A 72,089-nucleotide genomic window follows, 5' to 3' on the forward strand; every position below is an offset into this window, starting at 1 on the left:
ACATGCAGAACATATTAACAAGGCAGAATATGGGAACCCGAGCTCTAAGATCAGAAAGCCGGGAAGTCCTACCATCAGACAAGCCTGCACAGAGAAGGCCCCTGAGTTAGTACATAGTTAAAGATGTTTTACAGAGCAGATTAATGGGAGCTAGTATCCCCCAAGCCGTGCAACTTACAACAATGTGTTACTCAAACTCTGAGCTTTAAGCATTTCAGACTGGAGCTGAGGCGTGTCATGGAAAGAGAATGGGATTTGGACATTCCTGGGTTTTAATCTCAGTTTGCACTTATCCCTATAAGATGATGTGGACGTGATTTGATTTCTCAACTGCAAGGTGATACATTACCCACCTTAAAGAGCTGTTGTGCGGAGTCCATGAACTTGCTTCGTGAAGTGCCAAGCACCATGCTTGACAGAAAGTCGTACCTGAATCAGCTGGGTGGTATGGAGTAGCAGCCGCAGGGGTAGCAAAGGCCGACAGATGGAGAAGGAGTCCTTCACAAGGTCTCCAAGAACTAAAACCTCTGGACGAGTAAGTCTAAGTCCAAACCACTGAGAGAATGCCAAGATTCCTAGGGGGGAAATCTTACCCAGGCAATACAGCCAGAGGGCAGGATGGAAGCTAAAACAGCAGCCAGGTCAAGATTAGGGGCCAGCCGGAATGGACTGCAGCAGAGGCAAATCAAGAGTGAAGTAAGAAAGGATCCTGGGAAATAACTAAATGGAGAGTCGTTCTGCCTGGATCACAGTGCTGACACCAGCGGATCAGATGACGCTGACAGGTCTCCCTGTGCCTCAGTTTCCCATTTGAAAAATGACAGGATTGTCATTTTTATAGTTGATTTGGACAATCCCTTCCAGTCCAAAGCACTCTGTGTATCTCTTGTGTTAACCACTGTAACAACAATGAGGATCTCGACTAGTCTTGTACACACCTGGATAGACTTGGCTGTGCCCAGGACCTGAAGCATTTCCCCCAGACCTCAGCACACAGGCAACTTGGAAAACTGAAAACAGTAGGCAGAAAGTGAAAAAAGTCTATCCTCAGACTTGCCCTAGGAATTTTTGCCCAGAATTGTAAAAAAAGATAAATACTAATACCCTGAAATATTTCATATGCTTATTCCAAACATTATAATGCTCTGTGGAAGTCTGAGGCTTTCAAAGTCAAAACAAAACCTATTTTGAAAGAAAAAAACTTACTTGTCAGGTTTACGTACTTCTTAAAAGTAAAATGGAGCTGGAAATTTTTCCTCTGAGATTTCACCAACAGCCAAAAACAAATATAACTTCTTTGACAAATAACAGTTCTGTATTATGACTAAAAAAAAAAAAATCTTGTCATAAAAATCTAATCTTGGGGAAATATACCCTGCATGAAATAGCAGTAATAGAACCAATATCTATCATTTCTGTCATTTATGCATTTAATTGCCTTACCAACAGCTCTATGAAAGGGTCGAACTGGCATCTGGTTCTCTCTTTTTGGTTTAAGAAAATTAAACTTCTAAATCTCATGGAAAAAAGACAGTTATCTTTTAAGAGTTTTGCTTGACTCCACCCAAAAAACTGAGAAATATGCTCTACTGGTCAGCCCTTGCAGACCACGACTGATACCAAGGGAAGTATTTCAAAGCAATCAGCAACAATATTTGATGTCAGAAGTGAAAAGAAACAAATTCCTCATTTTTGAGTCTCCCAAATTTACAGCCTGCAACCCAGATATACCATCATCTGCCTTGCCCTTTTCTAAGGCCAGCATTCACCTATTGTAAGATAATAAATTTGTGTCATTTTAAGTTTAAAACAAGTCCATTGCTGGTTCTCCATTACATCTTATCCCATAATACAGGTTGTCTTAGATGTGATAGATACATAGCTCTACCAGATTCTCTGGGTAATGAGAAAAGAGAACTAGCGCTGTTCACTAAAAAAAAAAAAAAAAAAAAAAAAAAAGGAAATATCATCAGCAGTAGAGAACAGATTGTCCAAACTATTTAATGCTTAATCACCTTTGTAAAGATCATACTGGCACATAAATCAGAATCTCAAGAATGTTGCACTCATCTCTCCACCAAAACTATTTCTTGGACATATTGATTGGACAAAATTTTAGGAAAAGAGTGGTCAACTATCACCAAATCCACTTTCAACAAATATAAATTATGCCTCAATTAACTGTGTTATATCATCACATGGTGGAAAAGTGTAGAAATGTGGAAAAGTGTTGACATGTCTTTTGTCAAAGGGCCGTAGAAATCTTCAAGGCTTGTCAATATGAGTAATTCTGATTCCCTGTCAAGACACATATAATATGTCTGACGTATTATAAAATTAATTGTACACAAACACATGAACACAGACAGAAGTAATGATGCTGGGTCACAGGAATAATGAATTATAATATGATAACCTTAGGTATATACAAAACTATTATAAGCAAAAGTACTATAGAAAAAAATAATTTCCAGACTTGCAAATCTGAAATATAATACCATATTTTTATACAAAACTGCATAATAAAAATAAAATAGCTATGAGATAATGGAAGATTTTGAAGTAGTTCATAAATTAAAAACATATTCAATTATGTTAAATATTTTAGTACTTTATTATAAGAGTAATAGCTGACATTTGCTGAACATAAAATAAGAACTAGGCCCCATTATCCCAATTTATCTTCATATAACCCTTAGAGCTAAGTACTATTTATACCCTTTTACAGAGGTTAACTTCCCACCATTATGCACATTCTGGGCATCTTCACACCAAAGGTGTCTTATTCCTACCTCCCGTGTTTGTTTCTGGCCTTTCTTTCCCTTCAAAACTGACCTGTGCTAACTCTTCTATCAAGACTCAAAGAGGTTGCTGAGTTGATAACAGAAAAATAAGAAGTGGTAAAGAGATCACAGAGGTTAGAGGCGTGACGTACAGTCCTTCTCAATAATATTTGTATTTTAACAGGGTCCTTTGTAATTTTATGTAATGAATGCAGGAATAATAATCTTACTGGAAGCTATTGAAAGATTTTTGAGAACATAAGCCTTCTGAATACTCTCTAAACAAATGAATGTACTGATCAGAACTCTTGATTGCAAGTGACAAAATCAACTTTCAAAATTCACAATTTCCATGACCAGAGAAAACTGACTGTAGAAGTTCTAGTCAGGTGGCTAAAAGCTCCGTTTGGGGGCTTGGGTCAGATGCCCACTGCTAGATAATTAAACTGTGACGAGGGAAGAAGATGAAGAAGTTGGCAGCCCCTACCGATCTTCTAAAGAGACACGCTATGTTATTTCTCATTCATGCTAATCTGGCTTAAAGTGGCTGAAAGTGATGGATGGCTGAGCAAAACTTCTTCAAAATTTACATGGATTTCATTTCAACTGTCTTCAAATCAGAAGTTATGATCCCAGTATAAGAGGAAACTTTTTAATTTTCAATATTTAAAATGACCACTTTGACAATGGGGTAAGGATGGGGTACACTGGCACAGACTTGGACACGATTTTCAATTCTAACACTCCCTTACCCATGGAAACTTGGGCAAGCAGCAATCTCTCCAACTGGCCTGGCTACTCTGAGACTCAAAAGAACAGAAACACTTAAGTATCACTTTTCCCCCTTCAGAGAGCAAAACAAACAAAACCAATTAGTTGTAAATTTGCATGCACACACACAGAAACACACACACAACGTCTCCAACTGGCTTAGAGCAGTTAACGCAGCCCTTCAAGGGTGGGCTTATTCCTCGCTTTTCCTTAGATTCCGCTGAAGTGGGACTTAAAAGCTGCGATGCATCTGACAGCCAACACTACTCAGGGTTATACAGAAGAAAGATTGCTTCTTTCATATTCTGCTTCCGATTCGGCCCCAAGTTTCTTCTCTCTCTTGATATGTTTCTTTATTACCTTCCAAATTCAGACTCTCACTCACAGGCTCCTTGTTTTATTCATGAACATTAAAGCTAAACCATTGTGATCCTAAAACACACTTGAGTAATCTCTAAGGGGACTGAGAAGCACTGGTGCTGGGAGGGGACAGTGAGCAATTGCCTACATCTTATTTTGCCTATTGTCTGCTGCAGTGTCATAAGCAGAAAATTCTCAAAACCCTTTTTTGTGATGATTTCAGTAAAGGAAGGATGACAAAGCAGCTTGCTTTTCAAGAGAGGAAGCAGCAGCTGTGGTTAATTCCCGTTAGAAATCTCATTTCAGGAGCAGAGTGGGTTATCCGAATCATAGATCAGGATTTGTTCCCAGGAGAGCCCCCAGCTCACCTCACAGAAGCTCCCTGAAGCTAAAGCCCTTTCCTGCTGTCACCGAAATGCTGACCTGCAGGTATACTCTGAAACACTGCCCACAATTCCCTCAGAAAACCAAACATGCAGTCCCAATTTTATTAGGCTGTTTCTTCAGTTCTTCAGAAAACAGTTGCAAAGGTGCTGCTGCAACACAAATTAACTTCTCTGAAATTTAAGTAATCGGCCAAGAAAGTTCACTCTGAATGAATATTGATTTGCCATCTAGTTTCTTCAATCTTCATAATACAGTTTTTCAGCCAGCTTTCTAATTCTCAGATCTGAGTAAAATTGCTGTTCATTCAGAGCTCTCATTATGACATTTGCAAACTCTTTTTGTTCTTGGCTTTGCTCCTGGTTATTTCCTTGGGTGGCTGTAACAAAACTGAAAAAGACAAGCAAAAAAATAAAATAAAATAAAAAAGTGTAGCAGGGAAAACACTGGAAAATCTCTCAGAGGAGGCTGAATTTTAGTTCCAACCTCACCTCTTTCTAGCAATTCAATATTGAAGGGTTACCTTCCCATCCGTAAAATGGGCACAGTACGTGTCCTGTTGACTTCACAGAGTTTTGTAGAGTAACTGCATGGTTTAAGCAAAAATGCCAGTCATCCTTGATAAAATGTGTTGTTTAAAGCAAATGTAGAAGAAAAACTACACACACACGTAGCATAAGAAATTTTAAAATTTTGTCATACTTTATACATCAGATTTTATGACCTGAATATATCTTTTTTATTTAAAAAAAATTCAGGATTTACTTCAAAAAAGTCACAGGTATACTTTAAAGAGCTACAAGAACAAAGTTCCTGATTGACGTAGAAAGTCTATAACCATTAACATAAATGCTATTTCCACACATTCCTTTAATAAAAATTAATCCAATTAAAAATGGGCAGAGGACATGAACAGACATTTCTCCAAAGAAGAAATACAAATGGCTAACAGACACATGAAAAAATGCTCAGCATCACTCATCATCAGAGAAATACAAGTCAAATAACAGTGAGATATCATCTCACCCATGTCAGAAAAGCTAGGATCAAAAACACAAGAAACAACAAGTGTTGGCAAGGATGTGGAGAAAAAGGAGCCCCTGTGCACTGTTGGTAGGAATGCAAACTGGTGCAGCCACTGTGGAAAATGATATGAAGTTTCCTCAAAATGTTGAAAATAGAGCTACCCTATATAATCCAGTAACTCCATTACTGGGAATTTACAAAAAGAAAGTGAAAACTCAAATTCAAAAAGATATATGCACTCCTATATTTATTGCAGCATTATTTACAATAGCCAAGACATGGAAGCAACTGAAGTGTCCATCTATAGATGAATGGATAAAGAAGATGTGGTATAGATATATACAAAAGAATACCACTCAGCCGTAAAAAAGAATGAAATCTTGCCATTTGCAACAATGTGGATGGATCTGATGCTAAGTGCAATAACCCAGAGAAAGACAAATACCATAGCATTTCACTCATATGTGGAATTTAAAAAACAAAACAAACAAAAAAAAAGAGGCAAGCAAAAAGACACGTTCTTAAATATGAGAACAAGCATGGTTACTAGAGGGGAGGTGGTTAGGGGATGGGTGAAATAGAAGAAGGGGATTAAGAGCACACTCCCCCAGATGAGCACTGAGTAATGTACAGAATTGTTGAATCACTATACTGTACACCTGAAACTAACACTGTGTGTTAATTATACTAGAATTAAAAATAAATAAAATTTTTAAAAATTTAGAAAATGAAACCTATTTAAAATCATGGAGGAATATTTTCTTTGCTATTTTCCTTTCTTTCTTTCTTTCTTTTTTTTTTTAACTTGTCAATATACTTTTATGAGGCAATCAAAATGTACAAGGCATGTTTTCTTTATAGAGTTTGGAGGTGATGCTTTTCAATGAGAACCATCTCCAGATTTGATTTAATTGTTCAAAAGCAAAAATTATTTTAAAATGAAAGTCAAAGGGGCGCCTGGGTGGCACAGCGGTTAAGCGTCTGCCTTCGGCTCAGGGCGTGATCCCGGCGTTATGGGATCGAGCCCCACATCAGGCTCTTCTGCTATGAGCCTGCTTCTTCCTCTCCCACTCCCCCTGCTTGTGTTCCTTCTCTCGCTGGCTGTCTCTATCTCTGTCAAATAAATAAATAAAATCTAAAAAAAATAAAAAATTAAAAAATAAAATAAAATAAAATAAAATGAAAGTCAAAGAGCTCATAACATAATATAAATTTTCAAAAGATTATCACTGGTCCAGATAGCAAATGGTTTGCATAAGCAATTAATTGTTCCAGAGGTTCATTTATTGGGTGATTCCATGAGCAAAATAGTAGTAGTTTTTCAGCAATACAACAGAGGATTTACACAAATGTTTTTTACTTAAGTGATGTCAGAACTACCCTGGATTAAAGGGACTGATGGCAGAAGAGACACTGGAAAGAGCTGGGTAAAAGGAGAACGGGTTCTAGCTCTGCCACAAAGTACCTGTGGACCACTGAAATATTTGCATGGTTCATCTAATAAAGTTGGATAATTATCTTAAAATGACTTTTCTAAGCTGGACTTTTGGCACATTACTATGTTATTCCAGAGGGACCTTATCTTGACAACTTCCTAAGTTACCCAGGGAAACCACCTCCAGAATCTCTAGGATCCAGTAAGTGATCCACCAGGTTAACTCAACCAAGATTTAAATTGTGGCGTAGAAGAGTTGAACAGAAGGAGTTGAGTTTTTGAAAATTGTATTTATTTACTTTTGCATGAGAGAGAGTGAGAGAGCACACGTGCATGAGCAGAGAAGGGGTGGAAGGGGCAGAGGGAGAGGGTGAAGCAGGGAGCTTGATGTGGGACTCGATCCCAGGACCCTGGGATCATGACCTGAGCTGAAGACACTTAATCAACTGAGCCACCCAGGAGCCCCCCACAGTCATGGAGTTAAGAAACATCCACCATGGAATTCATTGGACCTTAGAGCAAGATAAAATCCAAGCATGAAATAAATTGCCTCAATGATTACTGAAGAATATGCCATAGTTGGACGTACAGAAACACCATTATTTACTCTTCTGCTTTAAGCACCAAGAATCCCACTTATCTAGCTGCCTATCCTATCTGATGTCAAAAAGCAGAACAGTTGGCAGTGGTTGTCTCTGGGGACAGGAATCATAGGAAGCTCACTCTATCCCATTCACCTCTGTTGTTTTGTTTTTACAATTAGCATGTTGTTTCTATAATCACAAAAATGTCTACAGATACAATAAAAATACTTCTAGGATGGAGGGGAACGGGAAGTTACAACTTGGTTGCCCATATTTTGTGAAAAACATAAACCTGGAGAGACCTGTCCAAAGCAAGCATTATAAAAACTGTTTGGAGCAAAAACCCCCCGCCCCGACAGCAGTTCCTGCGCTTGTTATTTGGTTTCCAAAACCAGGTGCTATGCAAGCACTGTGACACTTGAGGCTTTTTATAGAAGAAACCAATCCATGTCTATAGCATTTTCTTAACATCATCACATTCTAGTTTTATGGTGTGGTAGATAACATGGGAAAGCTGTCCTGTGAGTCCTGTCCAGTCTTCCTACAAAGATCAACATGCCACTGAGTCAGTTCTTCGAGCCTTCATTCTTTATCACAACACTGAAATAGGAAGGTTTGGTTTTGTGAAGGACTCAAGTGAGAAGGTGCCTGCCTGAGATTCAAAAGAAGTTTCAGGACTTGAGGTTATAGGTTTTAACTTTCCACTGAATTAGGGAAAGACTCCATCGTATTAATGAGTGAGTTTAGCACCACATTATGTCAAAATGTCTCTGCATATTAGACTTCAAAATGTAACATGAGCCAAAACAATCATGAATAATTCAGATCATATCATGTATGTCAGACTCGAAAAAGAAAGATATTTTATCTTGAACAGGAAAGATTATTTAGCATAAAAGGTCATTACGTGGGACCAGAACAAAACAAAGCATTTTAGAATGCACACTCTGTGCTCAGGTATTTGAGAGAACTTCTTCAATAATTTAAATTGATACAGCATATCAATTAATGTCCCTCCCTCACTACTGCAGCCGCCTCCAGAGCAGTAATACTGAACTTCCAAACAACTGTCCATGCACTGCCTGTCCTGGGTCAGTGCATGGTGTGACACGCACAAAAGATACAAGACACAACCCCAGACCTCCAGTGCTTGAGTCAAGAATGCTACAACAGGAAACATTAGGGAACACAGGACGGGGCCAATCTGTGACACAGACCACAGAACTGCTGGAGAGTAGAACTCCTATGCCACAGGCTGCAAGGGAACTCAGGGAATGTTGATTTCTTAAACCCCACTTCTTTATGCTCAATCAGTCTCACACACCACTGCCAGATCCACCATCTCAAAGTCCGTTTCAATCACATTACTCTTTCTCTCCAAAACTTGAGTCTCCCCCAGTGACTTGTTTGTTTGAAAAACTCTACCCTGACATAACATTGGCCCTCCAGCCATCTCACCAGCATCCTCCTGCCACCTTCTCACTCAAAAGCCTTCGGGGCTAGGCAGGTCTGTTGGAAAACACAGAGAGTAAGAGTAGGCATAACCCACCTAAAGACGTTCAGATTATAATTGGAAAAAGAAATACTGTACTGGCCAAAGTAAGTCTGTAGTCAATAGTCAACCTCTCCTGGGTCTCCACAGTGCAATGGAGGTCATAGTGAGCCCTTTCCCTGAGCACCATTTCTTTCCCTTTGCTTTTCCTTTGCCTTCAATGCTCATAAACCTATCTTCATCTTCAAGGTTGATCTTTAATCTGCTTCCTCTAAGAAACCTCCTAAATCCTCTCAAACTAGATATTATTCTGTCCTTTCAAATTTCATAGCTTTGGCATTTATATTACTTGTTCTTTTAAAAATAACAATGTATGCACTTAAGTTATGTTCTTTACAAAGCAGAAAGTTCCTTAAGATTAGAGAATTTCTTATTCATCTCCAGGTACATGGTGTCAACCTTGTTAGGCGCCTAACACATTTTCAACAAACTGAATTGAAACTGCAACCTGAGAGAATATTTTTTAAAGTACTGCTCACAGTACTTACAATCTATATGAGGGAGAAAGTCATGTGCACATGAAATAATTTTTTAAATTAGTCACATGGGAATTAAAGAAACACCAAGACAGTCTATGCAGAAGTGCCAAGTAAGTGATACCAGCAGAACATGGTGTTAAGTTTCAGAGGAATGTGAGACCACTGAGGGCTGGGGTAGACAGGAAAGGCTTTGGGAGGTGGGGTGAAGTGGGATTTGAGCTAGGTATTGAAGGCCATACAGGGTGTGGATATAGAGGATAGTAAAGGAAGTATTTCAGGAGAGAAAGTCCTGATGTGTGACCTTGACAAATTCACCTATCCTCTCTAGGTGAAGGGTCTTATCTGCATGATGGAAATATCTAACTGGATAATCTCTAAAGTCTAATTTCAACAATATGGATGAAGGCATAGCGCATGGCATATTTGGAGACTACATCACAGAGGTTAAGAGTGTGGCCACAGAAATCACACAGACCTAGGCTTGTTCTGGTACTGCCATTTCCTGCATGTATGACCTTAGAAAAGTTATATAACTTATTTAGACCTGAAGTGCTTCATCTATAAAATGAGAACGATACTAATAATGCACTCTCCATTAGGCTGTAAGAGGATTAAGTGGGGTAATACAGCAAAGTATTTTGTATAATACCTAGCCTTTTAAATGCACAGTAAAATCTAGCTATTATTTTTATTATACTAAATACGCCTATTTAGGAATCTATAAGAACACTCAGTCGGACTTTTCTTAGTTTCCCAGAACTTAAAGCTAAGGACCAATAGTTGACAACAAGCACATTCTGAAAACACATGAAAGGTCAGACACCTCTTTAAGGACTTTTAGTGGTAACTAAGCTACCTTATCTACCCTAAAACTATCACCCCATGACAACTCTCCCATCCAATCTACACAAGCAGAGGAATGTACAACGATGGGGGTGAGGGGAGTGGAGGAAATGTAAAAAATGTATGTCATCTGCCAGGGCAAGAGTTTCATACTATCATCCCCTCTCCACTTCATGAAAGGGGGAGGGGGTGTTCAGTCCTCCCCCAGAGCCAAGTGAGGTGCCCTCCAAGAGATTTACTTAGCACATAAGGGTAACTGCTCTTTTCTCTTGTGTTTAGAAGTATATTGGTACATACTACTAGATGCTTTGTCTTCTGAAGCTCTTTGAGTTGGGGAAAAGGGCAAAGTGGGTGTGGAGATGAAGAAGGGATGTGGCTGTAGAGCAGCTCAGAAGCTCACAATTTGGTCAGGAAAACACAAAAAGCTCTGACGACAAGTTGACAATAGAGAAACAGGGACAAGCCCAGAAAGAAGATTACTAAGGCCACAAAAGAGAAAGGGTCTTCCCCCGTCTTTCTTCCTCCTCCTTAACACACCAAAGGATCTAGAACCAGGGAAGGAAGGGGAAAAGGAGGGCAATAGCAAGCAATATCCTACCACCCTGAAGCTCTCTGGGACACAGATGTAGCCTATTAAATGGAAGGGAGGAGATAAAACTAGAATTTAAAAATTGCACTAGAGGAGGCTTTTAAAGAACTAGACTGACCAAAAAGCCATGAAACCTGATGAACTTGTCATTTAAAGAGCTTTAGCTTGCTGAAGAAAGTGACTAGAGAAAAAAATATGACTTCGCCTCCAACAAGGTGTGTGTGCCCCCAACAAGGTCAGTTACAGGTATGATAAGCCTAGAGGAACGATAAGATGTTATGTTGCAAAGGTAAACTAAGGCCAGATTGTGAGAATCACAAATTATTAGCACTTGAAATTTATTCTGAAGATAAATTGGTCATGGAGAACATTCAAGGTTTGGGACCAGGTCAGTACAGACCTTCATGAGGATTAATTGAGCTGTAGGGTGTATGGCAGATTAAAGATGCAGAGCCTAGAGACATGGAGCCTGGAGAAAAAGCTGTTACAATAATTCTGATGACTCATCGTCACTGGGACTTACACGTGTGTGATGACTATTGAAATGGAAATATAAGGGATAGACAGCAATGGAATTTGACATACAGGATTTAAAGATGTTGGCAACCATCTAATCTAGGGAGTAACAATAAAGGATAACTAACCTGATTTGAAGTTCTTGAACTTAGATCATGATTAAGTTCATTGTCCACCGTTGTCCACTACTACACACACACACTCTCATCTTGTATTGGAAAGAAAGAAAAAAACCAACTATAAATGGTAGTCATTTTTAGAGAAAATATGAAGAGATCAATGTGGTCTAGAGTTATTTCTCCTTTCCAACTCATGAAATCTTCACTCCCTACCCTACAACTTCCTCCTAAAGATCCAAAGATGCTGTTATCATCACCACTAGTTCTCTCTGCTCTGAGAATGAAGCTCGTGTCGTATGGTAGAACGTACTGAATATTGATGCAGAAATACAGAAGACACACAGCTCTCTAGTACATTTGACTGTGAGTCCAGAAACATGAACAGTGAGCCAGATTTCCTGAAGCTTAGATCAGAGGGCATGTTAACACCTCATAATAGTTGCTCTCTGTGGCTTCCCTTGAAGATTTTTGGCTTCATCCACTTCACACACTCACTGTGTGGACATTTCCAACACCACCAGCTCCAGAAACCAGCGGCAAAGGAATATTTCCCTTCACGTATTTTTTGGGGGGTTAAGGGATGTGTAATTACAAGTTAAAGAGTTAAAGCATAAGCACTCACCTTCATAATAATCACTCTCCTAATAGGTTGATGTTGGGATAGGTCATTTTAAGTGCTGGCTTTAATCAAGGTGCTAGGTGAAGAGGAAACCACACAAAATCAATATTTTCAATTTCCAGAATTCACAATTTCAAACCTGAACCAAGGCCACAGGCTCAGACCTAGGGAGACTCATGGACATCTGCTGCCACCTCCCAGTTTCATCCATTTATTCAGTCATTCAGAATATATTTATTAAATGTCCACTTTGTGTGAGGCCCTGTGATCTCAACTGGATGTAACAATAAGCAAAATTGATCTGCCCTCAAGGATCTCATAGGGCTGTCAGGAATATATCAAAGACAGAAAGCAGAATGTCACATCTGATACAAATAACCAGAGGTTGTTATGGAAGTGATTAGCAATTAGTTATGGAAGAGTCAGAGAATGCTTTACAAAGTTCAGACATAAGCTGAACCTGAGGGAGAAGAAGGAGTCAGTCAGGGGGAATCAAGAATTAATATTCCAGGCACATGCAAAAACTCCAAGGCAAGAATAAATACGGCTGAAAATGGCATGAACATGGAAAGTCAATTAGTATCAGTAAGGACTGGAGAAAGGAGGGGGTGGAGTTTGGCAGAGGAAGTGGGAAAAATAAGGAGGACAAAAAGACATCCCAGGAATATTACTCAACCATCAAAAAGAATGAAATCTTGCCATTTGTAATGACGTGGATGGAGCTAGAATATATTATGCTAAGTGAAGTAAGTCAAACAGGGAAAGACAAACACCATATGACTTCACTCATGCATACATTTTAAGAAACGAAACAGATGAACATATTGGAAGGGGGGACAAAGGAGACAGACAAACAAACCACAAGAGGATCTCAACAATAGAGAACAAATTGAGGGGTGATGGAGGGAGATGGTGGGGGATGGGTTAAATGGGTGATGGGTATTAAGGAGGGCACTTGTTATGATGTGCACTGGGCTGTTATATGTAAGTGATGAACCACTGAATTCGACTCCTGAAACCAATATTGTGCTATATGTTAACTAAATAAAATTTAAATAAAAATTTTAAAAAGACATAGTAATAAAAAAAAAAACAGGAAAAAGATAAAAGAAAGAAAAAGGAAAAAAAAGGCATTCCAGGAGCTATATCATAAATGAAGGCCTTTGTAAAAGGATTTGACAAGGAATTCAAGCAATTTTGGGGGCAGATAACTTTGGGTTAAATGAGAACGAATTAAGGAGAAAATGATTGGCAACTGGGAAACTACCTAGGGAGAACAGGAATGGCTTGTGGTAGTAGAGCTGGAAAGAAAGGGATAGATCTCAACACCAGTGTCAAGAGTGATTTGCGGGCCTTGGGCTTAATTATATGGGAGAAATGAGGGAAGGGATGGAGTCAGCCTTGAGTAGATGTATGGCATGGTGGTTCAGGGCAGAGGCTTTAATTTTCCCACCTATTAGCTGTATGACTTTGGCCAAACCTCTCAAGTCCCTATCCCTTGAGGTACTCATTTGTAAAGTGGCAATAACGATAAGAACTGCCTTGCAGAATGGTTATGAAGGTTAAATACGATAATGTACACAATGCACTCCACTATCGCCTGGCACACATTGGATGCTTGCATTCGTTAGGATATAGGCTCATTTGCTATAAGAGAAGCCCCCAAACCACAGTGCCTTACGTAAGATAAAGTGCATTTCTTAGATCTAGGTGTAAGCAGTCCTAGGAAAGCAAGCTGGATGGCCAGAGGCTCTTCAATCTCATTGCTCTGCCACCAGTGAGATGATGCGCTTATGCACATGGCCCACGACATTTCCATTCCAGCTAGTGGGGAAAAAAGAAGAAAGAAAGGTGAAAAGGAACAGCATGTACAGTACAGCTAAAATGCACGAGTTGTGTCACTATAGAAAAGGGGAGGATGCACATCAGGGGACATTTAGCAGCCAACAATATTCAATGTATGGCAATGTTGTAAAGATAGAAATAACTGCTTGAATGAGAAGGAAAGTAGGAAAAAATGATTGCTAGTGGGGGAGACTTGGTGAACTTAAGACGTAAAATATCTCCAGTGTTTTCCTGAGGGAGAAGGATTTGGACAGAACTGTATTATATAGGGATAATGAGGAACCCAAATGATTTGATCTCATGTAACAAGGACATGGAGGGAATTAGTTAACATATTTGGAACAAAGCTACATGAACCCCCAAATATGCTTAATGAACTGTTTTCAGGGGGAGGGGAAGTAAATACGAATATTGAGATAAAAATGAATAAGCTCACAACAGTCTTTATGGATTCGTCTTTTTATAAAGCAATGCATGACATCATGGAGGAAAATATTAATAATTTTCTTCTACTGATGAAATATCCTCACAAGAAAACAAAATCATGCATGTTTATAACCAGTGTATGAACAATTCCTTATTGGTAGCTCATGACATATGTGGTAACTCACCTGAGGCTCACAACCTAGAAAGTGGAGCTGGCCACTTCATGATTGCAAAGGCTTGCCGCCCCCATGTGGTGGTCCTCTGTGACTGCAGGAACCATTGGTCATCCACTGCTCTAAAGATTTATACTTTTCAAACCCCAAACTCTGAACAAAGATCTCTATCTCTGATTCAATTTGTTGGGCTATCAGTTAGCTTTCTGTCCTTATGATTATTCCTGTTACTAAATCTGGGTCTCAGTAAAGTCTTCATAGGAAACCTCACTTTTTCTACATCTCTGAGTAATGGAATTGAGTCTATAACTTAGAATTTATCTTATTTCCATCCCTCCAGACTGTATGGGTCATTTTTAGCTCTTTATGGTTTGGCCAAAAGCAAAAATCAACAATCCTAACTGCCTGTGGTTTCAACAACAAAAGATATATGACTTTTTGTGGGCAGGGCACTTTCCCAAGCAAAAATACCTTGTACATTAGGCAGAGGGAAGGACCCTGCTGGGACAGGCTGCACAAGCTAGAAGGTCTCCCTGAGCATCCTTCTTCTGACCCCCGTAGCACAGTTAAGAAGACAAGCCCAGCATTCAGCCTCCAGATCCAGGAAAGATAACTCAGAGGCTTAGGTGAATCTGCACCTCCTCTCTTCATATATATTTTTTTAAGATTTTATTTACTAATTTGACAGAGAGAGAGAGAGCGCATGTGCACAAGTAGGGGGAGTGGCAGGCAGAGGGAGAAGCAGGCTCCCTGCTGAGCAGGGAGCCCAAAGCTGACTTGATCCCAGGACCCTGGGGTCATGACCTGAGTAGAAGGCTGCCGCTTAACTGACTAAGCCACTCAGGCATCCCATCCTCTCTTCATTTAAATTAGTTCTTTTGTTACTAAGAACTATAGACCAGCAGTCCAAATGGCCTCTGGCCACATTTTTTGTTTATCAGTGCAATCATGAAATACAATTTTTTTCTCAATTGCTAGTGAGGTGAGAGTGCACTGAAATGTCCTCCACCCTTCCCTGCCCTCTGCAAATCCACTAAGGTGGTCAATGGAGATTTCTGGCTATTAGAGAGCAGCAAGTTGGCCATTTTCTATTCATAGATGGATTAATGTGATAAAGGTTTACAATATAACCTTGAATAAGGAAGAAAAGACTGCACTTTAGCAAAATAATGTAAAGGTTATTATTTTACAGGAAATAGGATTCAAGTCATGTTAATGGGCAGGAAGGAAATCAATCCTCACAGTGGCAAGGCGTATTTATTCTTAGACAATGTAGAAAAAAACCACCACCATCCTCGGGACCAAAGCTCTCCCCCTACTCCATCCCTCCCACTCCCTCAACTACTCAGATCTCAGATCTCAGATCTCAGATCTCTCCCATCTGCAGTTTTTTTCAGAAGAGAAAGCCATTGACTTTCAGTGGATGCCTTAAGGTTTTGGAATTAGTAAGGAAGAGTTGTAAAGTGATTTTCATTAATCCACAGAGAAGTGAGAGCATTAAGAAAGGAAGGCACATAAGAAGGGCTTATGTAATGAGAGCAATTGTATCAAAATCAAGCAATATTAATGTTTTATCTGATAAGTAAAAATTATATTTTATTGTAGTTTTAGTTTTCATTCCTATTATTACTACAGATGAGCATGTCTTCTCATGTTTATTGTTTATTGTTCATTTGCATGTCCTTCTGTAACTGCCCATTCATATCCTCTGATCTCCAGACTGATGTTAGATAATAGTAATGAGTGGGCATCCTTGTCTTTTTCCTAAATTTATAGAAATTCCTCTGTCTCTCAGTGAGTATGGTTTCTGCTGTTAACTACTGATTAAAAAAAAAAAAACTTCTAAAATTAAGCATATTTCCTTTGAGTTACAAGGTACTAAAGATGTTGCTCAGAAATGGATGTTACACTTCATCAAATGGCCTTCCTAGCTAGCATCTATCATATACTCTCTCTCCTTAATCATTGATGTTGTGAATCACTTCAATATATTTCCAAACGCTGAGCCATCTTTGTATTTCTGAAACATGGCACAGTGTGTTTTAATAGTGTGCTAGACTGTATTAGATGGGTATTTTTGTTTCTATGTTCACATATGGGATAGGTCTGCAAATTTATTTTTTGGTGTTATCCTCCAACATTTTTGCAACTAGTAACATATCATTTTCATAGTATGAATCACTAATTTGTATAACTTTATGTTTTGCAATAGCTTTAATATCTCAATTTTTTTATGCCTTAAAAGTTGAATTGGACTTACTGCCCAAACATTTGGATCTGATACCTATGAGGTGGGGGTGAAGAAGGGAGAGAGCTCTGATTTAAAGTTTCTAACTCTTCTTTATAGTCCCTTCATAGTTTCCAACTATTCTTGAGTCCTAATTTTTTTCAGGAAAGTTATTCACTTGGCCTATATTTTTAAATTTGTTGTTATAAATGTGTAGTTAGTATTCATTTAAAATGGTTAAATTTCTTCATTAGCTGTGAAAATACCTCCTCATAACTGATGCTGCATATATGGGTTGTCTAGATGGTCTTTTAAAAGAAATAGTTCTGAAAAAAAAAAAGAAATAGCTCTGAAGACATATTTTCTTTCCATTTCATTAATTTATGCTCTTACAGTCATTAATTCCTTTATTCTTATTTCTTTAGTATTCTAACTTATCTGCCTTCTGAAGTGGAATGTATAGCACATACATTTTGAAAATTTTTTGCTTTCAAAAAATATTAAGTTTTAATGTTTTATTTTTTACTGCAATTTTTTATAAACATTAATTTGTTGTGATTTAATAACATCATAACATTTACTAACATCATAACTTCAGAGTACTGAAGAAGAATAATTGAAAAGTGTTCATCAGTACCCGTCTACCACATAGTTTTTTTTACTTGCTCTTTAACCCAAGTTTTTAGAAGAGTTTCTTTTTAAAAATGATTTCAGGGCACCTGGGTGGCTCAGTCAGTTAAGCAACCAACTTTTGATTTTGGCTCAGGTTATATCTCAGGGTCATGGGATGGAACCCTGCATTGGGCTCTGCACTCATCACAGAGTCTGCTTGTCCCTCTACCCCTACCCGCTCTCTCTCTCTCTCAAATAAATAAATAAATAAATAAAATCTTTAAAAAAAATTATTTCTTTGAGGTTATTTTACTGTCTTCCTTTACTTTGTTGGATCTGTTTTTACCATACTTTAGTCATTGATTTCTTGCTCTATTGCTGTAGTTTCAGGATTTCCACTTTGGGGGACTTATTGACATTTTGCCTTAATATGTAATCAATTTTTGTGTGACTGTTTCATAGTCCACTTACTTTTTAAGTGGGGCGAATTTTTAGCAATTTTTTATATTTATCAAAATAAAAGAAACAGATAAATAGAAATTTAATTTTAGAAACAGATTTTCAAAGCTACATCAAGAAAAATATAGCTTGAGATTCCAAATAGATTTATGGAGGTCAAAATCTGAGCCTTCATCGTTCTTCCACCTTCCTACCTACCTCACTGTTATAGACCTAATAGTGTCCCCCAGAATTCATAAGGTGAAGTCACCACCGGTAGTACCTCAGAATGTACCCTATTTGGAGATAAGGCCTTTGAAGAGATGATTAAGTTAAAAATGAGCCTCTTGGAGTAGGGCCCTAATCCAATAGGACTAGTGTCCTTACAAGGAGAAGAAAACCCAGGAGTGTATGCACAAAGAAAAGGTCATGAGAGGACACAGTGAGAAGATGGTCACTTGCAAGACCAGGAGAGAGGCCTCAGGAGAACCCACACCTGCAGAAGCCGTGATCTTGGACTTTCAGCCGACAGTATTGAAGAAAATAGTTTCTGTCCTTTAAGCTACCCACTCTGTGATATTTTATTATGGTAGCCCTAGCAAACTAACACAATTACCCAGAGACCACAGTTCCCATATGCCCTTTACAGCTGATGCCAAGTGCATTTACTATTCATCAGTCACAACTGCAACCATTGCTTTTCTTAGGGTAAAGAAGTATTTCTCAGTACTCATGTCTTTATCAAACATAAAAAAAAAATGGTCCAAATTAGATCACTTTACTTGTATAACTTGTCTGTTTCCAATAGAAATTAACTCATTCCTTTGATTTACTCATTCTTTTCTTTCTGCTTGAAGTTTATCAAATCCACAGCGGAACAAATAGGTTACTAGCTGGTCCAAGGCTGTGAATTCAGGTCTCTTAACTCTAGGGTCAATGTCCTTTACCACTCATTACACTACTCATTTCAAAAACGTAAAGATTCGTCTAAAGAATTTACTTTTCTCTCCAATCCTACAAATAAAATTATATGATAAGCAAACAACCACCCTTCAAGCTTTTTTGAAAATGAACATTTCTGAAGTCCTGAGGTCTGATACATTTTCATCTAAAAAGAATCAGGATTATTTAAAAATAGCACAATCTAGGAAGACGGTATTTTTCAGGTATATCTATACCTACAATTCTGAGAACACCTATTTATACAGATCAATCTTCTTCTGGTGAAAAACAGAATTTCTTAGCTCTGAAATATTTAAAGATGTGGATGAGGCAGAGAGAATACTGAAAGCTTAAAATTGAAATTCACTTGCTACAGGAACTGCTTGAGGCCTGTTAGTTTAATATTCCTTTGACTAAAAGCTATTATATAATTACACAATAAGTCCTTGCTCTATAAATCAGTGGAACTCATATTAAGCAGGTTTCCTTTGAAGGGACTGAAATGAGAATGGGATTGAGAAAGAGTGAACAAGAGAAAAAGCATTGTTGTTTTTTCCTGTTTAAAATAACTTTTATTACCTTTTACTTTTTCCAGGTTCATTAAAGATAATGTAACTAGGTAAAAAGGAAGAAAATGTCCATCTATAATCTCACCATCCCCAGTAATAACCAGTATTGCTAATTCAATGTACATTTTTCCAGTCAGTTTTATATATAATATGTATATATACACACACACACACAAACACACACATATAGAATTTTTAATTGAAATTGTCTGAATTGGTGTTTTATATTGAATGTCCCTAGAAAACCTTGAGACGAGGATTTAAGTGCTAACAGTTCACTTGAGAGATAATATCAGGAAACATGGGTAGGAGAGTAGAAAAGTGAGACAGGGAGGAGAAAGCAGCCAACAGAGGGTACATTACCTAGGAAGCCATCCCTGTGGATCCCTGGAGCTGATCCCAATGAGGAACTCTAGGAGTCAGCATGGAGCACTGTTCTCTAAGTCACCTCAACAAAAGAGTGAATGACCTGGGCTGTTCATACATGAACTCCATCAATTACTGGGTGAGTGCTCATCCAGAAGCATTATTCTTTAGCACTTTTGGCCTGCTAAGTTCATGGAAAAAAAAAAAAAAAAAAACCTCAGGCAAACAGAAGCAGATGCTGGCAACGGCAAGGATAGCAAGCACACACTGAAATAGTGACGGTAAAGGTACATGGCTATGGCACACACAGCATCCACAGATCACATGTTGTTTGGTAACCTGTTTCATTTGTTTATTATACCTTGAATTTCTTACATGACATGAAATGGACTGAATATGATGTTAATTGTCATTTCTTTGCATATTAGGCCATTGAGTAACTATATTAATCTCTGTTGACATTTGAGGTTTCCACACGTTTCATTATAATACATGAATTGTGGGGCGTCTAGGTGGGCTCCATCAGTTGAGCACCCAACTCTTGGTTTCGGCTCGGGTCATGACTTCATGGTCATGGGATGGAGCCCCTCCTTGGGTTCTGTGCTCAGCAGGAAGTCTGCTTGAGATTCTCTCTTCCTCTTCCTGTCCCTCCCTCTACTTACATGTACATGCTCTCTCTCTCTCTCAAATAAATAAATAAATAAATAAATATTTTTAAAAATAATATATAAATTGTGATAAACATTCTTGTGTTGAAATATTTTGTGCAGCTATAGAAATATTATTCTAAATAGCTAGATTTGGAATCACTGCTCCAAAAGATATGCAAAATTTAATGGCTTTTGAGTTGCATCGCAAAGTAGCTCTCTAGAAAGATTATATTAATTTACACAATTACAATGTTTTATTTCTATTGTTTCCTGCCCAATATTGACCAAAAGGGACAGGGCTGCCCCAACGGATCACAGGAGCGATGGTGCGGTGGGTATGCTGCCAGCCTAGTGGATGTAAAGGGCAGAGCATCAAACCAGAAGATTTTCTCTTACCTGAAGATCTAATATAATTTGCCTTGCTGGATTTTTTTAAAGACTTTTTATTTATTTATTTGACACAGAGAGAGACAGCACAAGTAGTGGGGAGCAGCAGGCAGGGGGAGAGGAAGAAGCAGGCTCCCCACTGAGCAGGGAGCCCGATTCAAGGCTTGCTCCCAGGACCCTGGGATCATGACCTGAACCAAAGGCAGACGCTTAACCGACTGAGCCACCCAGGTGCCCCCACCTTGCTAGGTTTTAGGCTTGCTTGGGACCTGTCACCCCTTTCTTCCTTCCCATTTCTACCTTTCGGAATGGGAATAGCACTGTATTTTGAAAGCACATCACTTGTTTGGTTTCACAGGTTCACAGAGAAGAATTTTGCCTCAGGATGAATCTTGAATTTCACCCATATCTGCTTTAAATGATGTTTAGATAAGACTTTGGTCTCCAGACTTCAGACTTGATGACAGAATGAGTTACAAGTATTGGGGCTGGGGTGCCTCGGTGGCTCAGTCAAACATCTGCCTTCGGCTCAAGTCATGATCTCAGGGTCCTGGGATCGAGCCCTGCTTTGGGGGGGGGGGGTCCCTGCTCAGCGGGGGGTCTGCTTCTCCCTCTCCCTCTGAACCTCCCCCCAACTCATGTTCTTTCTTGCTCGCTCTGCTCTCTCTCTCTCAAATAAACAATCTTATTAAAATAAAATAATGTATTGGGGCTGTTGGGATGGAGTGAATGTATTTTTCATGTGATAAGGACATGAATTTAGGAGGTGGAATCTGTAGACTGAATTGAGTCCCTTCAAAATCGATATATAAAAACCCTGAGGGTGGGATCTTCATGATGGGATTAGTACCCTCAAGAAGCGACATCAAAGAGCTTTCTGTCTCTCTCCCTCTACCACATGCAGACACAACAACTACTACATGCAGACACAACAAGAAGGGAGCTATCTGCATGCCTGCAAGAGAGCTCTCACCAGAACCTGACCATATTGGCACTCTGATCTTGGACTTCCCAGCCTCCAGAACTATGAGAAATCAGTTGTTTAGGCCACCCAGTCTATGGTATTTTGTTATGGCAACCTGAGCAGACTAATACATCTGGCTTAATTCCTGGTTTCAGATTTGATGCCCCCTAACCATGTATGGGTAGGCACAGATATACCAGATAAGAATGAAGCTGGAAGGACAAGACAACTGAGCTGGTGGGATGTGGGGAATTAGTGTGGGTGAATCTTGACTGATACAAAGCAGGAGACAGCACAGAGCAAGGCAGATATATTCCTCCCTTTTTGACTCTCTTCCATGGACTAATCTGAGGTGGGATTCCTCCTTACGATCTTCTGGGAAGTGCTGAATGTTAAGCAAACATGCCCACTGAGCAACCTACTGCCTCTATTCCACTCACTCTGTTCCAATCTTTCCTTGCCTCACTTCTTTTATTTCCTTTATCTTACCACACATGTGCTGTACTACACTTTAATTGCTGCCTCAGGCTCTCCTCTCTAAAGGATCAATGCTCACAAATACATTTCTTATAAAGACCCTTTATTTTTATTTTTTTAATTTTTTTTTAAAAGATTTTATTTATTTATTTGACAGAGATAGAGAGAGCCAGCGTGAGAGGGAACACAAGCAGGGGGAGTGGGAGAGGAAGAAGCAGGCTCATAGCAGAGGAGCCTGATGTGGGGCTCGATCCTATAACGCCGGGATCACGCCCTGAGCCGAAGGCAGAGGCTTAACCGCTGTGCCACCCAGGCGCCCCCCTATATTTTTATTTTTTTAAAGACTTATTTATTTACAGAGAGAACAAGAGAGTGCAGGGGGTGGGGTGGCAGAGGGGGAGAGAGTCTTAAGCAGACTCCCCACTGACCACAGAGTCCTATATGGGGCTAGATCTCATGACCCTGAGATCATAAACTGAGCGAAAACCAGGAGTCAACCACGTAACCGACTACCCCACCCAGGCACCCCCATATTTTTACTTCAATAGAAAAAAAAAGTTTTTTATTTAATAGAAAAAAAGTCCAATGAACTTTTAGAAAACAAAACTAATGTGCAAAACTATTGAACTGAGTCATTTTATGTTTGAGATGGCTATTCATATACTATTATCTTTTAGAAAGTTAGCAATAAAGTTTCCAATTAGTTTCCAATTATGTCCTTAAATAAAACATGGGCTGAATAATAAAATATATTTAATTGGATTCATGGCTTTTAGAAAACTACATCCAATTAGTGTGAATTAATGACACAGTATAAACTTGATGAGAAGTCTCAAAAATATAGAGTCCTTGAGCAGATTTATCACTGACACAGATTTATTAAAAAAAAAAACTGGGCTGAATGTGCAAATAAGAGGAAATGGAGAAATACATATATTATAAATAATAAAATAAGATTTAATGTGATCTTCCTTTAAAGAATGTAAAGTATCTCCATCTTGCAGTGAGTGCTAAGATGTATTGGCAGTGTTAATTTTAACAAAGATAAATCTGAAGCCCTACATTATGGTTCAGAAATTCAAACAAAAACTGGATAGAAATAACCATTTCAGCAGCAAAGATGAAATCTCTGGATTTTTTTTTTATTGCAAAATTCATGTGAACACTTTTGAAGATCTAACCCAGTCTTATGCTGTATTAATACAAGTACTTTCATCCAACTGCTTCAAGAGAAATAGTCAACCATGCTGTTTTGTAAGATTTTCTCAGGAACATTGTGACCAGCTCTAGGAGCCGACATGAATCAAAACACTTTGTTAATGGTTAATTTATTTGGGAAAATTCAGTCTAAAAGATTAAGGTCCAAAAAACATGTATGAAAAGTGAATGGTTGAAAGGAGTAAGAATATTTAACCTAGAGAAGCAAAGACTCCTAAGGGAATTGATAACTACCTCCAAACAGCTGAAGGGCTCTTATTAGAAAAAAGATACAGAGTTGCAGATTTCAGGCCATTCTCAGAGAGAAATTTCCAATGATGATGTCCAACAACGGAATGAGATAACTTATATGACAATGACCTCTTCCTGACTAGAAGGGTCCAAACACAGGTTGGATGACCATTTAATTCAATCATTACTCTGCATTATGGGTGAACAGTGGAACATGACCATTATGGTTCCCTTCACCTCTAAACTACTTGTTGGAGGATCCTCAAAACACCCTTCTTTATTTTGAAATTTTGAAAATTTCAGGTCATACAAACAACCTTTAAAGTATCATTTAAGGGGCACCTGGGTGGTTCAGTCAGTCTGCCTTCAGCTCAGGTCATGATCTCAGGGTCCTGGAATCAAGCCCCGCATCGGGCTCCCTGCTCAGAGGGGAGTCTGCTTCTCCCTCTCCTTCTGCCACTCCCCCTGCTTGTGCTCTCTTGTGTTCTGTCAAATAAATAAAATCTTTAAAAATATATCATTTAAAACTTATCATCATATGAATCTCACCTCAGTAAATTGTGTTTAAAAAAAATTATAGGGGTGCCTGGGTGGCTTAGTGGGTTTAGCGCCAACTCTTAGTTTCAGCTCAGGTCATGATGTCAGGTTCATGAGGTTGAGCCCCACATCATGGGACTGCTCCCTAGCGTCCCTGCTTAAGAGCCTGCTTAAGATTCTCTCTCTCCCTCTCTTTCTATCCCTCCCCCGCCTCCCTTCTTTGTAAAAAGAAAAAAAAATTATTAAAAAAGACCCACACATTTTCAAAGTTTAAGGCAATTATATTATACAATTGAACAAAATATGTTCTTATTTTAAATGTCATTGGACCAAGGAATAATTAATATCCAGGAAAAGAAGATGCACTGTGCTGATATAACTAGCAGAACTGAAATTTGATTTAGGTTGGGGAAAATATATCTGAATTTTTTTTTTTTAATCAAAGCTGAGGCTATCATAGCTAGGACAGCAATTCCAAAGGGCAGAAGGGTAGCACAGGGATTTCTCACCCTAATGCAGCAGAGAATGATAAAGCAAGGGAGTGTGCATGGCCCAAAACATTTACAGAAGACTCAGGTTGCCAAAGCCAGAAGTGGAGTTAAAACGATTAGGCAATGGAAAGACAACACAAACAGGTATCAGGAATGAGGTGTGGAGCCAAGAACCTGGCCAGGGAGATAAAAAGAGGGTTTGGGTAACAGCTGAGAAATATGTTCCCTTGATACCCATTTAGATAAACTTTTCTGAATATGAGGTTAGAAGTTCATAGCATTGGGGTGCCTGGGTGGCTCAGTCATTAAGCCTCTGCCTTCAGCTCAGGGCAGGATCCCGCGTTCTGGGATTGAGCCCTACATCAGGCTTCTCTGCTGGAAGCCTGCTTCTTCCTCTCCCACTCCCCCTGCCTGTGTTCCCTCTCTCCCTGGCTGTCTCTATCTCTGTGAAATAAATAAATAAAAAATCTTTAAAAAAAAAAAGTTCATAGCATGAAAAATGAAAAATGAAAAATAAATATGAGAGAGAATTTGTTTTATAAACTGTTCCTCTCAAAGATTTCTTCTGTATGAGATTATAACCATCCTTTTTCTTTCCTTTTTAGGGGAGGAGTTGTTTATTACATCCTCTCTTTTATGAAATAATGGTAATTATAAATAATTTTGTTTTATTTAACAGTGTCATTGGCAATAGGAAATACTAACAAACCTGAGCCAATCTTTTCATTTGTTTTCCTTTTAATTTCACCAGTCTGTGAAATTGAAAAATCTGGAAACAACCACTCAGAACATATATTTGTGTTTGCAATTTGATTTTGTGAGGAGGTCAGGGTGATATGTTAAGTCTCAACTGAAAAAAGAAAAAAAAAGTTTGAAAATAATTTATTTGGCAAATGAAATCGCTAACTGTACAAATTAATTCCTTCATACCACACACCATATTAATGTTTAAATATTCATTTTTTTAAAGTAGGGTCCACACCCAGTATAGAGCCCAACACCGGGCTTGAACTGAGGACCCTGCGATCATGACCTGAGCTGAAACTAAGAGTCAGACACTTGACCGACTGAGCCACCCAAACACCCTAAATATTAAAGTTTTTAAAATAACATTAAAAGATTATAAAGACTACTTAGAGTTCCTTTGTTGTTGTTGTTGTTGTTGTTTTTCTGTGCTTATTAACTGCTTTGATGAAAGTATGTTAAATAGCTCTATTGTTCTATGAGTAATATATACTCATTTACAAAATACAAAGAAAAAGAAAAAAATCAAAGTTAACAATTTTCAATATTTAAATTTAGCAGACTTCAAATATTAAACAACATTACCAATAGGTATTTCTAAATGCATGTAAGAACTTCTTATAATATTTCAATCTTAAAATATATCTACGGCATAAAATTACAGTTTGAATCATAAACTCTGACTGAGCCCTGCTGGGTACTTATTCAAAGCAATATATCAATTCTTCTGGGGATTAAAATAAATCATGAATACCAGCTCTATGCATACTTACACTTGCAGAATTTAAGAGGTAGTGCGCCAGCCATTATGCCACAGACAAGCATTATTTTTCTGAACCTGTTTGCAAATCTCATTATGAGGAAAAAATGAGACAATGGATGAAATACAACTGTGTTGTTTTTATCGTTGAAAATTTTATCAGTCATATCAAAATACTAAAATGAAATCAACCATAATTTAATTTAATAATATTCTTAAGCAAGTGATTCAAATCACGTATCAAAATCTTATAGTGTTTTACTTACATTGTTATCTTTAATTTTCACTGTGTAATCATGTTATAAAAGAGAGTTCTGATTGATAAAATACGAAATAATATATTGCCTCATCTCATTTCTATATAACCACCAATATTACAGATATACATACCAAAAAATGAGGAAATTAAACATGAAAATGATACATAACATTCATATAAAGCATAAAAATAGCATTTATTTAAGAGCAAAGTTAGAAGTCCCAAAATAAAGTGTGTCATTTTCTTATACTAACATGTTCCAAATTAAGAAAGCAGCATGTTAAGTGTAAATCTTAATTTATGAACTGCCTATGGGAATGAAATAAATTCTGGGTGACTAAGTTGTTTTAAAAATAACTTTGCATTCATTATTTTAAATAAGTTGAAGAAAAACTTCATGCCATGTACTTTCAGCCTGATAATGGGTCACCCCAAAAAGCTGGTTTATCATATAACATTTAAATGAAATCGTTTCATTTTTCCACGTAATTTTCCTCCTAATCCCCTGCCAAAATCTCAGGAAGAAATGGAACCTTTTCTCTGCATACTTTTCCCCCAGCGGACTGCCAATGCCAGCAGCTGTAGGTTAATAATAGATGCTTAGTGACAGAGTATTACTGGTCTTTGGCAGCACAGGGCCCGAGGTTAACACAGAGGTCACTTAGGGTCATTCTGCTCAATAAATCTACAATACTATTTTGCTAGATCTCTCTTCCATGGAGTGGGGAAAGTTTAATGTCTTCTTTCAGATTTCTGAAAATTCCCAGGAGTTTACATCCCCAAATCTGACTCGGAGCTTCTACTCCTAATTTTAGCTCTGTTTCCATCTCATGCATGCTATTTCTGGTTCTGCCTGATGCCAAGGCAGATGTGAACACCAACACTCTTCCTTAATTTCTGCAAAATTTACTCATTCATTTACTTTTGTATCTAGCAATCTCTACTAAGGATTTGAGATATTGGAAGTATTTACATCACAGAAACACAAACAACTTAGCATTCAATATCTGGGAGCTTTCTTTCTCAAATACCTCCTCCTTCTTATTCTTTCCCTCTTCCTTCCTTCTTATCACTGCTCCTGATTTTTAAAAATCTCTAACCTGGACTCCAACCTCCCACCATGCTATTGCCATTCTAACTTCCTTTTCCCCTCGTCTATGTTATTTCCTGTCTTCTTTGACCCTCAAGCAAGTAAAACAGAAATAGCTCATTTTTTTAATGCAGATTTGTTCAAATTCCTCTTAACAACACTGACAGTAACTTTAAAAGCAACATCAAAGTAAATCATTTAGGATTCAAAGGTGTTCCTCAGTTTAAAGGCTCTCACATAAAATTCAAAATTAACTTGGTCTAATAAAACTTTAAGTTGTTGTAATTCAACTATCCCCTGCTGCACAACCATGATGGGGAATAAATTCTCTGGAAATGACTCCAGGAAAGTAGCTCCTTACCAAATACACATATCTGATGAGCTGGAGGCATAAGTTAAATCACAGCATAGAAGCAGAAATCAAGGGGCACCTGGGTGGCACAGCAGTTAAGCGTCTGCCTTCGGCTCAGGGCGTGATCCCGACGAGCCCCACATCAGGCTCCTCCGCTAGGAGCCTGCTTCTTCCTCTCCCACTCCCCCTGCTTGTGTTTCCTCTCTCACTGGCTGTCTATCTCTGTTGAATAAATAAATAAAATCTTAAAAAAAAAAAGCAGAAATCAAGGTTCATGAGCCTGGATGTGGTTGGTATGTGTGTTCATCTGAGTCAAATATTTTTCCCTTTCCCTTATATGCTAAACCACTGGGTTGTAGGGAAAATCAGTTACTAAAAGAGTGCCCTTTATTTATTCTTTCAAATTTTTATTTAAATTCTAGTTAGTTAACATATAGTATACTATTGGTTTCAGGAGTAGAATTTAGTGATTCATCACTTACATACAACACCCAGCACTCATCATAACAAGTGCCCTCCTTAATATCCATCACCCATTTAGTCCATCCCCCACCACTTCCCTCCATCAACTCTCAGTTTGTTCTCTAATCTTAAGAGAATTATGGTTTGCTTTCCTCTCTCTAAAATACTCCTTTAAAGTTCCAATGAGTCTTCCAACAGTTTACTCAGATACATAATACTCTTCTCTCTATTTCACTACTAACTACCCAAAAAGCAGGTAACTTGGTTTCCGCTTTCAATCACAAAGGAGTACCAGAAGAAAATATTTTAAACAAATGAAAATGAAAGCCCAACATAATATAATTTGGGGGGCGTAGCTGTGGACTGAAAAGAATAACTAAAGTTAGTAAAAGAAGTTAGTAAAAGAAGAACAAAGTAAACTCAAGGTAATTAGAAGGAAAAAAAGTAAACATAAGAACAGGAACCAGTGAAACAGAAACAAAAAATATAACAGAAAAAGTCAATCCAAAAGATGGTTAAAGACTTCTCACTAGACTGACCAAGAAAAAGGAATGGGGTGAGGGGATAAGGAAGGAGAGAGAGATGGACAAAGGAAAGTGGGAGAGGGAGAGAGACAGAAACAGAGAGAAACAGAGAGAGACTGGAGGAGGGAACACAAATTACCATCAAGGATGAAATGAGAAAACGTCACTAGAGATCCTATAGACACCAAAAGAGTGATAAATTATAAACAGATTTATGACCATTTATATGACAACTTAGATGAAATGTCACATGCCCATATTCAATCACTTTAAGGTTATGAAGTGCTTTGATTGGCCCAACTTTGATTACATGTTTACCTCTTTCACTGGAGGTTCAGGTTCACTCAAACCATGTAGATTAGGAAAGCAAGAGAGGTACTGAGTAGGCAAAGAAAACACATGTCTCCCTTACCACATGGTCCATGTTTAACCTTATTATTTCATCTTTGCCATTCGTACCATTGGGTGGTCCCTGTCTTTAAATCAATTTCTCTATGCCTTCCTCTAGAGAAAAATGCAGAAAATTAGCCAGTGAAATCCCTTGCCTAGTTCCTGCTCTATGATTTTTTTTTTTTTTTTGCTAGCCAGGTTCATTTGACCTCTTCTGTACTTCTTGACACAAACTGATAACTGCTGAAAAGTTAAAACCCTTCAAATCCAACTCTGCTCCAAATTCTAAGATCAATCTTGAACTTGCTCACTGGAAAATTAAGCAGTTCAAAAGTTTCATCACGAGATCTCTTCAGCTGATTGTTCTTTTTTGACTTTGGGTTCAGGTACACCTTCCTTGGGCATTTACTTTGGTCCTAATATCATGGCACTCAAGTCCCTGTAGGCTAGGACAATGGCTCTGCCTAGGTCTTTCCAGGACTACTATTCTCAACCCTCAGCTCTATAGCTGGGCCCTACACTATGAGATTGGACTTCTCTGGAGCTAGGTCGTGTACTCACAGTCACTGAGCCTTGTTCTCCTGATAAGATGTTCTGAGATGTTCCTGACTCTCTTTCAGTCTGGATATTATGTATCATCAAGGCATAACTAAAGGCTCTTCCTAAAAGAACTTAGAATTCCTGGAAACATTATTTCTGAAAATAAATTGGATTAGGATGTAAAGAATATAAGGTACCCTTTCTATACAGTATACTCTGTACATTTACAAAAAATGCTATCCTTTAAAACTTCTTAAAGCATTTTAAAGCAAATAACTATCAACATATTAATATATGAATATGCCTGTCTTTGTGAGCAACCTAAAATACTATCTCATTTAATCTCCACACAATTCTATAAGGTAAATACTAAAATTCTGTTTTTATAAATGTGTAAATTCAGTAATTTTCTCAGATTCAAAGATTGCTGTGTTATATTTAAATGTGCTGACTTTTAACTCATTCCTGAAATCTTTCCTTTATTCTCTTGACTCTGAGACTCTACACTTTGCCTTCATTTTCATTCTCCTTTATGTCCTCTTCTCTCTCCATATATGGGTAACATTGAGATCAGGTTTCCTCTTCTCGCCCATTGGTCTCTCCATGAACAATATCACTAGTCTCGTTGTTTCATTACTTATTGTAAAAAAAAAAAATCAGTAAAATACAAACACAGCAAAAAAAAAAAAGAGAAAAAGAAAAGGAAAACTTATATTTACCAAATAACTGACATTTTTCTCTAAAATAGAAATATTAAAATAGCAAAAATAAAACAAAAATTCAACTGAGAAACATCTAAAGGGATAGGACATCAAAGTCAGAGATGGCTGATCTCTGACCATTCTAGTTATGTGCAAAATTCTAGGTATTTAGCAAAATTTTAAATTAAAAATAATCTGTATATATGAATGAGTAGATTGATGATTCTGGTATTCAGAATTTCTTCAGTTTCAAGTAAGAGAAACCCAACTCACATTGGCTTAAGCAATAAGTCACTTCACTTAATTTTTGAAAAGTTAAAGAGTAGATGTTACTGGGTTTAAGTGGTCAAAATGTGCCATCTTCTCTCAGCTGTTTTTCTATGTCAACCTCATTTTTAGACTGAATATCCCCAACTGGTAACAGAGATGTCTGTTAACTCAGGCTTTTATCCTACCAGCTAAGCGACTATGCCTGAAACAGAGCATAGTTCTCTTGATAAACAGAAGTTTCAAGAAGGATTCCCAATGGCTTGACTTCTGTCATGAGTCTATCTTGAACCACTTACTATGACCAAGTAGATACAGTGCTGTAATTGGCCAGTTCTGAGTCACAATCTCATCAAGGGCTGAGGAAACTGTCAGCCTCATCCGAACATCATGGACTGAGAATAGCAGAGAACAGTTTTCCCAACGGTATATAAGGGGGCTGTGTTGTCAGAAAATTCACCTATGATGATACTTTATACCTGGAAAGTGTTTTTTTATCTTCTCAACAACAGAAATTATTCACACTTTATAAATGAACAAAACAAAATTCAGGGGATTAAATTAAAAGTTGCATAGTAAAAAGTAATATTGGACTTTAATTTCTATTTCCCACTCTAAAGTCAATATTCTTTCCAGTGTGCAATGATTCCAATTCTCCTACAAATGAGACTACATTTTCCAGAGAGTAAAAGAAAAACACCTTACTGAAAGCTTAAATTTATGCAAGCACAAGTATATGATTTGATGTTCTCATTTATGTTCATTCAGAGTATTACAATGGACATCAAAATAAAAAGAGGTATTACAACAGTGACTGAGTCCACATCTTAATGGACATTTCTCTACCCTTACTCTGGCTTTAACATATATAAAAAATTTCCCCAAATGGTCCAGAAATTCTTCCTACATAGCACAAGCCAAAGTCTACAGGTAAGAAACAGCAACCCTCTATGCAAAGCTTGATGTCATAACATCACCATGGCAACAATATCCCTGAAGAGAGGAGATGCAAATTTTGTCCTGAAAATTAATCAGCTGCAGTGACAATCTTATTTACTGTCTCTGGCAAGTGGTACAAATCTACATAAGACCTGTGACAATCTTCCAGTGCTCATTCCTATTAAATAAGACCACAGATCTTATTAAGAAAATAATTTTCCCCAAACCAAAATCACAAACCTATTCCTAGGGCATCTTGTGGAAAGTACCCATTTATCACATGTACTATAAACTTTTTTAAATTGAATACAGTAGGTAATCTTTCTACATATTGGTTCTCAGCTATCTTATTTTTTGACCTGACTTTTTAAATGTCTATTAGTTGCCTCCAGATTTATGCATAATAAAAATATCTTGAGAAACAGGATGTGAAATAAGTGCAGAATAAGAAAATCCACCCACAACATATTTTAAAGAAAGAAAAGTGTGTATTTTTCAGTCTAACCATGGTTGGAGCTCTCAAGACCCAGTTGAAAAGAACAGGAGTTCATTTCATTGAAGATGGTGGGGGTGGGGAGGCTGTAGTGGAAAAAGCAAACACTGTAGTGGAAAATGCAGATGCTGGAGTGAAATAAACTAGTATTTAAACCCTAGTTCTGCTGACAGATAGATATAAAATGATCAAGTCTCTTAATAAGCTTTTAATCTCAGTTTCTTTATATAGAATAGGGATTGGAAATACCCCAATTTCCGAGATTCTTGAGAACATTAGAGATAATATATATGAACTACTTGGCATGCATTAGGTGGTCAAAAAAAAGCAAAGGAAAGCAAACCATCACTGTTTAAGAGACCATCTGTACTTTGTTTTCACCAACACCTGAGCTCCTGGACTACTTGCACACTTCTGATGTCTTGAGCCTGGACTGACCCTCTGAATTTGACACTTAAGATTATCGCACTGGAATACTGGCATCTAGAAATATGCCTCCTACTCTACTCTGCTCACAGATTATGGATCCTCCTCATTCAAATCTGTTCCTCTTTGCCCACCCATCCCAGCCTTGTGGGCTCACACTGACACTTCCTCAATGCCTTGATTTGTAGCCAAAATGGGACCCATAAAGCTGATGGAAGAATCACACAAGTGCTGTAAGACCTGGACATCAGGGCAGAATGAGGTTATGTTAACCATTTGCTGCTTGTGACCATTTTGAACCCTGTCCTCAGGGTCCACCTCTGGTGCCTAGTACCTTGGGTTGTGGTTGTTAAGTCTCACAGGTTTCTACACCAGGCTTTCTTTTCTCCATGCTCCTTCCCAGTATGACTCTAGATCTAGAGTTCACTTGGCTGGAAACAGGTCTCATTTTATGGCTTTCCATAGAATACTGATAAACTCCTTCACACAAGCTATCAATAAACTACTTAGTTTAGCACATCATCTTTCTTTGGTGGAATTGAAATTCTAATGAGAGAATTCTCTGAAATTTAGAATAAGGGGAAAAGTTCTCAGGCATATAGTTGGTATCATTATAGCTAAAATACTGAACATGCATTCTTATTCCTCTGAGTATAATTTCATTATGCAAAACAATTCTGTATGCCTAATAATAAAAATAATAATATCAATTACTGGTTTTTATATAGTGTTGAGGGAGTGGAATATTAGCAGAGGCACCAATTGTGAAGTTGGACAAGCTGATCTTTCATCCTTTAAAAGCTCACATGGTCGCAAGTAACAAATCACAGGAAGTACTTTCAATTTTCATAAACCTCGAGATATGAGTCTTAATGGATGGGAGGAAACAGTAAAAGGGCAGAAATAAAATACCTGCTACCAATAACATTTTAGAATGAGAAGCTGCTGATTAGAATTAAGTGTTCTAAAGTTCTCATATAGAGTTATTAATATTAGACATTATTAAACTATATATGTATATCAAAATTTGACTAGCAGCCTTTAAAAAAACAAAATAAAACAGACATAATACATATAACTTCCAAACAAGAAGAACAAAAAATATATCAGTTCAATGAAGGCAAGATAGGAGTGGGGGGAGTGAGGGGGAAAAAAAAAAGAGCAAATAGGAATCACCATAAGCACCATGTAAGATATTAGAAATAAGCCCAAATACCCACAATAATCATAATAAATGTAAATGAGCTAAAATAACAGGTTCAAAACAGAGACTGTCACAGTATATAAAATTCACAAGCTGTTTATGGGAGTCAAAGCTAAAACATGTAGACACTGAAAGGGTGAAAAAAAAAGGATAAAAGCTGGGGAAGCTACATTTTGTCAGTCAAAACCATCTTTTTTAAAGATTTCATTTATTTATCTGAGAGAGAGAGAGAGAACATAAGCGGGGGTGGAGGGGCAGAGGGAAAGGGAGACGCAGACTCCCAGCTGAGCAGGGAGCTTGATACAGGACTCAATCTCAGGATTCAATCCCAGGATCCTGGGATCATGATCTGAGCTAAGGGCAGATGCTTAACTGACGGAGCCACCCAGACACGCCCACACAAAACCATCTTTAGGAACAAAAGCATGCAGTAAATATCACTAGTAATGATTAAAAAAACCCCAAACCCACATTTCTTTAAAACCCAGAATGATACAAGTATACTAGCAAATTTGTTGGCTTGAAAAGTAAGCTTTCTAAAAAATAATAATAATAAGTAAATGAATGAATGACATAGGTGTGACAATTTTATGAAGAAAATTATAAAACTTCTGAAAGTATTAAAGATAATTGATGGATAAATATATCATGCTTATAATAGGAAAATAGTATTTAAAGATAGTGATCTTTACAAACTAACCAATAAATTTATGTAATTCCAATGAATATCCTAAAACTATTTTTTCATGGAAAATTATAAGCCAATTTAATAATTTTTTTAGAACAGCAAAAAATGAAAACACGTTACAAAAACCTGATGATTAAAGGAGGAAATATTATCTAACAAAATAGCAAGGTTTATTAAGCCAAGTTAGTTTACAGAGTTGATAGGAATGCATTGATTTAGAAATAAAACAAAACAACCAGTAGAACAGAATCCAGAGCTCAGAATCTTACCGGCACATATAAAGAAAAGTGATCTCTAACAAAGTGGCATTGCAAATCAGTAGGGAAAGGATGCTGGGGAAATTTTCATTAAAAAAAAAAAAAGTTAAATCAGATCCCTACCTCACATTTTACACAAAACCCAGTAACATTAAATAAGCAAATTTGCTTTTACAAAAGCAAAATGTGAAAACTTTCAGAAGAGACCATCACCTCCCTCTCCCATGGTCTCCTAATGCTGTGTGTTAGCTGGTGCTGCCTGGCACTGTTTTTGTAAAACATGGCAGCTAAAACTACAGCATTTACCTCCACCGATGAAAAGCCCAGACTCAGGACCAAGAACAGGAATGAGGTTAATTTGAAGTGGCAGGGCAGGCACTATAGTGCTGTTTAAGATTAAAATGTGTATATCACTTAGTAAACTAATGAAAACTTACTGTGAACAACTGGGTTTTTCAGTAAGGCAAATCAGCTCCTGGTTTGATGGGCAGCCAATCCATCAGGGAGACACACAGCTGAGTTGGAAACAGAGAATGAAGATGACATTGGTGCATTCCAGCAGCGGACTGATGTACATATAAGCAGAAAGAACTTGCTGCTTTTCTCCAGAACTGTGCTCCCACGTAAGGCAAAGTATTCTAAACTAAAGAACCATGATTTGGTTTCAACACATTCTGACTGCTATGACAGGTTTTCTTTTAGTCTTTTATTTTCCAGTTCTTGATTCATTTTAATTGTATGTAAGATAATTGATACATGCACACAGGTTCATTGCATTTTATGTTCCAAATAGAGAATGATATGCAAAACTGGTCATGAAAGGACTTACCAGCTCTTAAAAATTCTTACATGACTTTCAGTCCTTTGAATTTTTGTAGTTAGGCCCTTGTAAATAAACCCTTGTCAAATAATCCCAATTTGAATTGAGACTTCTGTTTTCTAGGACTCTGATTCATATGCTTTTTTTTTTTTTTTTCAGGCTTGATACCAAATCAGAATGTTTGATGGCAAAATCTCTGACTATTCACTGGTTGGTATAACCTGCTTTGGCCGAGGTCTTGAATTCTGAATCCCCAGAGAAGGGAGAAGAATTAGATAGCCAGCAGCCTCACAGCCCAGCCAATATAAACCCAAATGTGTGTTTCTAGAAATTAGGATGACAGGTAATGAAGTGAGGTTCCACACACAGGAATGTGTTCACATAACACTTACATGCAATCCATAGACCATGCGATGGAAGCAAGCATATTAAGCCCCTATATTCCAGTAACAGATTTCTTACTTTCTTGCATAAACATGAAAGTTTATACAAATAAACTTTTGAAGCTCTGGTGTATGAAGAAATGTGTTAATAACAAGGAAATTATTCATGAAGTGAAGTTACAAAACCTTATTGTTTACATATTTTAAAAATAAAGATGCAAAAACCAACCACAAATTAAAAAAAAATAATAAGATGCAATATTTCTTGGGTCTAAAGATCCCTTTACCTTCACACATTGAAAATGATATTAACTCTGGGATTGCAAGGTCAGGAGCAAGGATATCAGGTCCTGGAAGCTTTAGTTCCTGAGGGGCTTGTGAAGTTCAAGATCCTTAAGCAAGCTAGTCACAGTTGGGAGGATTTGTTTTACTCTGCATTTTCTGTGCTGTCAATTAGCAGTACTTAAATTCCATCTTTTTAAGTCTCCCTGCCTTTCTCCAGCCTGTGCGGTTTTTTTTTAAATTGTTCCTAATATTAATGACAGAAAGCGTTTCAGAACTCAGCTCCAACTACTTTCCCAGTGTCATCTTCTATTGATCTACCTACCAGGCTCTCTCCAGCCTCTCCCTGCTCCTGGTAGAGCTGTAAGTTGATACTCCTATTGCAGACAATGTTGCCCATCTTTTCTTCCCTACGTACCTCACCTCTTCCTATCTGAATTCCCTTCTCACCTTTTTCACTGAACCCTTTCTAGCAGCTGCCTCTTCATATTTTCCTTCCACTCCTTTTCACACTTAATTGTCTTAGGGCTCTAGTATATTCAGAGGCCAGAAGTCCCTTCCTTCCTCCCTACATCTTCCTGGGCAGGTGTCATCTTTCCTTCCCTGAGATATTATATTAGATTTAAGTCAGCCTGCTTTGCACATTGTGAGAAACTACTGTGTGTCAGGTACCCTGCGATACAAAGACTGCCAGGGTGGCACAGTGAAAAAGCTGCAAGACAACAGACCTTGGTCAAAGCAGCACATTAACAATGGTCCATCCTGATGGCACATGCAGAGGCTATAAGAGGATAGATGCTGTAAGCCAGAAAGATGACCAAAGGCCATGCACAGTGGGCAGGAAAGAGTTAGACATGTCCCACAGATCCCAGTCTGCAGTGTTTCATTGCAAAGTCACCTTCGTAGAGTTTCTGTTCATGTGAGAGTGAAGATCAAAAACAAACAAACAAACAAAACAAAAAAACAAAAATCTTAGAACAACTACTGTGTCTTCTGGTGGATGCCAATTTTTACCAATCTTCCTGCAGTCCCCTCTTCTTATCAAAGAGCAAAGACTGATACCCTGAGAGAACACAAGGACCCTCTCTAACTACATCAAATCCCCTCTGACAGGTACTCATTGCACCAGGTCTCTTTCTTTCTTGACATTTGGCATAGCAGCGATTTCGAATTTTTTAAAACATGACAGTTTGATGATTTTCTATAATGCAACACTGTAAAAGCCACAGGTCAGGGCTCGCTCGCTTCTCCCATCTTTGCATCTTCAGCACCCATCACAATGCCGGCCACATTAAAACATTCAATAAAGAAGTGTCAAAGAGCCAATAAATGATAATACTCTTACCAACTAAGTAGCTCCGTAAGTTTAGATACAACGTTTCATGTAATCCTTATAGTAACCCTATTTTAAATATAAGATAACTGAGTCTTTGAAAGCTGAAGAATGGGAGGTTTATAATTTGAACCCAGGTCCACCTGGCCTTGCTGCAGCCATACTCTTAGCTACACCACCATATAGTAAAGTCCTGCCCTTAATGGAAAAAGGGGAGAGGGTTGATTACAGCAAGTTTCCAGAAACAGCAAGGCTGGAAGCAACAGACAGAATGAAAAGTCATTTTTAGCAAGTCCATCTGACATGGAATATGGAAGTGCCAAATTCCTGCTGATTTCCATCCCACAAAGACAAACTGGAAATCACTTAAATATCCAACATAAGAAAACTGTTAAGTAAGTTATGGCACATCTGTGTAGAATACAATTTAATCATTAAGTCATATTTTATAAGAATATGGGGAAATGTTCAAGATACATCACTAGAGAGAAAAGTCAGATTATAAAAAAGCCTACATAACTATAACTCCACTTTATTTTGTTTTGTTTTTATATATTCTTTTTTTATTGGAGGTAATACATGTATAGAACCTAAAAAGTAACATACTAGTACAAGATTTGTTATGAAAAACAGTGACCCCTTGACTCCACCTTTCTTCCTCCCTAGCTCTTCTCTAAGTATAAATCAGAAATAAAGAATATTTACATTCTGTAACTGTTTCTTCTTGCATTTGCCTTCACATTTCAGATCATGACCACCGTTAGACCAGGCATGAACGTAGTTCCAGGACAGTGGCCTAAGATCAGATCACTCCTGCTGGACAACACAAGTATTTCTTTCTTGGGATCTCAGAAGATTGAACCATCAGGATGGCGCTTACTTGCTGATCTGGGGTGACTCTTTCATTTATATCAGATACAGGATGCGTTCAAACCCTGGACTATCAACTGTTGACTGTTGGCCTAGAGCCGCACATACAGGTCTCTGCCAGGGATCTCAGCCATCCATGTTCTGATTATCCTACCACTTCAGGAACATAGCACCCAAATGTGGGGTGTGTGGTGTTGGTAGGAATTCCTGAGCCTGGATGCCCTTGCCCCTGGCGCTGTCCACTGCCAAGCAGTCCCACAGGACTCCTTCAGAGTTCCTGAGACTACTGCTCTGTACTACCAGTAGGCCCCTCTCACCCATTTTCTCTAATGATCTCCAGTGGATGAAGAGATACCAAGCTCCAGGGTCAGGCTTCAGCTGTGCCAGACAAGAGACAGACAGTCCCTTTATGAATGGGATTATTCTTCGTCCTCCATGCAACTCCCCTTATTTACCTTTTGCTGGTGATGGTGGATAGAAAGCAGAGATGTGGCCAACATCGAAACAGATCATATGCTAGGAACAGGGGCATTATAGTTTAGAGCATTTCAGAGAAGACAGTTGGAAGGATGTTGTTACACATTTACGTTATGAAATTCTGAACCATAAATTTAACAAACCAGAAAACTATTTCTCATTCACATACTCCTGTGTACTTCAGGTACGACTTGCATTTGTGATCATTGTCAATGCAACACACTAGCAACTTTTAGCGTCGTTGGAAAACAGTATTCACAGAAAGTAACGATTTAACCACCATTAAATAAGTGGAATTAGGGAACTGTAGAGCAGGATCCATATTATTTCAATACAAACAGATTCTGAAGAAATATTGCATTATGAGTAGTAATAGCCTTGCTATCTTTTTTCCCAGGGCGGTGGGGAGATATAAAATTAGGCAAGGATGTCATGGTTGACAATAAAGAACCACAGTACTCAATGGAAATACCTCTTTTTAAATTTACATCTGCAATTAATCAAATCCAGACATTTTACATGGACCCAAGAACTTTATTACACATTTTAAATTGAATTATTTATGTAAAAAAAGGCACCATGAAAGTATTATCCTGCATTCTACATACCTTAGGGGAGGCCCTATTTATAACTTAGTGCTGCTACTTTTTGATTTCAAATTTTAGACATTATCTATTGAGCTCCTTTCCTAGAAGATCAGAAATTATCTTTCTTAAACTTCTTTGATTCCATATATATATAAATTTATATCTGTGGGAGCCCAAAATAAATAACAGGTTTGCTTCTATAACACTGCTAACATACCAGAGTCCCCAAGGAAGTACTTAGTTTATTTTCACAGCCAGTTTTTGCCTTTTGGATGCCCTGGGTCCTGGCTTCATTCCCAGATTAGGTCTTGGCTCCTGCTAGGAGTCAACCAACTGCTGAAAATGCAGAGACTTAGAAGCCAAAGGACTGGAAAAGAAGAGCTTGAAGAATGAGCCAGCCTGTCAGCTTTCCAACAGGGTGTATCTGGTGGAGGGGGGCTCCTGCCAACCATCACGGGGATTCCAGGGTAGACCACAGAACATCTGGGACAAGCTACGGGGAGTTCAAGGGTGGAACTGTTCTAAACCTGAGTCCTGACATAACCTAAGTCCAATTCTTTTCACTTGATTATGTTCCACGAGGGTCTTACTTTTTCTCTCTTCCTCTCATAGTGTTTTCTCCTTTTCTACACCTTTCAACAGTAACTCCCACTATTAACAGGTAATAAAATCCTTTCTGCCTCATTTAATGGCCCCAGTATAATGTGAGTTAGCCTGATTAGTTATGCCTTATGAGTTGCCCAAAAAGTCTATATCCAGGATAGAGCGTAAGCCTGAGAAGTTAATAGGTCCTAATTAGATTAGCAGGATGGCCCTCAACTCTTCTATACACTCTATAGAAATGAGAGCTCCCAGGATGCCCAAGAGCTTTGCTGAAATATGAGGGTTATACAGTGTCAGCTTTCCTGTGTCCATGGACACAGAGTATTGAGCAATAAAGAACAAAAGGAGAGTCGAGCAAACAATCTGTAGATGAGGGGTGTTACGCAACAAGGAATGGAAATACAGCCTGTCCTAAGAATCAGAGGCAGCAGTTTCATGTACAACCCTCCCGCAATCGCATCTCTAAATGTAGGTGGGAGAGAAAACTTCTCCAGCAGAATGATTTTGTCTCAGGAAGCATTTTCCCTTTCAGAAGTGTTCTCCATTGTGATCTATTACTTTACTCGTAATTTAGCCTAGGCCAAACATTTAATTTTAATACTACTTCCCCTCATTTGCTGGAACATCCTACCTGTCTATATATTTAAAAGTAATAAATCCACAAGGAGTCCTTATGGTATGAGAAGTGTCTTGTCTGTGGTAGCAAATACATGGACCTACGTAGGTGATAAAATGTGCACCGCCTAATACACACATACATAACGATGAGTACAAGTAAAACTGGGGGAAATCATATTATGCTCTTTGGATTGTATAAATGTCAATATCTTGGTTGTGATATTATGCTATGTGTTGCAAAATGTTACCTTTGAGAGAAACTAGGCAAAATGTACAAGAGATCCCTCTGAATTATTTCTTACATCTTCCTGTGAATCTGCAATTCTCAAATTATAAATAATCTTCAAAAATAATACTGAATCAAGCTAACAGCACACTAAATACAATACAGTCTATCCCCTACCTTAAAGAATATGCTATTTCATAACTATCTAAAATTCCAGGTTCCATTTTCATATTCTCTTACTCCTTGGGATTTTTTACCCTAGGGTACCCATCCCGGGTACACCCCTCTTTTCTTTCCTTAGGTTCCACTTACCCTGCACAAGACACCTGAAATGCACATTGTGGATCCTCTTCTGTCTCTGAAGCAGCCCCTCTTTGGTCATCTCAGGCAGGCTCAAGGCCCCACAAACCTGCAATTCTGGAGGCCTCAATGCTCAGGGCTGGGCTGTGAGACAGAGTTGGGGCACTGCAGCCTCCTATCTCCTTGGCCCTGCTAACTCTTCACACCTTGTGGAGGGGCATTGTCAGAAAAGGACCAGGGTATGGCCTAGACCAGGGATCTCTCTTGTCAAAGTCTAAGAGGGGTGTCAATCACTATCACCATTTTATAGATAAGAAAATAGAAACTTAGGAAAATTATGCCTCACGCAACTGATAACTGGTAGTAGCAAGTTTCAAGCCAGATCTCTCCAAGTTTAGGGGCCTCTGTATTGTATGGATGGAGGTTTCTGTGATTTGTCCTGCATAACCGACCACCTAGACCAGCACATACGCAGGCAGGCTAAAGAATGTTGTTTGTGAGACTTCTGCTGCATAAGTGATGTTGGGAGCCTGGTTAGTTGACATTAGCTGGCCTCCAGGTCAGAACTGGCCCTTCTGGTCTGGACGCTAAGAGCAATAAATTTTGCCTTGCATCCCCTCCGGCTCCAGGTTGGGCTGGCCCCCCAGAATGGCATCTGGGAGGAGAGGCAAGCACATCCAGCCCAGGCTTGAATATGTAAAAAGTCATGATAACATAGGAATGCAGCTTGCTCCAAACTGCATATAGGCAAACCAACGATTAACTTCAGACCCCCATCATTTGCCCTATAAATACACCCCTTATGGGGAGGTCAGTTGGAAGTCTCACTTGAGGGGAGGACACTATTGCCCAGGCTCTCAATCAGGACTCCAACCTGGCTGTCTTCATGGGGCTTCCTCAGCGAACGAGGCTGGATGTTGTAGGTACCCAATCTGATGTAACCCTGACTTATTCTCCTTTACTGCTTACTGTTGCCCTCATCTACATGCAGATTTCCTTTTCTTCTTTCTGTTTCTATTGGATTTTTATATCAGTAAAGTGGTTTCTCCCCCTTCGAAACTGAGAGTACACCTGCCATGAATCTTTTGCTTGGAACAGCCTCTTGGAAACCTAAGGAAAACATCCATTTCACTCTCTTTACGGAGTCTACCAAGGGCCTTCCTATGTTTTCACAGCTGTCATAATTATGAGCTGGATTTACAAGTTGTCTTTCTCAGGAGGATTTTTATAATTCATTTAATGGGACAGATTAGTATCAAAATTGAATTCATTTCAGGAGACATTCATTAAAAACCTATGCCACAGTTGTTTAGACACTGTTCATTATTTTGAGGGCCAGCTCATTATTCTTGATTAATTCAGGCACCAACTTTTCAACATTAAAAAAAAAGATGTTAAACTTAAATAAATGTATTATGCAGTTGCCATTACAAAAACTAATGCATTAGCAGGTATCCGAGACATTTCTGTGCATTCTGTCTTATTTTTTCATTATTTCCAGAAATTTCTCTCTAGTTCTTAAATAATAAACTGATTAGATAGACTGATATAAAAAATCTGCCTTCTTTTCCCCCCAGGTAGAGAGATGGAAATGGGTTAGACAAAGTGGAAGGTGGATAGTGGAAAGAAATGGAAGTGAAGGAGAATAACAGAACACTTAAGAGATAGAAATGCTTCTTAATTTGGCAACTATAGCCCTCCTAGGACCTCTCACTTCTAAACTTCAAAAAATGTCAGGTACATCCTTCCTCCTTCTGGTTAAAATGTCCTATTCAGTTCCTTTGGGTGTCCCTACTATTTCCTACTGATGGAGCGGTTTAGATCTATGGGACTAACTTTACCCTACAACATGCTGAGGGAGTGGAGTGTTCTATCCTGTCAGCTAGGGAAAAACAAATTCTCCTTCACACTTAGTGGGATAATAAGTGGGATCCCCAGAAACAAGAAAGGAGGGAAACTTCCTGCCACAGTATGCCATGGACATTTATCATATATCTCTTGTAACAGTCATTTGTGGAGATGAAACTGTAAGAGGAAAACATGCAAACTTTAGGACACGGATTTGGGGTACTTTTTCTGGCAGACCAGAGGCTTATTTTTCTGGATTCTCTTGTGCATTCCCTTTAGATAAGACTTTGTAGTCAGAAATCTCCAGGAGGGGTGCATGAGTGGTTCGGTCATTAAGTGTCTGCCTTCGGCTCAGGTCATAATCCCAGGGTCCTGGGATCGAGCCTTGCATTGGGCTCCCTGCTCAGTGAGAAGCCTGCTTCTCCCTCTCACACTCCCCTTGCTTGTGTTCCCTCTCTCACTGTCTCTCTCTGTCAAATACATAAATAAAATCTTTAAAAAAAAATCTCCAAGTATGAATAACATTACTTTAGTAAAACAGAATAATACAAATTTAGGAAATCGTTCGCAAAATAACGGATTTAGTTGGCAGAAACCAAAAATGTTAAAGTATTTGAAAGACATGAAAAGAAGTCACCTGGATTTTTAAATAAAATATACAACATGTTGAACATGAACGAAATCAGTCAATGAGATGAGCTGAGGATCACAAAGGACTGATTAAGTGAAGAGGAGTGGAATGATGCTGAATAAGGTGATGAGAGTAAAGATGAGGAAGCAGGAACGCAGTGATACATACCAGGGTGGCCGAGATGGGTATTCTAGCCTGGACAACTGCTAAAGCAAGAGTACCTCTTCTCTCCACACTTGCCTGCTACCTCCTATTCTCAACACAGCCGCCAACCCCCATCCCCTACTCCGAGGGTTTCCTACCTACTTGAAAGTCAAAGGCTTACCATTCCCCACCCCCAATCTCACATGCTCTGGCCCCTGGTTATTTCTTCAGTTAAATTTCTCAATCTTTCTTTTCCCCAGTTTACTTCACCCATCCACCGGTCAGCTTACTATTTTGTAAATATCTTAAGCATTTTCCCCCTTCAACAACTTTGTACTTGTTCTACCCTCTGCTTGAGATGCCCTTTCCCTAAATAGTCACACAACTTCCTCCCTCAATTATTCACGTCCCTATTCAAATGCCCACAAGATCCAAGAGAGCTTCCTTAACCACCCTATCCAAAATAGCACATATATTCACCTAAATTGCTCTCTTGCCTCCTATCCTTATTATTATTTCTTCACAATAAGGGTTACTAAGTGATAGCATGTTATTTTGTTTGTTTATTGCCTGAACTCCATACTGGATTTAAAATCCATGAAGCAGAAACTTAGTTTACATTGCCTCTGTATTTGCAAAGCCTACAACATACCCAGCACGTGATTAGCACTCAGGAGCATTTGTAGAATGAAGAAATGAAGTACAGTGAGTGGTTCATACTGGAATATTATGTGAGAGGTAAGTTTGGCCAAATGGATGAGGTAAAAGTCATCAAGAGACTTGAAACACAGCACGAGTTTACAAATGGAGGCAATGGATTTTCTGAAGACCAGTTCAAGCCCCAGGACACAGCATACTGTGTGCTTCCTAGCACAAAGGAAGATGTTTGTTAAATATTTTCATGATGATGACAGATATTAAGCAAAACAGAGAAAGACCTTTTCTGTCACATGTTAGGGCAAAGAAAATGTACACTCAGAATGCATGACATTCCCTGAATTCCTCTTCACCTGCACAGTACATGGGAGCTACTATGAACTGAATTGCTGTCCTCCCAAAATTCATATATTGAAGTCTTAACTCCCAATATGACTATATTTGGGGATAAGGTCTTTAGGAGGTAATTAAGGTTAAACAAGATCATAATGGCAGAGCCCCAACCAGTTAGGAATATAGCCTTTAAGAAGAGGAAGAGATATCTCTCTGTGTCCCTCTGTTCCTCTCTCTGTTTCTACTTCTTTTACTACGTGAAGACACAGCAAAAAGGTGGCCATCTGCCACCCAGGAAGAGAACTCTCACCACAAATCTAATGTGTCAACAACCTTCATCTTGGACTTCTACCCCCTAGAACTGTGAAAAGTAAATTTCTGTTGTTGAAGCCATCCAGCCTGTGGTATTTTGTTACAGCACTTAAGCTGACTAAGGCAGGAATCTTCTGATATTTCTGCTCCCCAATATGTTAGAGCTTCTTTCCTGCTGAAGAAGTCTTCTGGGAACTCTATCCTGAGTGAAACAAGATAGCAACTTGTGATGAGTGCTAAATGGGACTGTTTCCCTTGGAGACAGTGGTTTTAAGTCCCATATCTATCACTGAGGCAGCCAGCATAAGGACCCCATTATAAGTGCCCTCTGAAGGCACATTGTGGGGAAGGATGTCTAATTTCCCTTGGGACTAGAATACAATTTTCAGTTATATTATGCTTTCTCACAGATGAGGAGGTCTGTCCTCAGCTGTTTATACCAGTGTTCTAAGATACTCTAGAAAAGCATTTGAAATGGCTCCCATGATCAGAGCAATATTTGAGTCAATGTGTTATCTGTATTTTTTTTTTTTTTTCGCTACAAAAAGTGTGTAACATGGGCGCCTGGGTGGCTCAGTCGTTAAGTGTCTGCCTTCGGCTCAGTCATGATCCTAGGGTCCTGGGATCGAGCCCCACATCGGGCTCCCTGCTTGGCAGGAAGCCTGCTTCTCCTTCTACCACTCCCCCTGCTTATGTTTCCTCTCTCGCGGTCTCTGTCTCTGTCAAATAAATAAATAAAATCTTTAAAAAAAATGTGTGTGTAACAATTTTATAGTCATAAAAACTTGTTAAAATTAATTTCAAAAGAAAAGCAGGATACACATTCATACATACATTTATTATTATTATAATAAATGTTGAAAATACATGAGAAAAAAGTATAATAGCAAATTACCAAAAGTGGTTGTTTTGGATGACGTTGACTAATACTTACTGAATACTTCCTGGAATCAGATGGTTTTTCTGAATTGCTCATTTCACTTCATAGCAACACTATAGTTACAGTTAACATCATCTCTGTCTGACAAATAAAGAAACTGAGGCACAGACAAGTAAAGTAACATTCCCAGCATCATATAGTTAGTTGGCAGCACAACTGGGATTTGAACATAGTCAATTAGACACTAAAATCTGTGTTCCTACCATACGCATGCTCTCAAACATATGGTATTTTATTCTTTTGGCTCCCCCCCCTTTTTATATGATAAGCATACTTTACAATGAAAAGAAATGTAAGGTTATCCATATTTCTTGCTTGTCATATGGAAAAATAAAATAGTATTAAAGGATCAATAGACCAAATTCAAGGTGATGTACAAAATGTATCCTAAAATTACAACTTGTTTTATAGAATTCTGTCTTGTATAAATAAAATTCCATTGCCCATTTCTTGCTGAGACTGTTTTTAGAGAACAGGCAACTGCATATGTCCTGATGGAATGACCCATACCCTGGAAAGATAGCCTGCTGTGACTGCATCTGCAACCTGAATCACAATTTTCAAAAGAATTAAACTAGAAAAAGAAAAACTACAGTCCCATGAAGTATGTGTTTTCAAAAAAAATAATAGTGAAGCCACTTTAAATTTTTAAAATCGATTAATCAAGTCTATTTTAATTTTAATATTTTTTCTGGAGAAAATATATGATTTAAAAAGTATGGGTTTTTAGGAGCGCCTGGGTGGCGCAGTGGTTGGGCGTCTGCCTTCTGCTCAGGGCGTGATCCCGGCGTTCCGGGATCGAATCCCACATCAGGCTCCTCCGCTAGGAGCCTGCTTCTTCCTCTCCCACCCCCCCTGCTTGTGTTCCCTCTCTCACTGGCTGTCTCTATCTCTGTCAAATAAATAAATAAAATCTTTTAAAAAAAAGTATGGATTTTTAAATGTTACATTTTTCTGAAAGACATACTGACCCTTTAAGTAGGAAAAATTAAACAGGACAGCATGACATCGATTGAAACTCAACTATAAGCCTTTTTAGAAAGAACTCTATAGAGAAAGAAGTATATTGAAATCTGTATATGATGTCTACTGGACGAATCAGTGACTGTAGGTTCCATTTTACACAAGAATCAGTTTAGATCCAGCTAAAGAAGGCCATAATTTGGGGTGACTCTGGTAGTACAGCCAAAGCGATATTGTACACTGTTACCATCTAGTGTCTCAGCTGCATGTCGTGCATGACCTAAGGAAGATGTCAAAGATTTTTTTTTTTAAGATTTTTAAATTTATTTTAGAGAGAGACAGAGAGAGTGCAAGTGGGGGGAGAGGCAGAGGGAGAGAGAGAAAACCGAGCAGACTCCAAGCTGAGCGCAGAGCCCCACGGGGGACCGATCCCACAACCCTGAGGTCATAACCTGAGCCGAAACCATGAGTGGGACACTTAATGGACTGAGTCACCCAGGAGCCCCGAGGTCAAAGACTTTTTTTTTAAGTTTACTTCCAATCAACATTACATGATAAAGAAAAACATACATATATTGGAAATAAGATAGAAGTTTAAAAAAGTATTTTCTTAATATTTATTCAGAGTTGGAAAAGATACATCTCACTAACTTTTGCCAAAAGATCACTGAGTACTATTAAGCCATATTTACCTCACTGGGTTGAAAGCCTCCCACTTGCTGTCACTCAGCCACTTATCCAGTACTTTCTATATTCTTGTGATTCATATATTAGATTTAAATTAACAGAAATATGTTATAGACTCTCCTGTAAATAGTACATATTTTATAAGCACACACTTAATGATGACTAATACTGTCTCTTCTTTCTGCTGTTAATTTGTGCAGAGTTGATTAACTCGCACCCTTAATATCCACTTAAGTATGGGTGTAGAACAAAATGTTCCTGAATTACATGTTCTGAGCTATAGAAAACCAGCTTTTGTCAATTAGGTGGATTCCTCTCTCTCAGATGTTGATAGGATGTGCTTGTTTCATCAAATGCATAATTATAAATTAATAGTTTTAATCATGAAATGAAATTACAAATGTAGCCATATACAATAGTTCTTAAGGGTACATCTCTCTATCACACTTACTAAGGTGTATCTGAATGACCTATACAATTGAAATTTGGCTATGTAAAAAAATCCTAATCTATACAATAAGAATGGAAGTAATGCTGGATCTTATTCTAGCTGTAAAAAAAATGTTACAATCTGCAGAAATATGATCTAACTGAAGAGAATTCCCATGTGTTACTCGCTAAGGAATAATTTTACAAAATAATTTTGCTTGTTATACTTCATAACTGAATAGTTACATATATTTAGAATTATGTTACCTTTTTAAAATTTTTTTAATAATGCAAGGAAATTTTCTCCAATATTTATTCTTAGTTGTCCACTTTTAAATACCTAAGGGCACTTGAATAAAAAGTACGAAGAACATCCCAATAAAGAATTTTAATTTGTTTTGTTTCTTAAATTCCACATATGTATGAAATCATATGGTATTTGTCTTTCTCTGACTAACAAAGGATAAAGGCAAAAAAAAGGAAGAGAGAGGCAAACCAAGAAACAGATACATAACTATTGAGAACAACTGATGGTTACCAGAGAGGAACTGGTTAGGGCTACAGATTAAATAGGTAATGAGGACTAAGGAGTGCCCTTATGGTGAACAGCAGATGTAGTATGGAAATGTCGAATCATTATATAGTACACCCCAAACTAATATTACATTGTATGTTAACTAACTGGAATTTAAATAAAAACTTAAAAAAAAGAATTAATCTAAGTACAAGGGAAAGCTCTCAAAAGTTTATCATAAAATTACCAAAGTAATAAGATTCACATTCAAAAGATCATGGTGGTTGATATATGGGGGAAGAGGTTAAACCAGTTTCTCATTCTTTCCTGAGAAAGGGTGGTACATGGACTGGGGTTGGTGCTTATAAGAACTGAGACAGGAAGTGGATATGAAATGCATTTTAGAAGTAGAATTAACAAAACTCAGGATAAACCATGTAAGTCAGTGGAATGACTCTTAGATCTTTGTTTTGTGTTGTGTTTTGCTTGACCAGTTAAATGAATAATGGTGTCATTTATTGAACTAAGAAGCCTGGAGGAAGGGAGACGTCAAGATTCTCCTGCTACATGTAAAGTCTGGGCTGCTTTTCAGCTATTTAGTCAAGCCTTCAAGCAAGCTATTGGGTATAAAACTTTGGAACTAATAGGAGATATAAGAGCTAGAGATATAAACTTAGATTCATCATATCAGATGGCATTAAATCCATGGGACGAGAAGAAACTACCTATGGAGTGATAGTGAACAATGAGAGAGAACGTTTGACTCTATTCGGATGCTCTCCTTCATTTGGGGGTCAAGTAGAGGAAAAGTAGCCTGTAAGGAGACAAAGAAGTGGTAGCCAGTGACACAGGAGGAAAACCAGGAGAGTGCAACATCGTAGGAGGAATAGAAGAAAGCATTTTCAGACACATTTACCAACACGACTATCTGAACCATGCCTTTTAGCGGCTGAGAACAGCAATGCAAAAAAGTTTTAAATAAGAAATATAAAGAATGATTTTGCTATAGGAGGGAAAAAAGGGGAAAAAAAGAGAAATAATTTGGATAATGATTAAAGAGACAATTTAATCCTTTTATTTACTAACGTGGCATTTACTGACCACAGGTTAATTTGGTAGCTTCTGACCGTAAGACCAAGGAAGAGGAAGTTGAGAAAGCTGTTCCCAGACGTGTCAGCATGCCAGGATCTCGAGGAACAAACGTAAAGGAATCTTTTTCACTTGCAGGGCTGTAGTCACTTCAAGTCATGACTTGGCCAACAAGTGCCTAGTTTAACATTCAGAAACATGAGAAAAAAGACAAACGAGCAAAAGCAAACAAAACAAGGTATGAGAGAGATGAAAGTAGTGCCCCCCTCTCTCTTCACCACCCCACTCACCCACCATAAACATCTGCATCAAGCAGCCAGACGGTAGGTACTGGAGGGACAAATACAAACGAAAATAAGAGGCTTAATTCTCTCTGTTGAAAATAAAGGAAGAGATTTCCCTCTCCTCCTTTTACTTTGAGCATTTACTTTAGAAAATTACAACTTTAAGCACCATCTACTTTGAAATGCATAAAAATCCCTTTAAAGACTAGATCACCATTTTGTCAGCTTTATGATTAGGAATGTCTTTCTCCAGGACTTGGAGCCATATGTCCGAAATGTAAAAATCAAGGAAAAGAGCACTGTTTCTGTAGGAGGGTAACTGTGCACCTTGCTTCACGTTACAAAACTATCTCTTGTCATAAAGACAAGAAAAGTTTGGTTTTCCTCTGGATAAGGCTAAGTAGATATCACAGATGGTCACCGCAATTTCCAAGTAAGGTTAGGATGAACTGTGTGCAATAAACCGCTTTGCCAAGTCCTCCGACTTGAAGATTAGTTCTTGTTTATCCTGAGAACATATATGTAATGGTTGTGTCTGCTTGGATATATAAAAGTGGGGGGGGCAGTCTCTCAGTTGATCACCTAAGGTGCACACACATTCTATTTTAATGCTTATTCGATAGTAAAGTATTTTCTTTTTCAACTAACTTTGTGAAGAGGATTTCTGGGTTGGAGGAGACTGTTTATATTTCCCCAACAATACCTGTTTACCATTTAAATTAACCATCTTCCTTAATTAAAATTAATTAAAAAATCCTCCTTTTCTTACCAAATGATAAAGGGAAAAAAATTAAAAACTGTTAGAAAAGGTGGATAATCTATAAGGAAACTGTGGATTTGCAATGCATCAATCCTGATGAGATAGCTTTTCTTATTTTTTTCCCCAAATAATACATTATGTAACATGGTAATATCTATGCTATATAACGAGATAAATTATATAGCAGAATAAAGGTTTTTAAATTAGAGGAAAAGTACATTTTATTTATATATATATATATATTTAAAGACTTTATTTATTTATTTGACAGAGAGGGAGACAGCCAGAGAGAGAGGGAACAAGTAGGGGGAGTGGGAGAGGAAGAAGCAGGCTCCCAGCAGAGGAGCCCGATGTGGGGCTCGATCCCAGAACACCGGGATCATGCCCTGAGCCAAAGGCAGACGCTTAACAGCTGAGCCACCCAGGCGCCCCTAAAAGTACATTTTAAATACAGTCAATTTTATTCTGCAATTAAATGAATAGGAATTAAGTACTTTCTGTGCTTCATTTGCTGAATAGGCAACGGGCTAACCAGAGTAAGACAGCTACTGTTTCAAAGTTGCTCAGAATCTAGTTGGGAAGAGGCTCTTCTATCTTTAATTAATTTTGTGTACATAAATAGTAACAAGTAGAAATGTCTTAATTCCAAGTAGAAATGTCTTAATTCCTAGATAATTTCTAATTCTATCTATGATTGCTTCAGTCATTTTGTTTTCCTTTCATATTCTACGTGTTTTTCCAATTATGATGAAAAGGGAGGCCAAAACACTAAGCTGCATTTGAATTTAAAATATAAAAGTAATTTAAAATATAAAAGATTCTTTGTGTCTAAGTTATTGAGGAGAATATTTTTTAATAAGTGACAACCTTGGATAAGAGTCATCAAGGTTTTCCTACTGGGAAGAATGAAAAAAAAAAAGAATTCCAAGGCAGGTCAAATTCAATCTGTAGCTCATAAATTATGGTGAGAAATGGAAGGAATTAAAACAAAAGTACTATCTGGGTATTTTACTTGTCCTCCTGGCCCCAAAATGCAACCAACCAAGTTGAATTCCTATTTCAAACAATATTGTTTTAGTGGGGGGAGGGGCAGAGGGAAATAGAGGGAGAGAATCTTAAGCAGGCTCCACATCCAGCATGGAGTCCAAGGTGGGACTTGATCTCACAAGTGTGAGATCATGACCTGAGACAAAATCAAGAGTTGGATGATTAACCAACTGAGCCACACAGGCACTGCCCAAACAGGATTTTGTTTTTTTAAATCAAGAATGCAAACTGGTACAGTCACCCTGGAAAACAGTATGGAGTTTCCTCAAAAAGATAAAAAATAGAACTACCCCACAATCCAAAAATTGCACTACTAGGTATTTACCCAAAGAATACAAAAATATGGATTTGAAGTGATATATGCATCCCGATATTTATAGCAGCATTATCAACAATAGCCAAATTAGGGAAAGAGCCCAGATGTCTATTGACTGATAAACGGAGTAAGAAGATGTGGTATATATATACACAATGGAATATTACTCCGCCATAAAAGAGAATGAAATCTTGCCATTTGCAATGACATGGAGCTAGAAGGACTATGCTAAGTGAAATAAGTCAGAGAAAGACAAATACCATATGATCTCCCTGATCAGTGGAATTTACGAAACAAAACAAATGAACATGGGGGGCGGAAAGAAAGGCAAACCAGAAAGGACTCTTAACTATAGGGAACAAACTCAGGGTTGCTGAAGGAGAGGAGGATGGGGGGATGGGTTAAAGGTGTGAAGGGTTTTAAGGAGGGCATTTATTGTGTTGGGCACTGGGTATTGTATAGAAGTGATGAGTCACTAAATTCTATACCTGAAACTAATATTATACTGTATGTTAACTAAGAGGAACTTAAATAAAAACTGGGAGAAAAAAAAAAAGAAGAGATCCATATTTGAAAATACATGAGCTTTCAGAGAGTCATAATCTTTTCGCTGCTGGAAGGTCCTGCCTCAATGTTGATGGTTGCTGACTGATTAGGGTGTGGTTGCTGAAGATCAGGATAACTGTAGCAATTTCTTAAAGTAAGACAAAAATGAACTTCATTGTGTGGGTTGGCTCTTCCTTTCATGAACAATTTCTCTGTAGCATATGGCGCTGTTTGGTAACATTTTACCCACAGTAGAACTTCTTTCAAAATTGGAATCAATTCCATCAAACCCTGCTGCTGCCTTATCAACTAAGTTTATGTAATATTCTAAGTCCTTTAGTGTCATTTCAACAATCTTCACAGCATCTTTACTAGGAGTGGGTGCCATCTCAAGAAACCACTTTCTTTGTGGACATAAGTAAGAGCTCCTGATCCATTAAAGTTTTATCACAAACTTGCAGCAATTTGGTCACATCGTCTGGCTCCATTTGTAATTCCAGTTGTCTTACTATTTCCTCCAAATCTGTCGTTACTTCCCCCAGTGAAGTCTTGACCCCCCTCAAAGTCATTCATGAGGGTTACAATCAACTTCCTCCAAACTCCTGTTCATGTTGATATTTTTACCTCTTCCCATGAATCATAAATGTTCCCAATGACATCTAGAATGGTGAATACTTTCTAGAAAGTTTTCAGTTTACTTTGCCAAGATCCACCAAAAGGAGTCACAATTTATGGCAGCTATAGCTTTTTGAAATGTATTTCTTAAAGTATGAGACTTACAAGTCGCAATTTTTACATGATCCATGGGCTGCAGGACGGATGTTGTGTTAGAAGGCATGAAAACATTTAACCTCATTGTACAGTTCATCAGAGCTCTTGGGTGACCAGATGTACTGTCAGTGAAGCAGTATTATATACATATTTTTTTTTCTGTGCAGTCAATGACAACAGTGAGCTTAAAATATTCAGTAAACCATGTTGTAAACAGGTGTGTTGTCAACCAGATTTGGTTATTCCACTGCTAGAGCACAGGCAGAGTAGATTTAGCATCATTCTTAAGGGCCCTGGGATTTTCAGAATGGCAAATGAGTACTGGATTCAACTGAAAGTCACCAGTTGCCTTAGCCCCTAAGAAGAGTCAGCCTGTCCTCTGAAGCCTTGAAGTCAGCCATTGACTTCTCGCCAGCTACAGAAGTCCCAGACGGCACCTTCTTCCAATATAAAGCTATTTCATCTACACTGCAAAGCTGTGGTTTAGCGTGGCCACCTTCAGTAGTTATCTGAGCTGGATCTCCTGGTCAGCTCGCTGCGCCTTCTACATCAGCACGTGCCGCTTCTCTTGCACCTTGAGGTTACGGAGATGGCTTCTTTTCTTAAACTTCATAAACCAACCTCTTCCAGCTTCAAACTTTTCTTCTGCAGCCTCCTCATCTCTCTTAGCCTTCATAAAATTGAGGACAGTTAGGGCTTTGCTCTGAATTAAGCTTTGGCTTGAGAGGATATGTGGCTTGTTTTGATCTTCTGTCCAGACAGCTACAACTTTCTATCACCAACAAGGCTGTTTGGCTTTCTTATCATTTATGTGTTCACTGAGTAGCACTTGTAATTTCCTTCAAGAAGTCTTCCCTTGCATCCACAACTTGGCAAACTGATGCAAAGGCCCAGCTTTTGGCCTATCTTAGCTTTCAACATTCCTTCCTCGCTAAGCTTAATCATTTCTAGCTTGTAATTGAAAGTGAGAGACATGTAGCTCTTCTTCCACTTGAACACTTAAAAGCTACTGTACAGTTATCAACTGGCCCAATTTCAGTATTGTTGTGTCTCAGGGAATGGGGTGCCCAAGGAGAGGGAGAGAGACAGGGGACCAGCCAGCTGGTAGAGCAGTCAGAACACACACCACTTATCGATCAAGCTTGTCATCTTATATGGGCATGGCTCATTGTGCTTTAAATCAATTACTATGGATTTCTGATCACAGGTTACCATAACAAATATAATAACAACAATGACAAATTGTGAAATATTAGGAGACTTACCAAAATGTGACACAGAGACACGGCATGAGCAAATACAGTAGGAAAAAATGGCACTGACAGACTTGCTCAATACAGAGTTTCCACAAACCTTCAATTTGTAAAAAATGCAATATCTGCAAAGTGCAATAAAGCAAAAAATAAATAAATAAACCAAACTACGCCTGTACCCATTTTCTTCCATTTTCTCGAATGAGAGATAAGCTAGATAAGTGATTCTGAATCTTTTTGGTCTCAAGAATCCTCTACACCTAAAAATAATTGAGGATCACAAGAACTTTTGTTGATATGGGTTATAACTACCAATATTTACCTAAGTAAGGGAGTAAACTAAGAGTTTAAAAAATATTTGTTATTTACTTTAAAATAACAATAATAAATCAATACATTTTAACCCTGAAAAATATTTTTAAAAAATTACCTATATTTTCAAAAAATAGTAAAACAATCATGACATTGTTTTACAATTTTGAAAACCCTTTAATATCAGGCTTTAGAGAAGATAATTAAATTGTCACATCCACTTCTGCATTCAATCTGTTTTGTTTTGGCTGAAGTATATAAAAAAATCTGGCCTCACACAGATATGTAGTTGGAAGAGGGAGTAGTATTTTAATAGTCTTTCAGATGATCACAAATATTCTTCTTTGACACTATATCAAAACTCAATAGGTGGCAGTTTTTTAGGCTAGTTACCACGTAGAATATGAAGCCAATTCACTGAACTTTTCGTACTCTGTTTGTGTTAAAATCCATTCATCTATCTTATATTTTGAACAGATCCCTTACTCATGCATGGCTTTGTAATATCACACATTGATCATTTGTAAAATATTTGTTCATAAAACTATTGCAGACGTTCCAAATTGACATTTTATTATACAGTAAAACAAATTATATTTGTTTATAGAAAAGCATCTCATTAAAAAAAAAACTAGGTTATGCAAAACCATCAAGTTCATGTGACATATGCCACAATGTACTAGTACAGTTTGATAAACTAAAGACCTGTAGAAACACAATGTATTACTTCATGTGCTGAGATCTACTAATGCTAGTATCTTAGATGTATCCACTTGATAATAATAGGAATAGCTATAAAGATCCTAATAATATATATAATCTAATCTTAAGTGATTTGATGTCTGTGATTTGCTTCCAAAAAATTCAGAGGAGGGATGCCTGGGTGGCTCAGTTGGTTAAGTGTCTGCCTTTGGCTCAGGTCATGATCCCAGGGTTCTGGGATCAGGTCCCACATTGGGTTCCTCGCTTAGCAGGGGGCCTGCTTCTCCCTCTGCCTGCCACTCCCCCTGCTTGTACTCTCTCTGTCTATGAAAAATAAATAAATAAAATCTTTAAAAAAATTCAGAAGAGGGGACACGGAAGTCAGTATAGATAAAACAAGATCAGACATGGGTTGAAAATTATTATTCATCATATTATTCCCTTTACTTGTGTACATGTTTGAAATGTACAACAATAAATATTAATATATAATTTGAACTCTTCAAAGGACTTATGGTTTCCCTTTCTGGATCCTAATATGATTACTTAAGAACCAAATTTTTCTTAAATTTAATTTGATGACGTAGATAACTAAAAATAATCTATCTTACGATGATGAGGGATTGTACAGGAGTATTTAACACATTGATTTGTCATACTCTCCTAAAAGAGCAATTTTCTTCCACAAATTATCATCTAACAAGTTTGTCCTTCCTTAAGCCACAGGCAAAAATATCAGGTAATACCATCTGCAGTCTAACAAACAAATAATATATGCTCAAATTACTTTCCAGTAATTTTAACTTCCAACTTTACACAAATTTATTTTTTTCACTTGAGGAAAGTCAAAAATTTTTGCAGGTACTTTCGTTAAAGTAACCAATGTGTTGTTTCCTACAACCCAGATACCTCTTTTCCCAATTTAAGCAATAATTCCAACATGATTTTTATGTTTAAAGGAAGCAAATTGCCTTCTAAAAACTAGGTTAATCTACTAAATTTCAAAGATTTGAGATCAAATTTGAAAAGAGGACATGCTGCATCTCACAGCAATATCAAGCTTTTTTTCCTTCTTTTTCATATTGGAAGATTATTTTCCATGTCTTCTAATGTTAATAGAGAACTGATGACTACTCAAAAGTATCAGCAGAATGAGGTGGGACAGAGAAAGGTTACTGATGCTCTTTTACAGCGTTCTCTGGAGGCATCATACAGGACTTACAACTTTTAAAGTTTCATTGAAGTGCAAACATCAAAAGTGCACAGCTTTTCTTTACAACTCATGCGCTCTTTTAAAAAAAAAGTTCTTTAGTTTCCTTTAAGCTAGAATAGTTTCCCAACTGATTTGTCTTTTATGACATTAATATTTTTAGAGGCCAGAGTAATTATTTCGCAAAGATTTGGTCAAAGGCCAAAACCGTATTAAAAAAAAAAAAAAAAAGGAAACAAAGAGAAGTTTCATCCGGTTTCCACTCTTCCTATTTAGGTAACCATTTTTCAAGAGTCTCTAGTTTATAATTCCTGTATTATTATTCCTCCTCCTCCCTCCTCCTCCTTCTTCTTCCTCTTAACAAAAAATAGGTGTATTTATCTTTATATCCCCTTCTTTCTTATACAACAGTTAGTATGCTATATATAGTCTTTTACACTTCTTTTTCCAACTTAAAACTATGCCTGGAAACACTCTGTATCAGAGATCTTCCATTTCTAGATACTTGCTCATTTTACTTTCTGGCCACAAATAACCCTGTTGTGTGGATGTGCCGTACCTTATTTAGTCAATCTCCTGCAGATGGGCATTAAGGTTTTTTCCAAACTTTTGTGCTTAGAAATAATGCTGGAACAAATAACCATACATATACTTTGTTTCATATTAATAGATGAGAACTTCAAGGTAGTTTTCGTCTCATAATTTATTCTAACTTATTCTTTCCTTCTAAACAATATGATATTTTTACATTGATACCTTTGATCCATTTGGAGTTCATTCTCTGTATGATATAGGGTGATCTGACGACTTTCAAGTGGCCACACTGTCATTTATTTAAAGGTCCATCTTTCCCCCCAGGGATTTGAGCAGCCATATGTAATATATAATATACTTCTATATATACTTTGGTATATTTCTAGATTTGATATTCTCTTCGCTAGTCTCTATTATCCGCCAATCCATGCTGTTTTAATTACAGAGACTTTATAGTATGTTTTAGCGTCTGGTGGGTTTTAGTATCTGGTGGGGCTAGACCCATTTTTTTTTTCTTATTTTATTTAAACAGGACTCTCACACTATTCTTGTAAGCTTATTTTCTTATATGAACCTTAGAATTAATTTCTTTGCTCCAGAAATACTTGTGATATTTCAGTTGGGGTAGCACTTAATGTAAATGCCAACTTGAGGAGAACTGACATCTACATATCATTAACACATCCTATCCATAAAGAAGGGATGCCTTTAATTTGCTCAACTCTATTGCTGTATCTTTTAAGACTGTTATGTTTTCCTCATATGGGTTTTGCACATTCTCGTTAGGTTTATTCTCTAGTATACTGTATTTTTTGTTACTACTCTAAAAGAGATTTTTCTTTATTATTAAATCTGTTAGGTACAACCCTACTTTGAATATCAAAGGCTATCTATTACATTTCTTTTGGCAGTAAAATAATTTTACTGCAGTGAAATAATTTTAATCTTTCCCTAGGGCAGATGGATATCCAGGGCTGAGTGGACACAAAATTCATGTACCGTACTTGAAAGGGCAAAATAGAGCATCTTTCTACCTTGAAAGTGAGCTCACTTGTTTTCTGAAGGCCTTTTTAGATCATTTCTGTGCCAGAATGACACCTAGTGGCCCACTCTGGTATAATCACTGATACAGAGGTGACCACTTCTTAGAGAATTAGGGACTACAGAATTCCTTGCACATGTTTGAGTATTAGATTATTTCATATACAATTAATTATTACAAAACCTACAGTAAGAATAACCACATCAATTAATGGATACCGATATAAGAATCATTGCTTTAAACAACAGAAGTTCCCCTTTGAAATAAATATTTATATGGGGTGCTTGAGTGGCTCAGTCCGTTAAGTGTCTGACTCTTGATCTCAGCTCAGGTCTTGATCTCAGAGTCGTGAGTTCAAGCCCCATGGAGCATACTTAAAATATATATATATTTTTTAATATATATTTATATATGTACATTTCATCATTTCATGTGGCTTCCTATCTCAGTAAGTCAAATCCATTTATGTTATTAGTTTCCTGCCCACCATATGTAGTTGGCAAATATTTCAGAAAGAAAAGTGAATAGAAATAGCTCTGGTTTTGAAGGTAGACAACCCTGAAGATATGTCTCTGTGCCATCACTGTATTTTAAGCATATTACTAAACTCTCAGAACCTCTGTATAACTAGCATTTGAAGGGAAATAAAAGAAAACTTTGTGTTCCATACTGGGTCTCTAGAGAGCATAGGGAAGAATAATCATAGAAAGAAAAATACAAGTAAGACCATGAATTCAGGAGCACCGGGTATTGTATGTAAGTGTTGAATCATTAAATTGTACACCTGAAACTAGTGTTATACTGAATGTTAGCTAAGTGAAATTTATTTATTTATTTTAAAGATTTTAATTTTATTTATTTATTTATTTATTTATTTATTTATTTATTTATTTATATGACAGAGACAGCCAGCGAGAGAGGGAACACAAGCAGGGGGAGTGGGAGAGGAAGAAGCAGGCTCCTAGCGGAGGAGCCTAATGTGGGGCTCGATCCCATAACGCCGGGATCACGCCCTGAGCCCAAGGCAGACGCCTAACGACTGCGCCACCCAGGCGCCCCTAGCTAAGTGAAATTTAAACACAAACTTTAAAAAAAAGAATTGAGAAGGATAGAGCCAGAGGTGAAGAAAAGAAATGTGAGACACCTAGGACTCTCCCTCATGAAGAATTCTCAGACAGGTGGTATTCCTTAATGTGCATGGCACGGAGTTTTCTAACATCTGAAGCAAATCTCAAAAATTCAAGAGAATTTAACTAACATATAAATTACACATGTAAAGTACCTGACATATATTAGACACTATGGAAATTTTGGTTCTCTGTCCATGTGTACTTCCTTTTTTCCTAATAAATGAACTCTAATAAATAAATGGATTAGTTTATCTTTGGTATCATTTGCTTTAAAAAGCCAGAAAATTAATGTAAAAAATTAAAATACTGAAATGCAAATTTTGGCAAATATCTGATGAGGAAGGCCAATCTTAGTTTCTCATTACAGAGCACACACACTTGCTAAAATATATATTTTAACAAGACTTCATCCAGTACTATTGTAATAGGTGTCAAGACTATTACAAAATGGAAGAGAGATTGGGCTCAACTCCAAATATAGCACAGAAAACTGGAAATTTATAGCAAAGGAGCAGAGCAAGGTATCAGTGGATAAAAAATTACTAGGAGGAGGTATCGCGGGTAGCAGGATTTTTGCTAAATCAACTAACAGGATTCCTGCTGAAGGGAAGTCAAGGTGATCAGATATCAAGGGTGGGGGATTCTCGCTAAACTGAGTTTGCAGGATTTTTTTTTTTTTTTAAGATCTTATTTATTTATTTGTCAAAAGCAGGGGGAGTGGCAGGCAGAGGGAGAAGCACGCAGAGGGAGAAGCAGGCTACCTACTGAGCAAGGAGCCTGATGCAGGAGTGATCCCAGGACCCTGGGATCATGACCTGAACCAAAGGGAGATGCTTAACCTACTGAGTCACCCAAGCATCCTGAGTTTGCAGGATTCTTACTACAAATGGACTAGATGAGACAAAGACAAGGCCCAAGGACAAGGCCTAGTTGAAAATATGGCTCAAGGAGTCTAATGTTTGATCCAGAAGACCATCTTTGTCATAATCCTCAAAGACGGTCACCATGGATGACGTCTGAATAGATACCGCTCTAGAATTAAGAAGATGCTTACATGATCCCGAAAAGAACCATAACTTTTAGGCTTATTCATGAATAACCATATTTAATTATTAAGAGAGAATTTTATAAAAGGGCATATCATAACTAAGCAGTGAGAAAAAAATTTGCAATGTTATATGGAAAAGTGTCTGTCAGGTAAGCAGGAATGTGGAGAACCATGAAGACCTGAGTTCTGTCTCCAATCTTGCCTGCCTTAGCCCTCAGTATATTAAGAAATTAATTACCACCAGTTTATATATGCACTACCAAAAAACAACCTACTTATAAAAGGAAAGTTAGCTCTTTTGTTTTCTATGGATTCTAAGATGTAAGGGTGACATCTGGTGGACAGAGTCCTAACATGTTTAGCAAGGTAGCTTAAATTTCTACCTGACTCCCCACTTCTTTAAAAGTTGTGGAAGGGTTGAAATCTAAAAAGGAAGTTGTGCTTCCACTAGGCAGAAACACAATGCTTAACCCCAAAAACAAACTATTCAAGATGAGTCCTGATAACTGAATGATTGCATCTAGAGATACCAAACTATTAGTGCTCATTTCTAAGAAGAAATGAGGCTGTGAATGAAAAAAAACAAAACGAAAATAGTGTGTTTTGTCTTATTAAAGGATAGCTGCTAAAAGGGGGTATAATTATGACTCATACAGATATAAACTGATCCTGTGTCAAAGATCTTACTTAACTCATTAATTAATGAGAAAACCAGTAAGTTCTTATAACCTGTTCAAAGAAGAATTCAAAGAGCATATGTGTATAGTCAGATAAGGAATGCCAAAATAAAATGGATCAACACTTAATTACATTCCACCAGACACAACTAATTATCATTTCTATGGACAAAATCATTAGTGCTACTATTAATTTTATGTAACTCATTGAGTTGTAAAACAGCCAAATATGTTGAAAGGCAGAGACAATTGGAATGAGTGCCTATATCAAAGTCTTTCATTAATTTTTCTAAAAATCAATAATTATTTATTAAACACCAATTATGCACAATGCCAGAGTGACTAAAGGGAAAAGAAAAGAAAGTCACATACACTTAAGGAACTTATTACATCTGATAAAATGAGAGTAATGCCTAAAAAAGATCTTTGGAATTCTGATAGATCCTTTGAAGTCCCTTTCTTCCTTACTTCTTTCTGTAATATTTTTGGAGCACCTACTATTGACATATGTTTTCTAGGCACTTTCTCGGCACTACGTATGACATGCGAAAGAGAGACCGGTTCTTCTCTCCCGTGGTGTTTTCCTTGTAGTGGGGGATTGTAGATAATTAATAGGCAATTACAAAATCCAGGTTAAGGAGTGCCTGAGTAGCTTAGTCTGTCAAGTGTCTGCCTTTGGCTCAGGTCATGATCTCAGGGTCCTGGGATCAAGCCCCACTTCAGGCCCCCTGAGCAGTGGGGAGCCTGCTTCTTCCTCTCCCTCTGTCTGCAGCTCCCCCTGCTTGTGCTCTCTCCTTCTCTGTCAAATAGATAAATATAATCTTTTTTTAAAAATCCAGGTCAATATTCCTTTTATCACCTTGACATTACAATTCTTCAAAATTCTAAAAACCAATGACCTTTACCTTCATGCCACAGAAGTTCTCCGCCTACAGTACACTCCAGAGTAGTATAACACGCAGGTTCTGGTGTCAGGTGGATGACACTGTTTTCTGATCTTTTGGAATACACTGCTAGAGTTAAATTCACTAACACTCCACTTTGTAGATAAGAAAACTGGGGCTGAGAGATAAGAGACATGATATAACAAAGTCATGTGTAAAATTAATGGGAGAGCTAGCCCTATAATCAGGATATCTTGATATAGGCTTCTATTTTATTTACTTCCATAAATTATAAAGGGCAACATGATGGCATGATTTGAGGGGCATTCAGAATCCCTGCAACAACCTTTGGCTTTTTTAATAGAGAAGAAGAATGAGCTCTGGCTAAATAGTGGTCTGGGTTCAGCAGTTAGACCATTTGCCAGCTGTGTAAACACTGGCAAGTAACAATCTCTCTTTACTTCAGTTTTTCTGTTGGCAAATGGTAATAATAATAGCAGTTTCCATAGGGCTTCTCTGTAAGAAATAAATGAGTTAGAATTTGCAAGAACTCAGAAAAGTTCCTGGTACTTAGCACTAAATAAAATGAGCAAAAAATAGGGCAGACAGAGTTCTCATTTTAAAGTAAGCTAAATTTTGCTGAACCTACAAAAGGAGTTCATTGATGGGCTCTTCAATCTGATAACGGTAGAGTAGCCTGGACAGACCAAATGGCCCACAGATAAAAGTTTAAAATTTGAACAAAATTATTTAAGAAGAAAACCCATTTGGAGATACTGGGCAACAACCAAAAGCAGGTAGAAACTGGAAGAAAATGTATTCTGGTAAAACAGGAATTGAACCTGGTGACAAGAGGGGAATTTATAGCTTCTTGCCTGAGGACAATTCCCAATCATTACAGCAGTTTAAGGTAGCAGAATAACAAAGCCTTATTGCTCTGAAGGCTAGGAGGTCAGAGTTCAGGGCCCAAGTAGCAAATGGAAAGCTACAGAAGAGAGTTTGGAAGGGAAGAACCACATAGGGAATGAGTCCCCAAATATGCACCCAATGTTGACCTGAAGTGTTGGCCAACCACTAAACTAACATTCTTCCACAGAGGAACTAGTAAAAACAAAACAAAAACCAAAAAAACTCCCCTAAAACAAAACAAAACAAAACAACAAAACAAAACAAAACAAAACAAAACCCCAGAGTCTGAAAATCACAGATCTGAGGGAAAATGTTAGCTACTGACTTACAGACAGGAAAGATTATGAGTTTGAGTATGGAGTCAAGGTAAGTGCTGATTAGAATAAAAGTCACTTTTCCACATTTCTTCTACAGAAGGTAACCAGTCAAAACTTGGTAGACATGCAAAGAAACAGAAACATGAGACCTTACTTAAGAACAAAAGTCAAGTCCAAACTGAAATGTCACGAACAGTTCCATTAGGAGAAATAATTTTTTTTTGAAGTAACACATATAAATAAAAGGCTACACTTAACAGAAATTCCTCCTCTTGGCCGTAACAGTTACTCAGACTTTCCTTGTTTTTACAACTTTGCCAATTTTGAGGAGGACTGGTCAGATATTCAGGATGCCCCTCTATTACAAATTATCTTAAGGTTTTTTTTTTTTTCTTTATTACATTATGTTAGTCACCATACAGTACATCCCCGGATTCCAATACAAAGTTCGATGCTTCATTAGTTGCGTATAACACCCAGTGCACATACAATACGTGCCCTCCTTACTACCCATCACCAGTCTATCCCATTCCCCCACTCTCCTCCCCTCTGAAGTCTTCAGTTTTCTTCTCATAGTCCATAGTCTCTCATGTTTCATTCCCCCTTCTGATTACCCCCCTTTCTTTATCCCTTTCCTTCCCCTACTGTTATCCTAGTTCTTATGTTCCATAGATGAGAGAAACCATATGATAATTGTCTTTCTCTGCTTGACTTATTTCACTTAGCATTATCTCCTCCAGTGCCGTCCATGTTGCAGCAAATGTTGAGAATTCGTTCTTTCTGATAGCTGAGTAATATTCCATTGTATATATGGACCACAGCTTCTTAATCCAGTCATCTGTTGAAGGGCATCTCGGCTCCTTCCATGATTTGGCTATTGTGGACAATGCAGCTATGAACATTGGGGTGCATATGGCCCTTCTCTTTACTACGTCTGTATCTTTGGGGTAAACACCCAGTAGTGCAATGGCTGGGTCATAGGGTAGTTCAATTTTTAACTTTTTAAGGGACCTCCACACTGTTTTCCAGAGTGGCTGTACCAACTTGCATTCCCACCAACAATGTAGGAGGGATCCCCTTTCTCCACATCCTCTCCAACAATTGTTGTTTCTTGCCTTGTCTATCTTTGCCATTCTAACTGGCGTAAGGTGGTATCTCAGTGTGGTTTTGATTTGAATTTCCCTGATGGCTAATGATTTTGAACATTTTTTCATGTGTCTGTTAGCCATTTGTATGTCTTCATTGGAAAAGTGTCTGTTCATATCTTCTGCCCATTTTATGATTTGTTTATTTGTTTCTCGTGTATTGAGTTTGAGAAGTTCTTTGTAGATCTTGGATACCAGTCCTTTATCTGTGGTGTCCTTTGCAAATATATTCTCCCATTCCGTGGGCTGTCTCTTAGTTTTTTTGACTGTTTCCTTGGCTGTGCAGAAGCTCTTTATCCTGATAAAGTCCCATAAGTTCATTTTATCTTTTATTTCTCTTGCCTTTGGAGATGTGTCGTGAAAAAGGTTGCTCTGGCCGATGTCATAGAAGTTGTTGCCTATGTTCTCCTCTAGAATTTTGATGGATTCCTGTCTCACATTGAGGTCTTTCATCCATTTGGAGTTTATTTTTGTGTATGGTGTGAGAGAGTGGTCAAGTTTCATTCTTTTGCATGTAGCTGTCCAATTTTCCCAGCACCATTTATTGAAGAGACTGTCTTTTTTCCACCGGATGTTTTTTCCTGCTTTATCAAAGATTAGTTGCCCAAAGAGCCGAGGGTCCATTTCTGGGTTCTCTATTCTGTTCCATTGGTCGATGTGTCTGTTTTTGTGCCAGTACCATGCTGTCTTTGTGATCACAGCTTTGTAGTACAGCTCGAAATCCGGCATTGTGATGCCCCCAGCTTTGTTTTTCCTTTTCAACAGTTCCTTGGAGATTCGGGGCCTTTTCTGGTTCCATACAAATTTAAGGACTATTTGTTCCAGTTCTTTGAAAAATGTCCTCGGTATTTTGATCGGGATAGCATTGAAAGTGTAGATTGCTCTGGGTAGTATGGACATTTTAACTATGTTAATTCTTCCAATCCATGAGCATGGAATATTTTTCCATCTTTTTATGTCTTCCTCAATATCTTTCAAAAGTGATCTATAGTTTCTAGCATATAGGTCCTTTACGTCTCTGGTTAAGTTAATTCCAAGGTAACGCATGGTTTTTGGTGTTATTGTAAATGGGATGGATTCCCTAATTTCTCTTTCTTCAGTCTCGTTATTCGTGTATAGAAATGCAACTGATTTCTGGGCATTGATTTTGTATCCTGCCACCTTACTGAATTGTTCTATAACTTCTAATAGTTTGGGAGTGGATTCCTTTGGGTTTTCCATATAGAGTATCATGTCATCTGCAAAGAGAGACAGTTTGACTTCTTCTTTGCCGATTTGGATACCTTTGATCCCTTTTTGTCTTCTGATTGCTGTTGCAAGGACTTCTAGTACTATGTTGAATAATAGTGGCGAGAGTGGGCATCCTTGTCGTGTTCCTGATCTTAAGGGAAAGGCTTCCAGCTTTTCCCCATTGAGAATAATGCTTGCAGTAGGCTTTTCATAGATGGCTTTTATGAGATTGAGAAATGTACCCTCTATTCCTACACTCTGAAGGGTTTTAATCAGGAAAGGATGCTGTATTTTGTCAAATGCTTTTTCTGCATCAATTGAGAGGATCATATGGTTCTTGAGTCTTTTCTTGTTGATATGATGTATCACATTGATTGATTTGCGAGTGTTGAACCATGCTTGCATCCCAGGTATGAATCCCACTTGGTCATGATGGATAATCCTTTTAATGTACTGTTGGATTCTATTAGCAAGGATCTTGTTGAGGATTTTGGCATCCATATTCATTAGAGAAATCGGTCTGTAATTCTCCTTTTTGAGGGGGTCTTTGCCTGGTTTGGGGATCAAGGTAATATTAGCCTCATAGAATGAGTTTGGTAGCTTTCCTTCTGTTTCTATTTTTTGAAATAGCTTTAGGAGAATAGGTATTATTTCTTCTTTGAATGTTTGGTAGAATTCCCCAGGAAAACCGTCTGGGCCTGGAGTTTTATTATTTGGAAGGTTGTTTATCACTGACTCAATTTCTTCATAGTTAATTGGCCTATTTAAGAAATCTATTTCTTCCTGTTTCAGTCTTGGTAGTTTATAGGTTTCCAGGAAGGCCTCCATCTCTTCCAGATTGTTTAGTTTTTTGGCATATAGCTGTTGATAAAAGTTTCTAATAATCCTTGCAATTTCAATGGTGCTGGTCGTGACCTCTCCCTTTTCAGTCATAATTTTAATAATCTCAGTCCTTTCTCTTTGTTTTTGGACAAGTTTTGCCAGTGGTCTATCAATTTTATGGATTCTCTCAAAGAACCAGCTTCTAGTCCTGTTGATCTGCTCTACTGTGGTTCTGGTCTCTAATTCATTGATTTCTGCTCTAATCTTGGTCAACTCCTTCCTTGTCAGTGGGTTAGGCCTGTCCCTCTGTTGCTGTTCCAGTTTCTTGAGGTGAGAATATAGAAACTGCATTTTAGATTTTTCTATTCTTTTGAGTGAGGCTTGGATGGCTATGTATTTCCCCCTTAGGACTGCCTTTGCAGTATCCCATAGGTTTTGGACCGTTGTGTATTCATTCTCGTTGGTCTCCATAAATTGTTTAATTTGTTTTTTGATTTCCTGGTTTATCGAGTCATTCTTGAGCAGGATGGTTCTTAGCCTCCAAGNAAGCCGTTCACGTTGAGACTGCATACTGAGAGATATGATTTTAATGATGCCATGTTACCAGTAAAGTCTTTGTTTTTATCGGTTGTGACTTTCCACTCTGTATCACTCTTGGGGCCTTTTTACCTTTATAGAACCCCCTTTCATATCTCCTGTAGGGCTGGTTTCGTGGTTACGAAATTGGTTAATGATTGGCGATTTTGGAACGTCTTTATTTCTCCATCAATTCTGAATGACAGCTTTGCTGGATAAAGGATCCTTGGCTGCATGTTTTTCTCTGAAAGAGCTTTAAAAATGCCCCCCCAAGCCTTTCTCTCATTCCAGGTCTCTGTAGACAGGTCTGACGTAATCCTGATACCTTTGCCTTGGTACGTGAGAAATTTCTTTGCCCTGGCCGCTTTCAATACTGTATCCTTGGATCTAATATTTGCGAATTGCACTATGACATGCCGTGGCGTAGGTTTGTCCTGGTTGAGCTTGGATGGGGTCCTCTCTGCCTCTTGGACACGAATGCTTGTTTCCCTTGCTAGATTAGGGAAGTTTTCAGCTACAATTTGTTCAAATATCTCTTCTAGACCTCTGTTTTTCTCCACCCCTTCAGGGATGCCGATGATTCTGACATTGGATCGTTTCATAGAGTCAGTAATCTCCCATAATCTACATTCGTGGGCGTGGATTTTTTTAAGACCAGCTTCTATTTTCATTTTTTCTTCCACTAACCCATCCTCCAATTTGCTAATGCGTTCCTCTGCCTTGGCGACCCTGGCCGTCAGAGCCTCTAGTTTTGACTGTATTTGGCCCATAGAATTTTTAATTTCTGTCAGATTCGCTCTCATTTCTGCCCTTAGGGATTCTATATTCTCAGCAACGCTTTCTCTGATACTTTTTTCAAGTCTACTCATCATCTTGACCATTGTTGCTCTGAATTCCATTTCTGATAATTGTGATACACCCATATGTAATAATTCTGTGGCAGAGGCCACAGACTCATTATCCTGTCTTTGCTGGATATCTTTTCTTTGCTGGGGGGGACTTCTCCTTCTCGTCATTCTGATGAAGAGAGATTGCAGGGTTGTCCAGAGCCCAAGTGTTGACTGGGACCCAGGCCGTGCGCCCTTGTTTTATAGAGATCTTAGGGATGTGGGCTTCTTCCTTAAAGAGTTTATTTATTTATTTGAGAGAGAGAGAGACAGTCAGCAAGAAAGGGAACCCAAGCAGAGGAGTGGGAGAGGAAGAAGCAGGCTCCCGGTGGAGAAGCCCGATGAGGGACTCCTTTCCAGAACGTTGTGATCACGCCCTAATCCAAAGACAGGAGCTTAATGACTGCGCCACTCAGGCGCTCCGGGTTGTGGGCTTCTTGATTTTTCAGCCTGCCTTCTGGGGGAGGGGCCTGCCTGCAGGTACTCAGAAAACCCTGTTTGGGTAGAGTCTCCATGTCCCCTGTGAGGGGGGATGGGGATGGGCACCCTGTGAGCCGGTATTTCCGGGCTTTTGTTCTCTATCAGCTTTCCCTGGCGGTTTGCTATGCCTCTTCTGAGAGAGCAGCAGCGGCTGAAATTCAGCCTCTGTCTCAGAACAGAGGGATCGCGGATCGTTCTCCACTGATGTTCTGGCCACTTTAACTCTGTTTCTGTTGGTGCTGCTCAACCCTGCAGCATCCCGGGCTGTGCGCCCCACACCCGGTGTCCCAGCCCTCACTTCCAGGGCCGGCGCGTCTCTGTCCTTTGTGTTTCCAACCCTGCCAGCCGCCAGTCACCAGTCGCCCCGCGCGGGCTCCCGGAGCTCCCGGTCTCCATCTGGTGTCTCGCGGGTGCTGCCCGCGAGTCCGCCTGCTCCCCCGTGCAGGTGGCCCTCCAGCCGCCAGCCGCCAGCTGCCCCGCGCACGCTCCTGGAGCTCCCAGTCTCAGCCTGAATCCAGTGAACACCGGAGCTCTGGAGCTCCGTGAGATGCTTGGTGGTGCACGCTCCCGGCTCACGGACTCAGTCTGCTGTTTCCAGGGTGCGGGTCCGCGGTCCGCCTGCTCCCTGGTGCAGGTGGCCCACCAGCCGCAGCCGCCCCATGCGCGCTCCCGGAGCTCCCGTTCTCAGTCTGCTGTCTCAAGCGTGCGGGTCCGCGGGTCCGTCTGCTCCCCCGTGCAGGTGGCTACCGCTTCCCGGCGCCCTGACACGGAGGCTCCGTCCCCCTTCTGTTTATCTTCCAATATCTGTGCGCAGTTTCACAGCTCCCCGCTTCGTACCTTGATACTCAGCGCTGGAGATGTTCATTGGTAGAGATCCAGATGTATCTTCCTGCGTCTCAGGCTGATTCCGTGGATGTTCCTGCTGGTCTGGTACCTATCCAGCTCAACTCAGGGGACTGGCTGAAAAAGGGGTCCCCTACTCCTCCGCCATCTTAACTCCCTCCTTATCTTAAGTTTTAATAATGATTAGGCAAGGGTTATGGGTTTTGAGGAGAAAAATTGTCCTGACATTTTCTAGTTTTATGTTTTACATTTAGGTCCAAGATCCATTTTGTTGTAACATACAAGGTCTGTGTCTAGATTATTTTGCATGTGAATGTCCACTTGTCCCAGTACCATTTGTTGAAAAGATTATCCTTTATCCCTTGAACTGTCTTTGTCCCTTTGTAAAAGATGAGCTGACAACATTTGTGTGGGTCTATTTCTTGACTTTCTACACTCATCCATTGATCTATTTACCTAAGCTTTCACTAATACAATACATAGTCTTGATTACTGCAGGTTTATAACAAGTCTTGAAGTTGGATAGTGTGAGTTCTCCAATTTCGTTCTTCTTCTTTAGCATTGTATTGGCTATTCTGGGTCTTTGTATTTCAATATAAGCTTTAGAATCAGTTTGCCAATGTCCACAAAATAGCTTACTAATACTTTAGTTGGGATTAAATTGAATCTATAGATCAAGTTGAGAACTGACATCTTAACACTATTGTCTTCTTATTCATAAACATGAAATATCTCTCCATTTATTTAGTTCTTTGATTTCTTTCATAATAGTGTTGTAGTTTTTCTCATTTAGATCTTACACATATTTTGTTATTTGTATGCCAACTACTTCATTGTATTTATTTATTTGGGTGCTAATGAAAACAGCACTATGTTTTTAATTTCAAATTCCACCTATTTGTTGCTGGTGTATAGGACAGTAATTGACTTTTGTCCATTAGCCTTATGTCCTATGACTTTGCTATAATCACTTAGTTCCAGGATTTTTTTTTTTTTTTGGTCAATTCACTGTGACTTTTTAGGCAAACAAACAAAACTGTTTGTTTTATTCCTTCCTTATAATCTGTATAGTGCTTACTTCCTTTTCTTTTCTTATTGTACTTGTTATGACTTCCAGCACAATGTTGAACAGAAGTGGTGAGAAGAGACGTGCTTGCCTTATTACTAATATTAGTGCAAAGCATTCAGTTTCTCACCAGTGTGATGTTAATTATAGGTTTTTTAGATGTTCTTTACCAAGTTGTGAAAACTCCCTCAACCCTAGTTGAAGGAGCTTTATCATGAATGGGTATAAGACTTTGTCAAATATTTCTTCTGCATCATCAATATAACATTTTTCTTCCTTTGTCTGCTGATATGGTGGACTGCATTAACTGAAATTTGAATGTTGAGCTAGCCTTAAATAACTAGAATACATCCTGTTTAGTTATGATGTGCAATTCTTTTTAAACATTGTTAGATCAAATTTACCAATACCTTGTTGAGAATTTTTGCATCTTATATGACAGATATTGGTCTGCAATCTTCTTTTTGTAATGCCATTATATATTTTGATAGCAGGATAATGCTAGCCTTTAGAATAAACTAAAAACTATTCCTTCTGCTGCTTATTTTTAAAAGAGAATGTAAAGACTTGGTATCGTTTTTTCCTTAAATAGTTGGTAGAATTCATCAGTGAAACCAACTGGGCCTGGTGCTTTCCTTTTTGAAGGTTATAAATTCTCGATACAATTTCTTTAGTATAGGACTATTTAGATTATCTATTTCTCCTTGTATGCATTTTGGTAGTTTGTATTGAAGAAAATCAGAATATGTCACCCTAAAACATGCCTCTTTGACATAAACATTACTTTGAGCTGAAGACAAATAAGCAGTAAACACAGGAAAAGCTCTATGCCCTTTTTTCCTCTCTAAAGGCAGGGTATATATTTGCCTTTTTTGAAGGTGAACCTAGACTCTGATCAGCCCAGAATGGCACCATATAGTCACAAGAAAAACCCTACTCCATTAGTTTCTCCCCATATAACTACCTTCCCACAGTCTGCGACCATTGGAAGCCTAAAACTATTTTCCTTTGTCTTATCACTCCTCTAAAGATACATTGTTCTTTGGTTAAGATGCTATATAAGTCAAAGCTATATAAATCACTTCTTTAAGTCATCATCTCTGAGTTTTTCCCCTGTAAATATGAGGTATACATGTGAAAAAACTTACTGCTTTTCTCTTGTTAATATATGTTTTGTTACAGTTGAGAACCTAAAATGAGTACATTTTTTTCCCTCCCCTACAGTATTTTTCAAGTAATTGGTCAATTTCATCTATGTTATCAAAATTGTGGGCACAGAGTTGTTCATAATACTTGTTTATTATCCATGTAATGTCCATGATATCAGTAGTGATACCCCCTCTTTCATTCTGACATTAGTAATTTGTATCATCTCTCTTTTCTTGGTTACCCCGTCTGGCTAGAGGTTTATCAATTTTATTGCTCTTTTCAAAGAATCAGCTTTTATTTTATTTACAAGAATTTTCTTTATTAGACCACTGTTTTCAATTTCAATTTGATATCTCCTTTAATTTTTATTATTTCTTGTCTTCTACTTGGATTA

At 38.1% G+C, this 72,089-nt stretch overlaps 1 pseudogene; it reads right to left on the minus strand.

Moving 5' to 3' along the window:
• Positions 1-4,537: 4,537 nt before the first annotated feature.
• LOC117802452 lies at positions 4,538-54,454 on the minus strand (annotated as a pseudogene).
• Positions 54,455-72,089: the final 17,635 nt, after the last annotated feature.

Source organism: Ailuropoda melanoleuca, chromosome 5, assembly GCF_002007445.2.
Source record: "Ailuropoda melanoleuca isolate Jingjing chromosome 5, ASM200744v2, whole genome shotgun sequence".
Taxonomy (NCBI): domain Eukaryota; kingdom Metazoa; phylum Chordata; class Mammalia; order Carnivora; family Ursidae; genus Ailuropoda; species Ailuropoda melanoleuca.